Below are 60948 nucleotides of genomic sequence, written 5' to 3' on the forward strand. Positions count from 1 at the left end.
AACACGAGTGACATTTATTGTGAGCTGGCCCCTTTTTCATTAAGAATTGGCCTAAATCCACACACATTTAATGGTAATTGCTAGGCAGGCAGCACAGAGCAAATACCTTTTATTTCAAATCCAAGACAAGTCAGTGCTGGCTGATAGTTTGTTGGCGCTTTCCTACATTAATTAAGTACCTCTCATCTAATATTACATGCGGTCTTTCTGAAAACCTCTAGTGAAAAGTCTATTTGTTAAAAGTGCCAGTTGAAGTCAAAACAACATCCAATATTGCAAATTAGGATTCCAGATTCCAGGATGAGATCTATTAGACTTTCCCTGTTTAACTAATTAAAAACATGGAGGGACAAAATTTGTTTTGTCATTCTTCCGTCCGTAGGAGTCCTTACAGTAGCTAAGAAAAGAAAACAAAATTCCCTTCATTTATCTTAAGATATCGGCTGGCTTACCCATCTGTGAGCAAAGAATGTTTTTGCTTAGCTTGCTTAACTAAATGAATCTTGGTTCACTTGCTTGCAGCTGAAGACAAATTAGGCTGATTATACACGAAAGGGCATACAGTACATCTAGGAATTAAACTGCGACTGGGTATTTAGGATGAATGAAATGAATAGGCAGCAACAGCTTTGCGTGGCTCCGAACAATCAGCAGTCCCCTTCCCTTGCAATCTTTTTAAAGCACTTTCAAAATAATCCTCTGTGTTATTCTAGTGTGTAAGTCGCTGGTTTGCAAGTATGGATTTTTAAAGAAACAACAAAAAAAACAAAACATCCCCACGCAAACTTTTCCCCCTTTGGAGCGGGAAGCATTGCCGAGCACAGCAGCTCGCTGCGATGCTGCCTTTCCCACTCAGCGGAGGAATTCCTGACATGCCACACTGCCGGGCTGCTCCGAGCACGGATCGTAGAGGCGAGCAGCAGCATCGCCCCCTCCAGCAGTTTTATTTCCCGCATGTCTCACTCCGTAGGACACTGCGGAATGTGTGCTGTATCTGCCGCAAGTGCTTGACAGGTGGTATTTCACATTCACCGCTCTCGCTGGTATCGGGAGTAGGCTGAAATACTGAGTTCTTCACGTGTCGGTGGTTTTCGGTAATTAGCATATTTCAGCCCAAATCACAAACATCCTCCCTTGAAAAGAATGATAATTGGTGACAAAATCCATGGCATGCAGTTATATCAAATGCAAATTTGGGCTAGTAAGATAGATGCTGGGCTGCACTAGGAGAATTAAATGCACCACTGTTAGCAAAAGTAATTTTTGCGAACATTTTGGGCATAATGATTTTTGAGAAGACATTTCTAGTTTTAGTGTTTATGTGATAAAAGAGGGGATATGAAATGCACAGATAAAAAAAAGTCTTACTGGACTGTTCCTGTAGCATACCACTGACCATCCCCTATACGACTGCTTCTCTGTATAACCATGAAAGATCAATAAACCTCAAACAAACTGGAGATTTAGATGTTCAGGTACTCTTCGAAACACACATTCTCATTTGTTCTTTTCCAGATACTTACTGACATGCAGTAATTCCAGTTTTGTGCTTGCTCCCCTCACTGTGCATGTAAAAGGGAGGTTGGAGAGCGTGTCTGGTTTTTTTGAGCCAGCACAGGCTTAGGTTCCTGCTAGCTCCTTTGCAGTGCTGGTTTTACAGCTCTGTGACCCGAGCAAGGGTTCAGGAACATATTTGATCCTGTGATTGGTGTCAACAGGGGAAAGAAAAGCAATCCCTCTAGGAAGAGAAAACATACATTTCTTGAATAGTGGGTGTTGCCCATCTACTGAAATCAGATGAAAACTGAAAGGCAAATATTTGTACCCAGGTAGGACAAACCTGTCTTTTGAAAGCAACAGACAGCTCCTGGGAAAAGTGGTAGAGGCTTGAACCATACAGAATCCCAGCAAGGAAATTCCTTCAAACAAAGAACACTATGAAGGCATTTGGAGCTTGCTGACCAGAGGTTTTTCTACAATATGATCCTCTTAAGCCTCGAGGAACTCCTTGGATGCACATGGGCGACTGAAAGACAGAAATACTGCACTTGTTTTGCCCACTGACACAGGGAGCCCCAGCCAAAGTAAATAGTGAACCCAGGTCCTGGGGGGGGTCTCACTCAAAATCACAGCCAAATCCAGCTTTTCTTCCCATCTCTTGTTTCCAAAGTGTGATCGTTCTTTCCATCTGTACTTGGTTTCCTGTGGCTTGGCCATCCTCTCTCCCCGACCATCCCTGCCTGTACTGCCATGGCCATCTTCCCTCCCCAGCACGCCAGGACTCAGTCGCAATGGGTGTGATACCTGAAGCCTCCGACACCTGCTATGTTTCCTACACTCTGTTTTAGCAGAATGGACAGTCGTGGTAGACTGACTCTCTGTCTTCTCATCTCAGCTGCCCTAACAAATATTAAGGCTCTGGAGATGCAAGAGACCACTTTCCAGATCACAGGCACAAAAAAAATACCCAAAACTACAGCAGCACCTGCAGACCCAGCCACTCCCTGTCGATGGAAATGTGATTCTCATCTCAGTAAAAAATCAGAACAAAAGCTTTCTTTCAAAGACTTTCTGACTACAAAAACATGGGAAGCAAATATAACAAGTCAAATCCCCAAGCTGAGATAGCATTGTCAACACAAGGCAGGATATGGCTTTTGGTGTGAACTGGATGCTATTTTATTAAAAGCTGATAGGTGCTCATGAATATAAGCTAGCAGTTTACTTTTATCTAATGGGATTTTTTTTCCTCTGAAATGACAGGTTCCTATTTTAGTATATAAACCTGGTTTTGATGTATTGATGTAACATAGAACTTAGCAACTGTGGAGAAAACAAGACAAACCATTGCAATATTGGGGGGGTTGTAACACAGTTATTGAGCTTTCATGATATAAGCATCACAGCAAAATGATTAACTACATACAGGAGTGCACATCCAGCTTGCTTTTGAAAAATCACATTCCAAACACACACACACACATATATATTTCTATAACAACCATATAAATAGACATTCAGTCATATCCTAACTTACAAAACATACACTACTGGCAATAGGTGTGATAAACCCTTGTCTAACACTGAACAGCTTTGTCTCTTCCCTTGCTACTATTCTCTACCATGCTGAAAACAATTTTGCATGTACTGCTGAATCCAGGCTCTGAAATCTGAAGGCTGTTAGATCACCGTGCTGTACAATTGCCGAATGCCAGATTAAAGTGTACAGAGGCACCAGATTACTCCATTATCAGCAAAGCACAAATATATCTTCTTTCAGTTATTATTTATACAGTTTTAAGAAGCTGAATTTCTTTCCAGAAAGGAATGCTTGAGAATTTTCATCCTTACAACATAGTAATGTTACAGGTATCTAAAGGAAAAAAAAACATAAATGCGGCAATTATTTTATACATATTTTGTATATAATTATTAACCTTTTCAAATTTAGGTCAAAATTACACCCATCAGATATGTGAACAATTTGTAAAACAACAGTGCTTTTTTGGTGTCATGAAAGACAAAATATAATTTAAATCTTACATTACTGCTGAAATACATTTAATGTAACAACAACAAGGAAAACAGCAATGTTAATAGCTGGCTTGATTTAACAGCCATCAGTAAGTGATCCTCACAATGACTTCATGTGGCACTGAAAGCTGCAGTATCCCCAGAAGTCTACATGCAGGCAAATCTTAAAAAGCAGTCACACAGGGAGAGAGAAACTAGGATCAGAACAGAAGTAATTGCAGAAGCTCCATTTCTTTTCCAGCCCTAGAGACATTCCAGTCCTCTCATCTTCAGCATCAATGCCATGTCAGTGAGAGCCCAGCAGCCCTGGGAGCCGATGCTCCTGGGGCTTGGCATGTGTCAGGAAATTCCTCCTCTTTTCCACTGGCTGGGCTGCAGTGCCTGCGCTGGAAGTAGGAGCAGGACAGGGAAAGGAGGAGGGAGATGTGCTACAGGGGCCTGGAGAGGTGTGAAGCAGCTGGGAACTGTGATGATTGGGAATTACCCAAGCTACATTGGCCTTCTGCCTCATAGATGTTCGCAGGAGTTTCTTCGGGGAAATCCAATATACAAACAAAGGAGTGGCTATTTTCTACGACATGCAAAATCAGGCTGCATGGTATACATGTGAAATGAAACCTGCCTGCTCATGGTGGAACTGCAGTCACAGTTCAGCTGCATCATTTTCCATTGCTGTTGTATAAAGAATAGCATTTAAAAACTGGCATCAGCCCTTTCAGTCATACAGGGCTTCCCCAGACTGATGACTAAACAATCACCCAGGTCAGAGGTTTAATGAGCACTTTGAAGGCTATCTTCATCTAGAAAAGACTCCTATGCATATATATAAGCTTTGACCAGAATTTTAAGTGACTCTTAAAAGGCTGGCTGTTAATAATCTAAGATTTCTCATACAGGGTCTTCTTCTCTACTGGAAAACATGGAGGCATTTATAAATGAAATATTTTTTTCTGAAGTTTGAAAACTGTGGAGTTGGCATCACTGAGATGTGCAGACGATCAGCAGGGCAGGTCACTGTGATTAGCCAGAAGCACTGTCTGCACTCCCTGCTTTCACCGTCCCGACCAGCGGGTAACTGGAAAGCTTCTTTGGGAAACCAGCTCATGGAGACACCAGCAGGTTCCTCATGCAATGAACAGAAGAAGAACAAAGAGAATTTGGGCTTCTTTTGACTAACATTTACCTGCACGTTGTGCATTCAGACAAGAAGGGACGCCAAACCCCTCCTGAGCCCAGTGTTTCTGTGTCCCTAACACTGAGCAGACACAACCTCGATGTGCGAGCCACAACTGACAGCTTGTAAAAGCCCACTGCAATGAACAGCAAACCCTCCCGAAAAAGTTTTCCCAGGATAAAACTGAGTTTCCTACTTTTCTGCAGTGATTTTTGGGGTTTGTGCATGCTGGTTGGTATTTCCCAGACCTGTGTGAAACTGGGCATAAATCCTGGGTCTTTTCTGCAGAAGCAGGAAAGCACAGACTGCTCACAACACTCATGACCAAATTTGCAGACTCACTTTTTCCTCAAACCATTAAATATACTGGGTTGCTAATTCCAATCCAACCAGCAAACCTTTCATCCAGGATTTCCTGGGAATGCCCAAGAGGTTTAGGTTGCCCAGCAATCCTCTTTTCTAGGAGATTCAAAAGCTAGGAAAAATAAATATGTCAAACAAGGATTTTAAAGGAATAACTAAGGTGGTAGAAAACATGAGCCGAAAATGCTGGCTGTACCTCTAATATTTTCCCTTTCATATTATCAAAAGATCAAGTTCTTAAGCCTGCTGAACTCGGATGGCTAGGAAAACCTGAGCTCAAACAGAAGCTGCTAATGAGAGGCATTTCCTAAAGCTGCTTTAGCAGGTGTTTCCTGCTGAAATGGGGAGGGTCACGAATGGAAATCTCATTTGGAAAGTTTCTAACCCCGAGGATAATATTCAGTGGTGCTGCCACTCTCACTGCCATCTGCACTAGAAAGTGGTTCAGACTGAACTAGATAGCACTTGATCCCACTGAGTGAGCCCAATTGTTTGCATTCTTGCACAAATGTGTGAATGGCAGCCTTCCGGCAAAGCAAATGCTGGGTCTGCTCCCTTCAAAGGCTTTGCCAGTGATCCTTGCCCTGCTGGCTTCATCCTTAATTGGCCTACACGGTGGGGAGCAATTAAAAATAAATGGTAGCTTGCTGTGCTGCTGTAAGGGGAAGTTTTGCGACTCCAGGCACGAGCCTACCTTAGTCCATGGCGTATGCCATTCACGGGGAATGGCACAAGGGAAAGGGGAGAGACCTGGCTATTCTGAGTAAGTGCCAAGGGGAAAAAAAAAAAATACTACTCTGTAGTCTGCAATAAATCAGCATTAGCTTTACAATTAAAGGTTTGATTGTCTGGGGCCATAGCATGCTTTCCCTTGTGTGTCTGTGGAATGTGGGAATGGCATTTACTATTATACATGTCTTCCAGAAATGGGATTTTTCATACCATCTTCACAAGACAGTATGCCCCCCTTCAATTCAGTCTCACCAGAGAGAGAAGAATCGCTCTTATCTGCTTGGAAAAAAATTAGATTTCTTCAAATGAAATACCCAATACCAGAAGCTGTAAAACTAGTCTTTAATGAAAGACAACTAATCTCAAAGAAAAGCACTGTCCCATAACTGTGCCATGAAGCTCTCTGAAACTTTAATCATGGGGGGGATTTAGAACCAGCAATTAACTTGCCACAATCATCTGTATCAAGCAATGAAGTCTCTCAGATAATTTCCTACTATTTATTAATGAAAGTCTGGTATAAGGATGAACTGAAGAACATGAACATTTATGGAATTAAAACTTGAATTAAAAATACAGATTTTTGCTACACAGCAGCACATATTTCCATGACATTTAGAAGTGGATTAAAACTCAAAAAAAAATGATTTTCCTTTATTCCCTGAAGATATTTGACACTGAAGGTGGTCAACTTCACCCAGGAACTAACCATGTAACTCATGTCAGCAACAGCCATTTTACAAACATGATATGTATGCCTTTTCATAATGATGGGGTCGCACATAATTTTTTGCATCTTGCTGCTTTACTACAAAGTATGTCTGTGCTTCTTGTATCATGAATGTGTGGTACCTTCAGGGATGTCTCTTCATTTTGTGGTGGAATAAAAAGGGATGAAGTCTGCCCTCGGAAAATCTCCAGGACATCCTTTTATTTTATCTCTCTTTGTTGATACTAAATAGAGGCTAACAAAAGACTTTACTCAGCTGATACCCTGAAAATTTTGTGATGCAGTATATAAGAGCTCAGCATCTCTGGAAAAAAAGCTACCACTCTTTTTAAGCAGATTCAGTGAGCAGAGAATAGAGCTAGTGTAGGACATGCACTTCTTGTTGCATGCACTCATTTTTATGTCCAGTGTTTAGAAATAAAAACTTAGACATAAATCTAAAAATTATTTCTCCCATAGGTAACGTGTGATGTCCCACTGTCTCCAACACATACATTGGAGTGGGACAGAAAGGTTTATTGGCTATGGCAGGAGCACTGGGACTAGATGGCCTTTAAGGTCCATTCCAAGCTCTTAACATTCTAAGATTCTGTGATTCTATCCAGCAGTGCAGTTCAAACTCTGTGATTATACAGAGATTCCCACCCCCAAGGAAATGACCTAAAAGAAGCAGTACAGAAAGATTTTTTTTTCAGCAGATTTCATCCTCAGGGGGAAACAGGTTATATAAATTGGATTTCTGCATAGAAGTACCTTCTGTCTTGTGCTGCAGTATAGCAAACCATCTGAACTGCACTGACAGCATATGATTTACTCAAGTGCTGAACTAGGACATTTATGTGCAAGCACATACATTTGCTATAATATTTGTAGGCACCTCCAAAATTCACCTTCTCCAAACCTGCTAAATTTCAACAACAGTAGGATGCTGTGGGGGTGGCAGAGACACTTTCCATGTTCTCTCCATAGACGGCTGGAGAAGATAATGTAATTTCTAATTCTTCAGCAAAGAAATGTCACTCATCCAAGGCACTTTCCTTTTAGTCCATTAATTCCTAATGCAGTTTCTAAAAGAGAAAAAGTTCAAAATTAGACAAATCTCTCTAAACCAGATCTGAGAACAGAAACAGTGAGGGGCCAGTTGCTTAGTGATAATCACAAAGGCAAAGAAGAAAATACTGCAAGCCCTGCTATATCTACGTGGTCAATGTGATGAAAAGGCCATGGCCTTGCAAGGGAAAGAACATTGAGCTGGTTTGTTTTGTTGCTTGTGAAGACTCCTTATATGCTCATTCTACCTGATTACATTCAACATCAACAATCAGTTTTTTTGACTCCACGATCAATAAAAAATTACTACTAAATAATGCTAGGGATTCTAATATATTGTTACTATGACCTTTGTAGTAAGGTCTTTAAAAATCAAGTCGTATTCCTCAGCACAGGATAATTCACAGCACTTTGCACATACCTTTTCTTCCTCCCATAAACTTAAAATATGGCACTTAAACAGTATGAAACATATTTAGATGCGGCAGAAAATATGCCAGTGGTATGAAGGCTGCTCTGAAAAGTTAGTCTGTTCAGACTATTAGACAGAATCTATGAGAAGATTTTAATAGTAAAAAGCTACTTTTGCTAGGGCTGGTCTTATCAGCCATGAGGTCACTTATGAGGTCCCTTGCCCACTGCTCAGAACCTTTGGACCCCTATTAGTCCCTACATGGGACACAGGCAAATGGTCCTCCACATGGCAGGAAGATATCTCCAAAATAATTTCTGATTGTTGCCAGTCTCTTCCTGTTCAAGAAGCAGAAACCAGAGCTTAGTGAAAACTCCCCATTTTTAGTTAATTCCTGATTACAGTGCTTGTGGTTACAGTGGCAAAAATGTGATTTTTATAATGCAAACTATAAAAATTGCAGTTTTACTTTCCTACCTGCTAAGTGCTTCTCACCACTCCAAAACAGAGAGAAGGAAGTGAGACAATGATTTTTTCTTTTTCTTTACCAAAAGGTTCTGTAACTCTTTAGTCAAGAATGAAAGAGTAGCACTGCCCTGACCCATCAAAATGAAGGTGCACATAATTTCTAGCCCCAGAAATAAGTTGTATATTTATACAATTTATGCAGACCTTGAGGGAATACAGTACAAAGCCAGTAGTGCAAATGAACTAAAGATTAACACAAACATAATGAAACACCACAAGGGGAAATTCAGATTGCGCAGCACCTATACACATGTGTAAACAGGCCACTTCCACACTGCACAGTGGCAACATCCAGCATCCTCTGGATCCCTTTCCCTCAATAAACTTTGCATCTTAAGTTGCATTTCACAAAGGGCTGGGGAAGGGATGGTACTGGAACGAGGAGCTGTCAGTCCTGGACACATCCCTCACTCGTGGCCACCAGTGCAGCACCATCTGCTGGGAACACAAACACTTTGGACAAATCCTTCCAATACCAGCGTTTGCCACCACCTGTCCTAAACGTAACAAACACAGAAAATTTCCACCTCCCTGCTTTTTTGCCCTTCTTCTCAGCAAATATGAAGGGATTAACCACCACAGGCTAATCAGACTATTACTTGAGCAACTGACAGCTCAGAGGACTGTGCAGAAAGCAATAGGATATGCAGAAAGCTGGCATTTTAAGGTCCTATTCAATAAGTCATTTCAATACAGTTACAGGTTAGTGATGCCAAAATGAAGCCAGGAATGGGAGGCAGGGCCCTGTGGACTGAGAAAAGCTTTTGGGTGTTTAACCCTTGCAAGGAGACTGGTTTCAGACATTCAAAATTGAGACAGAAAGAGCAAGGGTTAATTCAGCTAAAGGTGCTGCTAGGTGAGAGATCTAAGCTAGTGAGCACAGCACTTCTGAGTAATTATGTCAGTGTTAAATCTGTGGAAGAATCAGTCAAATTTCCACAGTCAAAAGTAAGGTTCATTATAAAGTAGGACATCAACATCTTTATTAGCTATGAAAAACACCATGCATCCTCCCTACATTAACAGCAAGAGCCAGCTGGAAAATTTTGGCAGGCTTTTATTTTTTCTCTCAGAAATGCATCCACTGGAGGAGTCTGAACCTTTGACAGAAATTAGAAAACTTTTACTCTGAAAGGATACTGCAGGACATAATTTCTGCAACCTTAGAAGGACTGGTTAAGGGTATGGGCAACACACTCAGACAACCATACTACTGCTGTTGGAAATACCTCAATTTGTCCTTCCTCAGGGATCTCCTCATCCCAATCTGTTGAGTGGCACAGGCACAGCCAGAAAGGCATGAATGAAAAATGTCCAAACTTTTTGCTTACAGAAGGAAATACAGAGTGATATTCCTGGAGGTTCCACAGTTTTGGGATGTGACATTTTTTGCGAAACCTTAATTCTTGGATCTCCTTCAAAAGCAACACAAAGCTAAGGATCCCTTGGTATGATGTAGCTTAGAGTCAGTTGAACTAAATTATATTATCTTAATTTATTATCTTAGGAGAGACAATTAATCTAGTTTGTTTGAATAACTCTTCCACTTCTTTTGGCAACCACGTGGACTGAGTTAGCACAGACAAGTCTGCTTGTGTGTTCAGACTTTTGGTGAGAAGTAACTTTTTATTCACTGAGAATGCCATCATGGATTAACAATCAAAAAAGGGTCATACATCATGTTTTTCAAATAAATGCTCCTGTTTATCAATGAATCAAAATATTACTAGGTTTTCATCTCTGCCTTGCCACAGCTTTGCAAATTCACTACACCACCATGTAATTTGCTCCACGATTGAACTTGCAAGCAGGAAAGCCATTCATTCCTGAAAAATCCAATCTACTACCCACAGCTTCTATTTCTCCTAAAACATTTTATGATTCTGGAAAACAATTTCTATCATGAGGATTTCATAAAACAGCAGGGAAAATTGATTGTATAAAACTATATGAATACCTAACTGTAACAACCTCTGGCATTTTAATTCAACATAGTTTAGTTTCCTTCTTATAAAAATGGTTTAATTGCACAAAAGGTACATTTTAACATAGGAATTAACAGAGTTTGGATAATGTGAATTATCCAAATTCACAGTCCCGACAGCCCTGATTATTTTTTCCAACTATTTTTAGTAACAAAAAATGAACAGGAGGGAAGGTCACTGTGACCAGCATTCTCTGAATCCAGCTGGAGACTGCTCGCAGCATCTATTTATAGCTCCAGTAGACAAATCCACAAGCACAAATATTTCTCAAGTGCTAAATCAATTAGTCAATATTTAAAGGCCATATACGATAAAATTCTTTGTTCAGTTGCCCCTGCAAATGTTACCACTGTCATCTCACATGTACAGGGCAGCAACTTTCAGGCTCTATCAGCTGATGCCTCACCCTGAGAATCAACAACACCCAAAATAATTGTCCCTGACCCAAAAGCCTACAGTTTAAATGGCAGGCCTCCCAAAAAATATGACATGAAGGGTTATCTGGAAGGAGATAATAAAAATGTATAGGTTGTGTGTCCTAGTGAATACTATTGCAGTGTATATAATTCCTTTTCAGAACAGTACCTCTTCATCTCCATTTGACTAATGAGGCGTGCTGGTTTAGTTTTGTTTTTATAGCAAAAACAGGCTATATACTATAGCCTTTTTATAGACTGTGTACTAATTCATATTATATGGCTTGAAGCTTTCATGCATATGGTAGAACAGCAAGAAAACAAGGGAAAAGAAATGGTAGTGTCCTCACAGAGCATGCCAGGATTTCTCTTTCCATAATTTCCTGCTTCTTCTGTTTCTTTTTCTTGTCCCAAAATGCAGAAGTGTGTACTTGAGTGAAGCCTGGCTGTGATGGCAGAGCACACTCTTCAGCCCATGGGGCCAACACACGCTGGTCAAGCAGGCTTACCTGTCACCCTGAAAGTGAAAAACAGACACAAAACACAAGCTGAATGTTCAAGCATGCAGAAGGTGAGGTTATAGCATGGAGAGAATTGTTGGTTGAATACCAGTTTTCATTCACATTGGGGTGTGCCCTTAGCATCTACTCACACATAAAAAGGCAAGACCAAGACAACCCATCACAATGCTCTATACAACCCCATGTGTAGCCTCTTGGCAGTGCAGTTGGTTCAGCTGCACCAACAAATTCCAAAGCGCAGGACTTAAGGACTCGGTGCAGCCCCTGAACTGTTTACAGTAACTTTCCCATCTCCACAGAAAACATTCATTTAGAGAAAGAGCAGGATGAGGGTATCAGAAAACAGGTCTCTGAAAAAGCAAATGCTGTATATAGTGCCTCACTTTTTTAATGAGGCAGCAATTTGTTAATTCACCTTTCTATTTTAATAAATACAGCCTATAAAGTAAGGAAATGTATGCACAGAAGCCTGTAACTCCTCCAAAGAAAAGATGTTAGTTAAAAACATCCAAACAGATTCCTGATTGGAAATAACTCTTTGGCTATACATACTAATTTCTTCAGTAGACAGAAAAAACAAGCTAACAGCCCCCAGGAAGACCACAATGCAGATTTATGTGACAAACTACTACCTGAAGATGAAGTGCAAATATTATGGGTGGGTGGGGAAAAGACAAGGTACTGAGTGTATCCTGTAGCACAAGAAGAGGTTTCAATTCAGCATTTGCCCAGCCCTGAGCATCTGAATCCCTGCCAGCATCATTCTTAGCCCACATAAGGCAACTGACTGATTTCAGTTGTCTCTTTTCAGACTGTTGAGCATGCAAAATGAATACAAATACCTGTTTTTTTTCACGGTTCAAAGCAGAGTAGGAAACTCAAGCATAAGCTGCAAAGATAAATACCTATTTGCATGTTTACAAAAGCAATTTATATAATTCTAATGTAAATAAATGTATTATTTACATTTATTTGAAATTTCACTACACAACATAAACTACATATATAAATTATTTTCCTTTAAATTCCCATGGACCAAGGAACAGTCCTGAATAACATTCAGATGTGCCATGTATGGAAACATATTATTCTACAGAGGGGTTAATACTGCTTTACAGCTTGTGTGCCCCAGCTTTAAGAAGTTGTTCTCTCAGGAACATTTAGGGCCTTCTGGTCATAAAGCTCTGCCAGCAATTTTAACTCCCTTGGAAGCTCTCTCCCCTCACAAGCAAGATGCCCCCTGACACTCAGTCTTGCCTGAAACCCTGTTTAAGATCTTATAATCCATAGCTCTGTATTTATGTCCCAAGCATTTATATGTCCCAAGCAGTGGGACAAGACCTGGTATCTGTCATCTCTTTTCTGTGGATTCACTCATGTTTAATAAAGGGTGAGCCTTTCTTTCCATGGATGATTTCTCATCCACATGTATGTCCATCTTCCTGAAATATGCAAGAACTTAACAGCCCTGGTCTCTATCCCATGACAGCCAAATTTAGACAAAATTGCCCAGTACTTACTCAGAGACCAGGAAGGAAAGACTGACATAAGCAGGCATACAAATAGTGAATGCAACACAATTGCTGCAGCCAAGAAAGAAATTGACTGCCTTGCTGTTCTGACTGGTGTGTTGGACGGTGACAGCAACATTGCTATTCATTGAGAATTATCGCTTATTGCCAGCCTTCTTACAGGTGAAAGAGATTACAGCATTTAAAAGATGTAAGATTAAAAGGCTCCTGAGGTGCAAGGAAGGTACTTCTCCACAGATACTGTAACATCAGAGAAGACCTACTCTTCTTCATTTCTGTACCCTGTGCTCTGTGAACACACAACTTCATTTCCTACCTGATCATCACACTATGATTAATGCAGAGCACCCCAGTTCTCATCTTGAACAACATGCCAAATGTTGTGAATGTGAAATTACAGTTTTAATTATCATCATGAATTAAAGTCTTTAAACCATCCATGTATACTGTCTGCTCAGAAAGTCTTCACATCTTCAAGAAACTAGCACTTGAGATGGCTCATTCATTTGTCCTCAGCTGATTGACCTGGGGATCAGGAATATAACGACTCACTTAAGAATTCTACCAACATAATAGTAATAGTAACAGTAATATTACACTGAAAACCTACAGTGGGGTCATGACTTGTAATGGGGTTTCAGAGATGTTGTGTTATATTATTAAAGAATGTTTTCTACATATTGTGTCAAAGTAATTGCTCCAGAAAGTGGCAAGGCTGAAAGGGCAGTCCAGCAAATAATTCCTCCTATAACAGTGAAACATTTAATTTCTTCACTAATTACATATTTGTCTACACCAGCAAACACAGAGACATTCTGATCAGCTCTCTACAGTAACAGAGTAGATGTTTGTGAGGCAATTACTCCAGAAATCACACTTTCCACAATTACTTATATGCTCAGTCTGACCCACCAAATGACAGCCAAGCCAAAGAGTGAACAGTCATGCAGTTAGCACAGCATGCAACCTGGGCCATCATAAACATATCAACAATCCACATGCTGATTAGAAAAATATTTATCTAGGTGAAGAGGTGAAAAAGAAATTGTCTGTCCCCAAATGCTGGCTAAGCAGTAGGACACACAGGCAAGGAGTATTTAGATTTTAAATGAAACTGTCTTCTCATACACAGAATGCAAATAGCTGAGGTACCACTCAGAGGTTATGACCCAGCCACTCAGCCCACCAAAGCATGAAGATATGCAAGTGATGTCAATATTAAGCAAATAAATTATGCGGGATGCAACTATGCTGAATGGGGGTCTTGGTTTGACTTAGAATCAAAGAATTTTACCTCCAACCCTCACTACAGCACCTAGTATGTGCCTGGTTTACCTGAAGATCATTTTCTGTTGTTTTCAAATGGCATAATTAATAACATGTGAAGAAGTAAGCAGATGAATACAAATGTAGGTAAATCTCTGTTCTACTCTGCTCTTTACTACACAGCAAGCTGTTGCACTCTTGTTTATGTGAACCACTAATGTTGGCTTTCATGCAACTCCTCCCATAGATTACCCTGGATATGTCAGTGGGAAAATGTTCAGTGGTTAAATCAGTATACATTCCAAAATGGTTGCATGCTGCTTTGGTTAAGAGAAGCTATATAATTAGTGCACTGCACAACATTCAGCATGGTTTCATCAACTGCAGAAGGTACTTCCATTGCTAAAGAATAATACTGTCTCAAAAAAATTATAAATATGTAAGTAGCAGACATTTCCTAGATCTGCATCTCTAAAAAAACAAAGTAACTGCAAATACACTCCTCAGGTTCAAAACCATATATACAAACTATGTGACATACTGGGAGATGTGGAGTGACCTGATGCTTATGGATGAATCACCCAAGGAAGAAAAGACACAGCAGGTTGTTCTGAGGCTTCACACTCAGTATGTCAGCCACCTTGACACTACTAAACAGACAAAGATGTAAGGCCTTAATGGATGACCATGCACAAGAAATTGAATGTAGGAGCCAGTCACTCTCAATGCCTAACAGCAAGATGAATTAGGTCTCAGATTGGGGTCCCAGTTTGCGATTGATCACTGTCACTATTCAAAGTTCAGGCTCTCTTTACTTTTCCTAGGAGCACTGCTAAAGACGATCCCCCACTGTTTCTTCAGTCAGTCTAAACCACAGGAAAGTTTTCTATTACTGTGTTCAGTCTTCACCACTTCTTTCTGGTTTTTAAGAGTGGTTTCCTGAAGCCATTTGGGTTTTTTTTTGTATGAGTTCTGTCTGGCACTGTTTTCCCTGATTATCTAGTGGTTTACTGCATTCTATCTATACCTTACTGCACCCCTACCTATCTAGCTCTGATTTACTCAACTTTAATTTCCTCTTTTCCTTTCTTTTTTAACTTTCTCATCTAGAAATCACATTTTATAATCTTACTTTGGCAGGAAGATGGAGGTGTCACACACTTGCTGGTGTGCAGATGCTTTTGTCCTAACTCCCATCTTTTTCATCCAGGCACTAGGTGTTGATTCTGAAGGCAGACTTAGTGGTAGGTGCATGGTATGTATTATCTATGTGAAAGCAAACATATGTTTTATTTAGAGAATTTTAAAAATAAATTGAGACTGAATGTGTAGTCCTCTGCTTCCCTAGTTAATACTCTATTGCTTGTGTATTTTTTAAATTTCTAATTCCAGTTAGCTAGCTAGTTTATTCTTAAACTTCTAAAGATACATGAATGAAAGGGAGTAAAACAGAATACAAACTTTACACAGGAGTTCCCTTGTGGAACCTTAAAACCGATTAGTGCCACTTTCAGTAAGGTTCAGATCAGATGTGATCATCTGGAAAGTCAGTCTTCCAGAATAAATTTCAAGCAGCATAATTACAAAAAAAATCAAATTATACAGATTATTTTCTATGATTGCAAAACCCAGTGTGAGAGATCCTTATGCCTTCTATGACTATCCTTTGACAGAAACAGAATTGGCAGAGGGAAACACTGATTCCATACAATCAGTAATTTTGATTTTCATGCTATCACAATTCAGTAGTAAATTAGAAATCAGAGGATCTACCAAGAAATGCCAGCTGGTTCATTGCAAAATACAGCAGCTGTCCATTTTCCTCCAATGACTCATTTTAAACTGGTGGAAAATCAACTTACTTTAATCTGCCCTGTACAGCTCTATAATAAAAACAGACAGGAAAATAAAGGTTGAGGTATCCAGCTACTCACTGGATTCACCTAGTCTGCCACGCAGTGTAATCACTCAGCAGTTTCACAAAACAGATCACGTATTTTCACTGAGGTATCTTTCCTCTCACCACCCTACTGGTCCTTGTGTAACAGAGTTCACAGTGTCAGGGCAGACAAGGAAACAGCTGTCAGTATGAACACCTACACAGGGGAGCTACCAAGGACATGAGCTGACCACGAACATTGTACCTCAAGCCCAATACGAGGGCAGTTAGTAGCATTCTCATTAGATGCCATGTCAAAGGTGGCTCTTGACTCAAGAGCCTGGAAGTGAAAAGCAAAAGCAATTTTGGAGGGATATACATGAATGGCTTGAGGGAAAAAACAACTTCTTACTTCAAAAGATAGCAATATACCTATTTCCAAAGCACCCATGCATTTGAACAGAAAGCAGGGGATAAAGAAGTTAGTTTAAAGACATATCAATATTTAATATCTTGGGTTCTAACTTTGCAAAACCAATAGCTCAGAACTGTTAATAAATCCTTGGAGTTATAAAAGCATAGTTTCTTAGACATAGTTTCAGACAGACTGAAACTCTCTTCTGTTTCTTTTTATTTCTATCACTTAAGGGCTTAATTTGCTGTGTTTTAAGAATGTAACAGACTAGACATACTCTTCAGAGCTCAGTCTCAGTTATTACAGCACTGCCAAACTCTTTTCACCATGGTTTGCTAGAGATAACAAATCTATCCCTCAGCCAAGCACAAAGATGCAAGCAGTGTAAAAAGAAGGGTTCCAAGGGGACATTTTTTATATTGCTTCACTAAAAAAAAAAGGTTCATTTTCAAAGTAATTTTTCCAGTTCCCTAGCTGAAAAAAAGACAGCTTAATTCCTGTTGCTAGGTGAGTATATTAGCAAAGTCTAAAATACAGCTCAATAAAAAATTTATATGATTTGGTCACCTATTTAGCTGTATTATGTATTTATATATTTCAATCTCAAAAACTTTTGGAAGATTGCTCAAATGTATGGTTAGATCTGCAGCCACAATTTCTCCAAAGTAGCCATGTAAATTACATCTGTTGGGAAGATAAGTACACACACTCCTCTGAGGGAAAAAAAAAAAAAGAAAAAAAAAAAGGAAAAATTTTATGGACTTTACATAAATGTAGTCACACAAGGTCCTTTTTCCCACTGGAAAATTGCCAGGCATCTCTAAGTATACTGGTAATTCTGGGAGAAAAAATATTTTGGGCACCACAATTCCCTTTTTACTTTCAGACACCTGGTACCTCATCTTTCTATTACTGTCTTGAAGTGTCTAGAATGAACAAGAAATCAGTGAAATAAAGAAATGGATCAGCAAAAGTTGAATTAGTTCTAAAATTTAGATATGGCATTGAAATAGATAACTATAAAATTCAAGAAGAACAAGCATTTATCTTTCTTTCTAAACAAGATATAATTTTAAAATAAAGTTTAAACATTTCCTTACAGTATTACTAATTCAAATGTTGTTGGAATGTGAAAATAACTAATTTTTCATCCTGAAGCTGTTTATATGATTTTTAGAAGTTTTTTTTCCACTTTAATAACCTACAGTTTTAATAAACACATGACACAGGATTTCTTTAAATATGCCTATATATTAAAATTCTCTTATCTTTCAAGTATTTTTAAAAGATGGTTAAATTGATCCACTTTGCAAGACAATGTTTATACTACCTCTTTTTAGCAGTATTGTAAACTGAATGCAATCTGTTTTTTAACATAATCCACAGCTGCTTCAAAATGTCATTTCTGAAGCTCAAGTGCTTTTTTCAAAGTACTTTAATGAAGAATGCCTTTAATTAGTATTCATTTCAAGTAGATTTTTATTCATTTCACAAAAAATCTGGTCTGAGGAGAGTTCTCATCACTGCAAATAACTGACTAAATACTAAAATTCTAAAAATTAGAGTTAGCAGTAAGATAATTCACATGTCATTTTTCCAGATTTCCCTTACTACTGCTTTTCAGCATATCTTCTTCATTTTGCTATAAAACCTAAAAGAATCTGTTACACAATGAAGAGGGTTTGAAGTGAAAGGGTAAATGGTTAAATTTCACCAGAGCTGAATGTTTTATGTAATACCAGCCTTGCAGAACACTGATAATGACAAATATTGTGCAGTTAACTCCCTTTTCTTGGGTCCTTTCTGTCCCAAAGACCAGAAGGACAATACTGAGCCACGGGAGAAGCTGCCTAAGAAATCTGTATTTTCTGCTTTGATTAGCTTTAGTTAGCCATTTGCTGACTTTTTGTACTTAAGCATGTATGTGCAATCTAAAAAGATGATAAGCAAATGAAAGTGAACAGTTTCCCAGCTTCCCTGTTGTTCTTTCTTCATCTGTGGAGTGATTTTAGCAAAAATCCAACGTTCTCTGTCTTTATTTGAACTGAAATGCATTATCTCTACCTCTGGATGGAGAAATAGAGATAAAGTGAGTTACGTGGGCTGAAGTCATATAGTGAGCCAATGCCAATTAGTAAAATACACCTTTCCAACTACTGTTTTACATTCACAGTACTGCACTTCTAGCAAGTTGTGACATAAAGCGCCTTATTTCTTTTACATGGATCTCAAACTAGGATGCATAAAATGTGAACACCAGAAAGCACTAAGCCATGGTGAAATGAATTTGAGCAAGGTATTTCATCCCTCAGAGACCACCTGAGGCAAACACAAAGAGACTGCATGTAGGACACAGTCATTTCCCAACCATGTGCAATTTTGCTGACGGCATTATTGGCATTAGAGTACCATCTTATTAAGTTTAATAATTCAGGATTTTTGTAACACCTGCCACTTAGATTCAGTCTTTATACAACATAGGCTTTTTTAAAGCTAACTTCTACATGTTCACATTGTCACGCAGTGGATGGTCCTGAAGCTTTGGTGTTGAAACTATCACCCCATTCAAAGCCCAAACACCAACTTCTATTGTTTTCTGACTACATAATCTATTTGAGTGATTTTCTCCCCCTAACTCAAGTCCTAAGAATCTGTGTTATTTAAATACAAAGTTGATGTATTTCTCAGCACAAGAGAGACATGGAGCTCCTGGAGCAAGTCCAGTGTGGGTAACAAAGATGATTACGGGAGCATCTCTCTCACAAGGAAAGGCCGAGGGAGCTGGGCCTGTTCAGCCTCCAGAAGAGATGCCTGAGAGGGGACCTCATCAATGTCTGCCAGTATCTATCTAAAGGGGGGGTGACAATGGAGCCAGACTCTTCTTGGTGGTGCCCAGCAACAGGGCAAGAGAACAGCCAGAAGGGGATGCACATTCTGCTGGAATGGGAGGAAGAATTTTACTGTGCAGGTGACTATGCACTGGAACAGATTGCCCAGAGAAATTGTGGAGTCTCCCTCACTGGAGATATTCAAGAACCACCTGGAGGCGATCCTGTACCACGTGCTCTGGAATGGCCCTGCTTGAGCAGGTTGGAGCAGGTGACCCCACTGTGGTCCCTTCCAACCTGACCCACTCTGAGATTCTGTGAAACAACCGCATGGCCCCTCAGTGTTGGCGGGCTTCTGAAGCGCTGTGCTCGAAGGAGTAAAATCTGAGGGGGATGGAACACCCGACGAAATGGACGAGCCTGGCCGTTTGCCCACGCGACTCCGAGCTCGGGGCGAGTTGGGCGTTTGCTCACAGGTTCTGCCAGTTCCACGCAGAAGCCCAGTACCCCATGAGCCCGCGGCTGCGCTAGTTGCCGGGCCCGGCAGCTCTGCACGCCGCTTCGGGCACCATGGGGCAGCACGACGGCTGCGCACCGCAAAGCAAGACACGCCCGCCTGCCTGGGGGCTGCCAACACCGGAACAGGGCCGCCCGGAGAAGGCGCGCTCGCCACCCCCAGCGCTGGGGTTTAACCGCGCAGGCGGCACCGCTGCAGCGACCGGGCGAGCGCAGCCGGCCGGGTGTTCCCGCCGGGCCGGTGTTCCCGCCGGCCCCCCCCCCGCCCGCCGCGCTGCGGAGCCGCCCCCCCGCCGCCGCTCCACTATTGCCCGCCGGCGCGGCGGCGGCGGCTCCGCGCTTTGGACGAGGCGTCGAGGGACGGATCGGTAGACGAGGCCAGGGAGTGAAGGAGAGAGAGAGAGAGGGTGGGAAAGTGGAGCGGGAGGCTGCAGGCAGCAGCCTTCTTGAGTCTGGAGAGGTGCGGGGCTACTTCCTTCCCCGCCTTGCTCTGTGCAGGTTGCTCCGGGTGTGTGTGCGGTGACGGGAGTGAGGGTGTCGGTGTCAGGTAGGGCTTTGTCGGTGGCCGTGTTTTTTCTCAGGGCGGCCTGGGTTTCCTTTCTGTCGGTCTGGGCTCCCCCGGGTGTCCCCTGAGGCGGCAGCCTGGAAGGGATTGTTCCCCGCTCTAGGTCGGGCCTGCACCCATCGTCGGTGCCGGGCTAGCGAGGTTGCAGCGAAAGGTGCGCTGGCCAGTGGGTTTTGTGGGCTCTGCTGCTCTGGGACCGAGATGCCGCAGTTGAGGTCAGGGAAAGTGGTGACAGCCAGCGGAGTGAAGCAGGTTGACTCGGAGGTCAGCAGCCCCGGCTCTTCGGGGGCAGGGTGTGAGCCAGGGGAAAAGCTGTTAGTCAAGCAGATTCCTCGCCTGGCATCGAAGAGGAAGCCTGAGCAGCCCTTTCCTTCCCTTCCACAACGTGCCAGGCTCTCTGCCCCTTCCTTTAAGTGTTTTGCTCTTCCTGTGCCCGTGCAGAAGGAGCAAGGTGAAAACAGACAGAAATTCCCAGGTAAAAAAAACAAGGGAATCCAGCACAGGAAGTCTAGAAGAAAGAAGGGTATAGCTTCAGTTTCAGACACAGCTGAATGTGAAGATTGGCAAACAGCAGACACAGCTGCAGAAATGTGCTGGCAAGAGACTCTAAGAGGGACAGGTCAAAGCCAACAGTTATTTTTCTCAGGGACTGCTTTGCAGAATAAATTCCTAGCAGGGATTGAAAGGAATGAACATTGCTCAGAAGAGCTGAGCTACTCAGGTTTCCACAAGGGTTCAAAGAGCTCAGGAAGAGAACGTAAACATTCCTGTGTGGAAATAAAATTACAAGTCCCATCCTTAAAGGAGGAAATTGAGAGCACAGAGAGACATGGTTTTCCAGAGCCAGGTCTTCAATCCAAAAAGGTCACACAGAGTACTGAAGTGAAATGCACTGACTCCATAATATCACAGAATATGCAGATCCCAGATTTCTGGAAGAATTTGGGCGCTCAGGAAGCCATGCCTGAACCAAAACCTCAGGAAGAGGTTGATATAGCAGAGAAGTTGAATGGGTGTCCATTAGTTGGATCAAGAACACTAGGGACACAGGAAAAAGGAAGGAGATGCTTGGGCAAGGAAAGCAAATCAGTGGTGAAACCAAAAGTACATGGTCCCAGAGAGAGGAATAGTTCTGCCTTGCTGGAACAGCATACACCATGTCCAGAGTCCAGGAAAGGAGCTCTGAGTATGAGGAACAGAAATGCATTGCTGTCACAGAAGCTGCAGGATCCGAGTGGACGAGAACAACCAACAACCAGGAGAAAGAAGCGTTGCAGGAAAGAAGAGCAGCAGAGCTCAAGCCATCAGAAAGGACCAGACAGCCCAGGGGAAAGTGGTAAGCACTGGTAGAGCTCCAGTGTAGATGTACAGGTGTAGAATTTGGGCTCCCAAATTGGTCCTGCAGTAAGACCCCTTTAAAAACTGGCTGCTGATTTAGTTTGAGAAAAGCTAGGGTGTGCTTCCTGTACTGTGAGTACCACCAGTCTTAGAAGGAGACAGATTGTCAGAAAGAGTAAAGGCTTTTTTTGAAGGAGAAAAGCAGTCTATTTAACACCAGGGGGAGGAGACCAGTTAGTCAGTTGAGGGGGTAAAGAGAGGGAGGGAGGGGTATGGACAGAAACAGGCAAGCCTCTGGTAGGAAGTGCTTGGAGTTTCCCTCAAAAGCATTCCTCATTTCTGTAGAGGTGGTCAGCCACAAGCAAGAAAGGGGGCACTAGTTTCAGCAGTGCCAGAATAAGAGACAGTCAGTTCTTCATTCATCTGTCTATTGTCTGTTTATTTTTGATTATATATGGTGCTGTCTTGTTTCTGTGTCTGCCTTTGTAGGATGCTGGGATTTGCTCTCAGAACTTCTTAGTTGCTGTTTTCTGCAAAATCCCCAAAGACATAGAAGCAAAATTATTGTGTTTTGATGTTTTAGGAGAATGTTGAGTCAAACTGGAACAATTCTGAAAGAGGAGTCTTAAAAGTCTTTATTTCAGGATGATTGTCTGAAAACATTCTTCTTACTTTTTAAGTGGATACATTCAAATTACAAATACTACAGATTATTAGTATTTTATGTAAAAACCATATTCTGAAAAATTGAAGTATTAACATTGTGTTTTACCTTGAAAACAAAGGTCTAAAAAACCCCAGCATTATCCTAGTATGCTCTTGAGTCCATTCTCATGCCTAAATTTTCAGATATACGGTTTTTTACATTATCAGTATTTGCTTTCAGATAAAAAGTAGTAATCTCTAAAAATGCAAGTCCTTCAATTATTCTGGATCTTCTTGGTCAGTCTGATGCATTTGGTTGGACTGTTTTTCTGAAAGGTATTCTTACGAATAAGTGTTCATCCTACAGAGAATCTGCTGTGTAAACAAAAGATTTTAAGGCTGGATGTGCAGGCAGCATCTTCATTTTCTTGCCAGATTTGCCCTAATTTGTTTTCCACCCATGTGGAATATACAAATACACAACTTCCAATGTCCTTATGATACCATAAGGTTCTGTTCCTCTTTGCATCTGTTTCTGTAGACAATACATCCTTTTCTACTCTTAAGTGTCCCAATAGTGTTTATTAAAAAAAAAAAAAAAATATCATAAAACTTCCCATAAATATTTTAGCCTTATGCAGTGTCATGTTCTTCAGCAGACTTGAATGTTTGGGGTTTTTTGTTCTCTTTATAGGCTTGTCTTTTTCTTTAAGAGTTTTCTTTAATGACATTCCTTTGTTTTTTTTAATCAGCAGAGGAACAATTAAAAGCAACTGAGCAAGACTCTGGTACTTCACAGGCTGTGAAGAAGGTTAAGACAAAGCCAAAGCAAAACAGGGCAGAAGATTCTAAGGAAAAAGAATCTCACTATTCTGGAACTTCCACAGTTTCTACTTCAGGTGACACTGAAAGCAAGAGCTTTCTGTGCCATCCTGTAACAGAAGAGCCCGGTGCGCAGTGTAGAAAAAGGCAACACAGATCTGGTCAAATGAAGCACTTGCAAAGTTTAAGTGGGACTGCAGCTGAAAAGGTGATGAGTACATCTGCAAAATGTGATGCTGAACATGGCAGTAATGCCCTACACCATTGCAGTGGCTTGCTCTGTGCAACCGAAAAGAATCCATTTGTCAGATTAGAGGACTGTAGTTATATCAATACATTAGTGAAGCCTTCAGCTGTTGGAACTACCAACAGTTACAAATTGAATGGATTCTTCCATGTAGCCCATGGTACTGGAGACCTGAATGAGAGAATTTGCAGCACTAGTAGAATGCAAAATGAGAGATCATTCATAAAAGGCAGTTTATCATCTAATAAAGAAAAGAATGAAAATGAAGAAGGTTGTGTTTCATGCTGCATGAGTGAAAACAGTAAGTGTTTAAGGGAGAAAAACTGTAATATTGGTAGAAAGCATAGAAAAAAGATGAAAACCACAGAGAAGTCTGCAGACATGGCTGGTAAATGCAAGAAGTGTGAGTTACAAACAGAAGCAGCAGTTGCCATGTCAAACTCCTTTGCAGTTTCAGGACTAAATCATACTCTCTCAGCTTCATGCGATCATACATCAGATTTTGATACAGAAAAAAATACTCATGAACTTCAAACTGTATCAGCCTGGAGAAAGAACAGTAGCAAATTACTTGCACTTGAAACTGGCTTTAAGAAGACATCTGTGCTCTCTGCAATAGTAAAAGGAGAAAATTCAAGCAGTGTGGCAGATTATGCAGCTGCTTCAGATAGCCTGAGAGTGTTAGCTCAGATCCATGATGTTTCTGATTGTCACAAAAGCAAGGCAGGAGGAAATTTGAACGAAGTTAATAAGAAATTGCAGCAGTTTACCTGTCAAAGAACAATACCCATGACTGGTAAAAAAGTTTGGCCTGTTGAATCTTGTGCCAGGACTTCTGAATGGTTTCTTAAAAATCACAGGTCAGAAGAAAAAATACTTTTAAAGGTTGCTTTTGAGGATTCCTCTGATAAAAGCAGTGTTAAAGCTGTAGGAGATGGTACAGTGATTGGGAATGTGAGACAGCTGGATTTGCATACATCACTGGCAGAAATTACAAAAGAAATTACACATAAAAAGATTGATCCAAATATTGACTGTCGGGCTTCATTTGAAACAACGGGATCCTCTTCTGTGGATATTTATGAGACTTTGACAATGAACAGTGCGAACGGGGAATCGCCAGTTAATACGGATAGAAGTGCCGTGGCTTTTAACCATGATGATGCGCAAGAAGTTAAAGCAACCTTGAATTTTACAGCAAAACAAAAAGATGAAGATGAAGGAGATGTAACAGAAAGAAGCCTGTCTATGACAGTCCAGAATGGTACAATAAAACAAAAGGATAAAAATGAAGGCAATGTGACAAATAGAAATCTGTCTGTTGCAGCCCAGAATAGTACAATAAAACAAAAGTATAAAAATGAAGGCAATGTGACAAATAGAAACCTGACTGTAACACTCCAGAGTGGTACAATACAACAAGATAAAGATGAAGGAGTTGTGACAAATAGAAACCTGTCTGTGACAGTCCAGAATGGTAGAATAAAACAAGATAAAGATGAAGAAGTTGTGACAAATAGAAACCTGTCTGTAACAGTTCAGAATGACACAACAAAACGAAAAGGTAAAAATGAAGCAGAGGTGACAAACAGAAATCTGTCTGGGGCAGTCCAGAATGATACAACAAAACAAAAGGATAAAAATGAAGCAGAGGTGACAAACAGAAACCTGTCTGGGGCAGTCCGGAATAGTACTTCTACAAGTAACACAAACAGTATAAACTTCAGCCCTAAAGTATCACTAGTGAACCAGAAATTACCTGATTTAAACCTAAGTAAACCATTAACCTCTGGAAACCTGACAAAATTCAAAATTCCTTTATGCAGAAAGAAACCCGAATCCAAGAAACTGGAATCTGTCCATTCATTTGAAAGCAAAACTTGTAGTCCACTAGAGCTTCTTGAGAACACTAGTCCAGAAAGGCAGAAGACAGGTGAAGAGACTTTCTTGGTAAAATCTGAGCAGGGTCCTCTTCCTGTGGTGAGTGATGCTACATCTCCACCTTCCATACAGAAAAAAGCAGATGAGATCGACAGTAAGGACTTCCAGCAGAATGGCTCTGTGAATCTCTCTGATGAGATGTCCGTGCTCTCTGAAAGTTTTTCTGCATATTCACATCCTCTTCTTGATGGACAACCAGAGCCATCTATACCTGATCTCTATGGTACTGAATGTGTGCTGAAATCTAGTTTTCCTGATCATTCTTGGAATGCAGTCGACCACCTTGTTGGATTAGAAATAAATGATGATAGAAAATCAAGACGGAATTTTTCACAACACAAAAATCAAAATTTACCAGATATCCTTGAAGCTTACAACCAAGATGTTCTTGTCATTGATGTGATTCAGGATGACCCTGACCTTTTTGGAATCAGTAATGAAGAGGCGCTTGCACCTGCACCCTGTGAAAATTGTCCAGTGAAAGAGTCCTCTGCAAACGGCATTAAAGACACAAAGGAGTATATTAAGCCAGAGTCTCCAGTTACCTCAGAAAAGACATATTCAGTAGAGAGTAGTTTTAGGTATGCATATCATTCTTTTTTTATCCCAATATTCCTGAGTACTTTTTATCTCATATCCGTATACTTTGGTTTTAGTGATCAGTTCTTTAGAGACTTTTACTAATTTCTGTTGAAATTATTTCTTTTTTTTGATTTTGTGTGTTTTAAGTTTGATTGAACTATGACAGTATTCTGAATGCAGATAACTTGTTCTTCATAAGAGCTGGGATAAACTCTGAATTGTAGGATAATTGTAGACAAAAAGGGCTTGTTTAAATGAAGTGAAATATGGAAATAGATAATTAAAAATAATATTCTTAATCTGACCTGATTGAAGATAACAGATATCCCTTTGACGGCAATTTTTGTAGTTGTAAAGTGGTATAATACTTAGAAGTGTTTTTAGTTTTCAGATGTAGCATATTCTTGAATCTTTAAGAGGAGATGGTTGTCACTACAGTAGTATTCCATTCTGCCATTCTTCTTCCCTCTTTTTCTCCTATCCCCAGGTGTGAATATTTTTCAGATATATGATTGGGCTAAGGTGTTGTAGAGGTTTATTATCCTGCATCTTCATTCAGCAAATTCCTGGTGTAAATCATTAGGTGTTAATGTTTTACTGGGTTTTGAGATGATAATAGAAGTCACAGGAGGAGAAAAAGAAATTCAAAGTAGAAACTAACTTTTGTAAATGAGATAGTTCTTCACGGAATGGATGAACTCATGTACTGTTTAGTCTGTCTTCTCTCTTAAGCTTTGATATTTGTGTTCAGTGAAAAAGTTTTAAGATTGAATTTTTCATTTTACAAAAACAAGGTTTAGATAGAAATAATGCAAGATTTTCCTCTGAAGATTTGTTTTTTTATTGGGATGGGCGTTTTAATTTTCTTTGTGTAGTCTTTCTAGGTGGCTTTATGTTACCTGTATTTTAAGTCACAATTCAATTATTTTCAGGATTGTACTACCTTATAACTGCATTCTTTTTTTTTTATTTACTCACTTCTCTCCTTATCATTTCCTTTTCATTAAACCCATGTGGAAAACAGGAAGGGAATCTTCTTTGAGGTGCTGAACACGTTTTTGAACATGAGGATAATAAACTTTCAGATGTTAATAGAATAAAATTTCTGCCAAAACAAGCCTCTAGAGAACAGGGGAAGTCTGTAGGAGTGTCCAACTTCTTGAGAAGCAACTAGGCTGTAGCATAGTATATTTATTAGAGGGAGTATTAATTTCTTTCTGATACCTGTTGAATTTGTTTGCCATTATCCAAGGAAAATAAAAATGCATGGTTCTTCTTTCTTAGAATTTCCTCTTAATTTGCTAAAGAAAAAGGCAAAATTTCTTATTTTGCTTTTTACCTTCCATAATTCGATGCAAAGATTATTAGCTGGTGATTAACCATAGTTGGTAGCAGTCAGGAACATATTAATGAACTGAATATGAGAATATTGAAATAAGACAGTAGACCTTACCACTGTTTTATTGGGTGTTATCACCAGATAATACCAGATCATGGCCAGTCCATACTATTTTTTTTTGTTTTGTTTTATTTTGCTGAGTTTTACCAAATACAACTGGGACTTCAACAGTTTATTTCTCTGGTGCGTACATTTTACATAAAGAAGAGTGCTGGTTACTTCCAGGCATCAGGAAAACACTCTGGACTGAAGTCTGAATGGGGCAGTAAAACTAATTTTTCACATATGCTTTTGTTTGCCGTTTTCTGTTGCCTTGACTAGACAGCTTGCTGTCATTACTCTTGGTGTCACTCACCAGGTACAAGCTTCTAAAATCTGTGATGATCGTGATGATGTTTTATATATTCTGTATGTAAGATTTAAATACATATTTGTCCCTCCTGAGCTTTTCTAAGAATTTTTTTTCCCCAGCTTATCTTTGGAGTAGGTGAAGTATCTTCCTATGAGCAGTTGTTTTTGTTACTCTCTCTGAGATTCATTTTTATGCAAATGATCTTGAATATAAAATTACTATAAATCACATTTTTTAGAAACTGATGAATTGGCTCATTAGTACAGTATTTTCTTGTTTTGCTATACAGAGAAAATTTCCCTTCCTGGTATTTTAGGCAAAGATTAAATGAGATAATGAGCTTTTACTGAAAATTTTGGGTTTGAAATGTCTTGGTTTTACTTACCATGTTGAGGTGTATACCTGAAGGGATGGACATGAGAAAGCCAAAAGAGAAAGTTAAAAAGAGTCTTAAAATAGTGTGTTGGATGTAAGGATTCTGTCTACAGCTAAAAGTATTACTGAGAATTTTTGATTTTATGTAACTGATGGATTATTTTTGCTTTTGTGCAAGATGGAAATCTTAAATACACTTTTTGTTCAAAACAGATGCATGCAAGAATCCGGAATGTCAAGTGATACTGAAAATTCTTGTAATTTGGTGTTAAAAGGTAAGGCTATCTGGAAATGTTTTGGTATATAATCAAAAGAAGAAAGAGACCTAAAAGATGTTTTGTGGCAAAACCAAAGCTTTCTGCTTTCCACAAGAAAATAAAAAAAGAGGAACTTGTCTGGTTTTGTATTATCTTTCTATTGTAACACCAGTTTGTTTCCTAATGCATATTGAGTCAATAACTTTCAAAACAACACAAGCCCGAGTCATACAGGGAACACGTACTTCTCTGTAGTCTGTTGGTAGTACTGGTGGGTTGGAGTGGGGGTTTTTTGTTTGGTTTTGATTCTGTGTTTTTTTGATATTTCTGATAGTTTTAGGCAAAGAGTTCTGTTAGTTGTTGAGATCATAGTAAGATTCTGAGTCCTGTGATACTGCTTTGGAATTTAGGTCAGAGTTAGAGGTGGTTGTTCTGTTGTGTTCATCAGCACACAAAATTTTGTAATCAGGTTTATTTCCAGGTTGTCCTTTTGGGGTTTTTTGTGGGTTCCAGAGACACTGTGCTGTTTTTAAGGATGCCCTTTTTTAATGAAATAAGGTTACTTCTTATTTAGTGGGGTTTTTCTTCCTATTTAAAGCAGAACAGTCCAGCTAGGCAGCACATGAATGTGATTTGTTTGGTTTTCTATGGCTTGCATACCAGACCTACTGTGTGATGTATACCTAGTGTAGAAGTTTCTACTTGGAGGAGCAGGATTTTGGCTTTGACTAGAAGCCTGTTACTGACAGTGGTGAACACAGAGTACTGAGACTGGTTTTGGAGGTTCATAGTGTTTCCCTTCTGGTATCTGTTTGTCAGCTTTTTAATCTGATATTCTGACCTTACATGTTGATTTTGCTTCAGACTTGAAAGGTGTCTGTGACAGTACCTCTTGTGCTGGTTTTCCACATTTATGTGTTATGTTCATGTGGAAAGAGTGATTTCAGCAGATAATGCCTCCTGGAAAGGAGTGACTGGAGACTATTAGGGGAAGAGAAGATTCCAGGCTTCAGGTATTAGAAGGCAAAATAAAAGGTAATGAGCTTTTAAGAGCTCAGATACCAAGAAGTAGATACAAGTTCCCTGAGGAGGAGTCAAGAGGAAGTGCACAGTTAGGCCTCTGGTCTTGTAAAGAGATTGGGGCCTGTGCCATGGAATCTGCAATCTTGAGGTGTTTGAAGCCAAACCTGGCAACAAGTTTTGTACTATTCAGTAACTTTTGCATTTTGTTTGTTGATTTACTTCATGTTCTAGCAAAGTTTGATGCTGGAAGTCTTTGGTTCTTTTTGTGGTGCCTAAAGTCCTTCCCAGATCTCAGAAGCAAGATCACATCATAATCTTAGATGAATATGCACGCAGTAACTTACGTTTCATACATGGCTTTTAAAAAAGGCCTGCACAGAACAAAAGAAAGGTGCCTGGTTTTGCTAATTATTGACTTTTTATGTATTTATTTAGAAATACATGTTACTGCTTTGGTGTCCTGTATTATTTAGTGAGGTCATGGCTGCTTTCCTTATTGGCTACATCATTTAAGAAGGGGAAAAGGTGCCACAGTTAAAATATTCTGGATGGCATCAATCACCTTTCAAGTGGAAATCTTGTGTATGTTGTCTTCAGCCAACATACTTGTACTTGTGTCTTGTACTTGGTGATCATAGAGACCAGTGACTGTAGGAGAAAAGCCTTTCTAATACTAATCTGGTTCTTTTTTCCTGTGTCTGGACAACTGCAGTTGGAAGTAATTTGTGTGATCCAGTAGTGAATTTCTTTTCTATGCATTACTATTTTGTTGTATATTAACAGCTGTTTCAGAAAGTTGCAGCCAGGTGTGTTGTTTATTTCCTGTGGCATCTGCAAAAGATGCTGAAATTTCCTGACTGAATTTTTACTGAATTTACTATGTTACAGGAATTTGGAGTTTCTCAGAGGTCTCTATATTTAGTTAAGGGTTGCATCATGTCAGTATGATTAGCTTACACCCTTTTCTAACAAACAGTAAGTCATTTTGCTTAGCAAATTACCACACATATCTTTGGCTGTGTTTTAATAAAAAAGTTTAACTGAATTTATTTCTAAAATACTGAATTCAATATCTTGTAAGTAAACCTGTTGCACTTTTCTACAGGGACAATTAAAGAGTGTACAGCTTGAATAGAATTTTAATTGCATATTCAGCCTAATATTTATTTGAAATGGTTCCTGCCTTAAGCATGAAATATTTTTCCATATAAATTTCACATTTAGGAAGTCCTAGGAGTGCTTCAATGTCGTTACTTCTAAGCTTTTGTAATATCTAGGAAATAAAAGCTTTGTTGTCTTGTAGCATGTGAAACATATAAAGCAATGTGTTTGTACATTTTCAGCTGAAGATGTGAACACCCACAATTCTTCCAGAGGAAGCAGTCCTTCAGGAGATGTTACTGAGGACTTTCTTAAAGATAGGCAACAGAGCAAACTAGATGAACTTTTGACGAGTTTGGACATGGATGAAAAGGTCCTGAGAAATTATGCTTTCTCTCCTTAAATGGTTTGGGCAATTACAATCCACATAATTGGATAATTTTAGTTACTTATGCTGTTTTATCAACAAAATTTAAAATTTCCTACAATGAAGAGAGTGTAAGCATTTCCTAGATTACTGTGTATTGGCAATATAATCTTTGCTTAACAGAACTTGATTTTATTTTAATTGTCACCAACATTTAAGCTTCAAATTTGAAGTGAAACAGGATATTGTTATATCAGTTGTTGCAGTAATGCTGTATTCCCAATGGTATGAAAATTACTGTTCCAGTCACCTATGAGTACTGCTTATAGTATGACTATAAAGGTAATCTATGACCTTTTTACATAACATACCTAATTTTAAATGCTGCTGTTAAATGCCTCTCAGTATCAGAAGGATGGGGCAGTGTTGGAAAGCTGGGGAGCTGCACAGCCATCATGTACCGAAGAAGAATCATTCTGGTCTTCATTAGTTAGGCAAAAAGGGCTTTTAAAATACAGATTTCTAGCTGTTCAGAGGGAGTGATTTTCATGCTCACTGACTTTATCTGATCTTTTTCTGTCTTCCCTCCTCTAGATAGTAAGTCTAAGTCTTTTAAGATTTGCTGAAGTTTTATACTGTTTGCTTTTTTGGTAATGAATTGGAATTTATATCTCTCTGCCACTCATACATAGTTGCTGATAGCATTTACTGTTTTCCACTACTTCAGGAGTGGCTAATGGTTTTAACTGGATAAGTTAAACTGTAAAATTCACATGGTTAAAAATTGCTAAGTAATTGAGAAGTTAATCAAACAGCAGAGAATCAGTTTCCCTTTCAAAATTGTTTAAAAGAAGAGAAACATTTCCTTCAGCAAATGAAATTGGGGCTGCACATGCGATTCACAGAGTTAACAGTGCCATTTTATTTCCTGATCTTTTGGAGAGATAAAAAGGGTCTGTCAAATTGTAAGGTTTGGTGAAGGTGGAGTACTTGTTGCAATATTACCAGGTCAGTCCCAGCTGGGTTGTTTCATAGCCTTGTGGCTTTATAAAATCAGTATCCTAGTGTTTGCTTTTCTGTGCTGTGTTGGACAGCAGAAAATATTTACAAATAATCTCACCCAACCCAAACTCAAAACCACAAAATGCATACTAAGCCCTACCTAAACCTGTTCTGTACGTGAATAGAGAGCAGCAGTGCACTCCTGCTGGGGGAATTACTGCAGGTACTCTAGTGTTCAGGGAGATTTTTCAGATTTTGCTTTTATGATGGTTTTTCCAGTTAATAATCCTGTGAGAAGGGCAAAAAGTAACCATGGAGAAAATGCTACAAGTATTCAGGAAGTGGTAAAATAAAGTTTGGAAATCTACTGCAAGGATATGCATCTCTAATTCTTTGGCTATAATAAATTGGATGGAATATGAAGTCCTAAGCTACTTCATAAATAATGGATGAAACAAAGCCAGGATTCTGTGACTTCATTCTGTATTAGTCTTTTCAGATTCTCACCTCCAAATATGTTTTGTGGTGTCTTTTTTCTCCATATCATTGGGGATTTTTTAACTGTTCACGATTGTGTAGAGCTGAGCAAAAGGCCTAAATTCCTCCTCAGTGCAGTTTTAAATTTCAGTAAACTTGATGGAATTACTTTTGTGGTATTCCACACATCTGTCAGGCACAGTTAAAATTAGGCAGTGGGCCTAAAAATTGCTGAGATTATTATGGGAGCAAAGAGAAGTGAGGACAGTCACATGACCTTTTTTCCAATTAAAAATCACTGTTTTAAAGAACACAGGGTATAAAGGCAGTATGTCCATTAAAAAAGATGTTGTAAGAGTAATCCTGCACACTGAATTAGTTTCTACAGTTAAGACTGTTTCATCACACCTTGCAATGATCACTAACAGTTTTAAGTCCGTAAAGTAAAGCATAACAGGCTTAGTAGTGTTTTGCTGTACCTGAAAATAATTTCTAAATATCATTACAGTTCAAGCTTGCAGATGGAGCGCCTGATGCTGAAGATGAAAACAAGAGTGAAGGTGAAAAAAGGTACGTATAATGTGTCCTTCATGTAACCTGTGGTGTTCCCCAGTCACTATATAAATAAAACATAATGTTGTTACCTGAACACCACCAGTATTCAATTTTCCATGTTACTGTAACTATGTGATGAAGAACATAAATATGTGAAATAATATGATTTCACTCTACAAAGTACTGAACAAGTATAGTCATAGCCTGACAGGACAATAGGGCTTATTTTGTCTTTTGACTGGTGGCAAGATATATTAACTTCATAAGAGTGTCTCACTTTTGCAATTCAATGTGAGTGTAGCATAAGATGCATTTCTTACCACAACAGCACTTACCAGAACTTAACAAAACCAAAAGATTGTAATAAATAAATCATGAAGCTTTCATTTTTCTTTTCTACTTATGAAAGAATTGAAAGATCTCATTCAAATTCAGGCTGGCAAATATTTGTGAAGCAGTAGAAAAAGGTGCTTAAAAACATGTCACATGCAGTTAAGGACATACTTTACTGTTCTTCTAGCTTCAAGCTGTGTTTGCAGTGTTTATTGTACACATAATTTCTTAGTCTGATTTACAGAATCGCTGAGTAAGCTGAGTTGGAAGGGATCCATAAGGATCAAGTCCTACTCCTGGCCCTCCACAGCGCTATTCCCAAGAGTAGCACCATGTGCCTGAGAGCACTGTCCAAATGCTTCTTGAGCTCTGTGAGGCTTGGTACTGTGACCCCTTCCCTGGAGAGCCTGTTCCAGTGCCTGACCACCCTCTGGGTGAAGAACCTTTTCCTAATACTCAATGTAAGCCTCCCTTGACATCTTCAGGCCATTCCCTCCGGTCCTGTCACCAGAAAGAAATCAGTGCCTGCCCCTCCTCTTCCCCTCACAAGGAAGTTTCATACTGCAGTGAGGTCTCCCCTCAGTCTCATCTCCAGACTGAACAGACCAAGTGACCTCAGGCACTCCTCACCAGGCTTCCCCTCAAGGCCCTTCACCATTTTAATTTCCCTCCTCTGGACACTCTAATAGTTTAATGCCTTTCTTACGTTGTGGCACCCAAAACTGCACAAAATATTCAAGGTGAGGCCAGGTCAGTGCAGAGCAGAGTGGGACAGTCCTGTCCTTTGGCCAGTTGGCAATGCTGTGCCTGATGCCCCCAGGAGATGCTTGTCCCTCGTGGCTGCCAGGGCACTGCTGACTCATGTTCAACTTGACATCAAGCAGGAACCCCAGGTCCCTTTCCACAGTGCTGCTCTCCAACCTTTCATTTCCCAGTCTGTCTGTACTTCCAGGGTTGCCCAATCCCAGGTGTGGAATCTGTCACTTTCCCTTGATGAACTTCATATGGTGGGTGGTTGTCCAAGCCTGAATTAGTGTCAAACTGAGAAATTTTCATTCATCAGCAGTCCAGAAATGACAGAGAATTAGTTTTTGTAGGAAAGGTACAGTTAAGGTGTAACTCTTAAGTAATTAGAAGAGAAAACATATTTCAGAATGTTATGGTTTAGGAGCAGTAATCACCAATTAGCTACTTCAAAAATTAACCCTGTCCTGGCTGGAACTAGGATGCAGTAATCTCAAAATAACCAAAAAACCTTAACTGGCATAGTAGAGAGTACTGCTTTTTTTCCAATACTGCTCATATTTCTGTGACAGACTTCAGTGTGCCAGAATTCTGTTAGTAGAGAATACTGCATCTTTTTGTGAATCCACTAGAGAGCTCCAAGCTCCTCCTTCTGCTATAAAATACCCATTTAAGTTTGCCTTAGTAGCATAAATAATTCTTTATATTATTGAATAAGTAGATTGTACTGAATAAAATATGTTTGTGCAATGCAGTACTCTGTAGTTAGAGAAGAGGCCTTCATTTGGAGTTGAACTATTTTCTCTAGTTTTACTGAAAAATGTTGCCATTACAAAGTTTTGTCTGGAAGAAAACAAAGTTGCTGTTCTTATTTAGCAAACTCCACTTCTAGTGATGCTGTTATTAAAAAAAAAATGCTAGTAGAACTGTGTAGTTTACAGATCCTGGCAAAATTGTGTGTAGTTTCATGTCTAGATTAAAGAAATCTGAAGGAAAACTGTTTTGAAAAGCCTGTTGTGTCAGAACTGAGGCTGGCATCATGAGAAAGCATAAGAAGATTTTATGTGGTAATTTGACATTTCTGAGTAACTAAAATTGCAGATCTTTTGTTCCCTCTGGAAACCAACCCAAATGCAGTGATGAAAATAAAGACTGATCTTGAAAAATTTGGGTTTGTTAGATGGAATTTTTTCCTCTCTAGTGTAGGATTTTTATTTCAAATTGTATTGAAACATCCTGAAGTTTAGGAACTATTTGAATTATCCTGGCTATGAGAAGTATTCAATGTCTTGAATCCCTTATAGGAGGTAGCAACTCTGCTTCTGTCTGTAGAGGAGCAAGCAAGTTAAAATGTCCTTTGTACTGAACCAGGATTCTTAACTGAAAGGGGGAAGGGGACCAAGATCTCATGAAAGGGGATCATGTTTTTCCTGTGGCTTTGTTTACAAATACCAAAGAGATTACCAAGTGTTTTGCTAGCAATATTTTTAGCTTATTTTTGAAAGCACCATATTTTAGTAGTTTAATTTTCTGGAATATATATATTTGGAAATAAAAGCAGAACAGTCTTTAATTGGAGATCCCTTTGAAATCTCCTAAATCTTCTGTCCAGTAGTCAGTTTTTAGGAAAGAAAACAGTTGACTCTTCAGATGTAATTTGAAAAGCCTTGAGGTTTACTCCTTTGGCAGATAGTATATAATAGACTAACATAAAGTAGATGCTTCTTCAGAGGTGACAGAAATCATCTCAGTCTTCTTGTCGGCATGGGGGTGGGAGGGAAGAAGTGGTTCACAGGTGATTTTTCTACTTACTGAATTTCATATGGTTATGTGTTAGGGCAGAGTAATCTCAGCTAAAATCGTAATCACATTGGACCAGGCAAATGACAGTAATGAAAGTGAAATTGTTTGGACTGCTGGCTATTTAAATTTATGGCAAGTTTTGAAGTGTTGTGTAAAGTGTTGAAGAAATTCTCATCTTTTATACACTTAATTCCTCTTTTTAGGTATGCAGTACATGAAAGAAACCCCTCTTTAATTGGGTTAAAGAAACTAATTTTAACAAGTTTTTGTATTTTAATACTCAACAGTGACTGTAAATGCAAAGTGAACAGTGAATTGCTATCAGAATTGCCATTGAATGACCAAAAAGCAAATCTCTTCAGTGAAGCTTCAGAGATGAAATCATGGGCAAATGGTATTGTATGCTGTGTTGGTGAACCCTTCGGAATTTTTTGGGTTGTTTTTTTTGTGTTTGTTTGCTTGTTTGGGTTTCTTTGGTGCTTTATTTGCCTATGAAATCTTAAGAACTATCTTCAGTGCCTGAAGATATTGCCTGGAATTTTACTTTGCATATCTGAAAACAAAACTGCAAGCTCTCATCTGGTAGGTTAGTGAGAGGTTTGGGGTTGTGGTTTTACCAGAATTCTATTCAGTAGGGTCAAATAGAAATAATTCTATCTGATATTTATGCCTCTCAGATGCTTTAATGGTACAGCAGTGCCTGCATTCTTAGTAGTCTGACATACTGTGTTGGAAACATGTTATTAGCAAGTAAATAAAGGAAATGTTTTCCTTTATTTGTGGTCAGAGAATGTGCCTGCAGATTTGGTTGGTTGATGGTTCTTAATAAAACTTGCCAGAATGGTTAGCCCACCTTGCCGAAGGTCGGAACTTTATGTTTATGTCAGTTCAAATGGTTTTGACTGCATCAAATAATTATATAGGTTTAATAAGCAGCACTTCATGTTGACCCAGTATACTTCACATGTGGGACAGATACCTCTACGGTGTCTGTGCTACCAGAGAAATCACAATGGAGCTGCAGTATATTTGCACATAACAAATCTGACATTAGCCTTGCATAAATGCATGGTTTATTTGGCATACAAGATAGGGAAAACAGGGATTGATTACTTGTGGATAGATACTGTGCTGTTTCTTTGCAACAGGTGCTTTGGAAATCAATGTTTTTAGAATTATTGATTAATATGGACATTTATAAACATGGATTTCACACTGTCAGTGTGAGCTTGTAGAAAATTTTTAAAATCATAAAACAATATTTGCAGGTAGTGCAAGAAAAACATGCTGCAAAAAGCAATTTTGAATATGTCTTCAGACTCCAATTGTTTGAAACTGTTCATGTCTTTGGCCTTCAAAGCATATACATAGACTTCTGAAGAGTACTTTTAAGTCTTTCTTCTTAAAGTCATTTGAAAGTTGCCAAAGCAAGGGTTTCTGTGTTAGCACAGGGCAAAACAGCTTTTATTCCCAGAGCTGTGCAGGCAGGATTGGCTGTTTCACTTTAGTGCCTGCTTCCCTACAAGTCTGACCTACAGTCAACAAGGGAGAGTACAAACTCTTGAAAGGACCTGGTCAGAAACTCTATGCTTTGGGATGGCAAGAATCTGGAGGAAAGATCAAATTCCCAGTGGCATTTTTCTGTAGCTAGCAGTTGGCTGTTTTCTCAGTCTTTTTCTTGTCACTAAATGCATCCAATCCTGAATTTGAGTGGTCCACTATCACTTCACAAGCTTTTGCAATATGACAATACATAATATTAAATACTCACTGTTGTACATTATGCTCTTCCTTCCTATCCTGTGGTAGTCCTGTCTGCTAGGAAGACATGGAGATTAAGAACCATGTACCTAGTGCCAGTCTCCAGTAGAACATTCATTATTGGATGCTCTTTAGTAACTATAGTTTGCCAGAAAGGGCTAAGCACCCTGTCTTGTGAACACTCAGTACTTTGAAGGGGCCAGATGGGAATCCTAGAATGCTTTCATTCAAAAGCTCTCATTTGTCTTTAGATACAGAGTTGAAAATTTGAACTTTTATCTTTAGTTATCATTATTCATTTTTCCAAGAAATAAAACTGTCATTCAGTAATGAAGTTCTAAAACCAAGTTTCATGGTTAAGACACCAGTAACACTGGGCTTAAACTTGCTACTTGCACTGCTTAAAACATAAGAGTATAAAAGGTTTTCTGTCAGTTCTGAGAAAATAGCTTAAATTTAGGGCTAGTGATGTTGGAATGCAGAGATTACTGATAAAGTGAATAGTTTTTGTAATTAAAACTTACAGATATTTTTATTCCTTTTCTTATCTCTGTAAGTTAGAGCAGGAACCTTGGATAAAGTAGTGAAGATTTTAATTTAAATGTGCTTACTCTTGAAGTTTGTGTAAGGTCTCACTTTTAGGATAATTAAGAAAACTGTAATTTAAATCACTGGCTTTAGACTGCGTTAATCAAATTTTCATTAATCATTGCTGTGACTTGAAGGAACTATAAATATAAAGGAAAATAAGATAAATGAGGGTGGTTTCAGTATGACTCGTTTTCATTATGTGATTTGCTACCCTCATCCCAATTTTTAGGTTACAAATCTTCAGGAAGAAGTACTTTACTGCCATTGAAGGATTGTGGAGCTTTTGAGCCATGGAAGATGGAGAAAAGTGCAGTTGTGAGTTGTTGAATCTTCGATTTCTGATCATTTGGCACAAAATTCATTATAGATAGTCCAAAAGTTCCCCATGTATCGAGTTAGAAACTGTGAATCTGTACGTTTGTGTTTCTACATCTTTAAAGATGCTATCACTAAGTATAATTTTTGAGAACAAAATCAACGATGAAGGGACTATTCACAGTGAAGTTTTCTTGATTTCTGTTTTCAGCCTAAGTGAAATCAAATCATGTTTTTTGTTTGTTGGTATTTGTAGAACTAAAAAACAGACAAAGTTTCACATGTTTAGGACAACCTGCTTTATTTGTGATTCTGGGCACTGATAAAGGGTCAAGGAAACTGATACCCCAGAGTTCTCAGGTCGTTACTCAGAGCCGTGCAGGAACTTTCTGCCTTTCTCCCTCCTCTCTACTCATTGTCCATCTCATTTAGCAGTTATTGCATTATCCCTGTTTGTGGTCTTCAAGACATGCTTTTGTTGTTTTAAACACTAATGTGACATGAGAAGGGATTGGTCTTTGTGTCCTTTGAAATGCTTCAAGTACAGTATAGAGATGAGGGTTGTTTCAGAGGCTTAACTATAGATCACTTTTGTTTATGGTTTGTAGATATTTTGAAATTCTAAAAAAGCAAAGACCATGTTTACTTTCAAGAAATATTATTTGGCTTTTTCTGCTTGTTGTAATTTTATTTTATTCCAGGCTTCTCATTCAGTCCAGCAGATCCTTGATGCACTTAACTTGCCTCGTAAATACTGCAGATACTATTTCATGACTTCACGTGGCTGTGAAAGAACAAAGTGTTGGTTCTCTCATGTTCCAGTTCAAGGGGATGAAAAGGTAAATTGATTTATTGAAGTAAGGAAAGGATTGTAAGTGTGAACTTTCTAAAACCAAATCATCATCTCCTTTGTTCATTTATATATGGGAAGTGAATAATCAGAGATTGATGGATGAAAAAATTGTTCAGAAATTCTTTCTCTCAAAGTCTTCCAAAGTTTTTTTTAAATATTGTGTGATTTTGAACTAGTAGATGCTTTAAGAGAACACAGATCAACAATTAGGCTGTACAAATACAGAGTAGCAGAGTGGGCAGATTCTGAGACATTTCTACCCTGAACATCAGAGACTTTAACCAAACCTTTGCAAAGACTTTATATGTATTGTTAAAACCAAAAGACATCTGTGGTATATTACCTTCTGCATGTTTTGTGCAACAATGGGCATGTTTGTTCTAAGATTCCTTAATCTCCTTAAATGGAGCAACAATTCTCATAGTATTTGCAAGCAAGAATGATTTTCCAATGATCGGCAAAGTAAATATGTTTTCAAACCATTTAACAGAGTCATTATGAGTTTAATGCTTCCGAGAACTGTGCAAGGCAGGCTAATTGCACTGACATGTAACAAGATTTTGAAATCAGCTGTATGAAAGTTTTGTAAGTTAACTGGAAACAAACAAAAGCATCAAGGCAAGTAACCAATAACAAATGCCTAAACTTGCCCTCATCAGGTCTTACAAGATTTATTTCTTACCTACCATCTTACTGGTATGAGTGCGATTTTATCATTTATGTCAGTAAGCAAAAAAAATGCAGAATCAAAATGTAAAAAATAACTTGCAGTTAATCTGTTAGACATAATTGCTAAAAAAAGTTAACATCTAAAGGAACTTGTCCATCTTCCTGATACCTTAAATATATTGCATCATAATTTTAAAAATCCATCAGTGTAATTTGGTTTTATTTTTCTTAATGTTTTCTCTTTTCCTTTATATATATATAAAAAAGCTGCTTTATATTTTTGTTAATGCTTTCTAACCCCTTTGAAAATTTATACGACATCTTAAAAATACTAAGATAATTTGAGAATAGTTTCATATGGAACATTTTTCCTTTCTTCTCAAGTGTGATGAATCTTTAGCAGTCTGTAGTGAATATTTGTAATTTTGAGCTAGTTTATCTGAATTATTGTGGTTTGTAGTGCTTCATTATATTAGGCGCATTAAAGAATTATTTGCCTAAAACTATTAAAAATCCATTCCACTTGATTTTACTTGTGGTGCAGCACTCCAGCACACTTTAACTGATCTACCCACAAAACCTAGCCAAATTTTCTTCATAGTCTGAAAGTATACCTCAGTTTTGTTTTTGTATGTATTTATGTTTTTAGACCTGTCCATTTAAAAATTATAATAGGTCAAGCACCTCATGGTGGCACCAAAGTACATAAATTAAAAACAGGTAAAGAAGTGATAAAGGCATCTAATCTTATACAGGAGGAATAAATCTCTTCAGGAGAGCTGTTATGCAGACTGATAGTCCACTTGCTTAGAGCTATGTTCTCAGTGATAATAGTTACCAGAGTTTTTGAAGAGAGATACCTTTCCCCATAATGATATTTTTTCTTTATCATTAAGTAACTGGTTGATGTTTTAAGGCATAACTTCCTAGTATTTAACACTTTAAGTTGTAGTTGATTACACAACACAGTAGTGCTTGAATTCATAAAAACATCATATGTTCTGAAAATCAGCATACACTTGAGCTCAGCAAGTTGTACCAGTTACCAGTTTTTTTGGAGTTTTTTTAAAAGATGCCTTTTGTTTTCAAACAGTGAAATCTGTTTTGTACTAGGTAAAGTGAGCAAAAGACTGTTTCAAATACTTGCCAAAGTATTTAAAGGGAGGGTGGACATTAACAATATGCATTGCATGCATTAACAGTATGTGATGGAGAAGAGGGTAAAGGAGGTGACACTGGACTTGTCTCAGTGGTCCTCAGGGAAAGTGACAGCTAATTACAGTGAACTGTTTTGCTCAAATGACACTTCAGAGTGTAGAACAGGCAATCATTTTATGGTTAAATAAGTGGTTTCAAAACATGTTGTTATGCAAGCTGTATTTCTCTTTGTGATTTTATTTTAGCTTTGTGAACCTTATTCATTAATGTTTTTTTACTCCTATCCATTAAATAAATTTTTACTTTCTGTGAGTTTTTACTCTCCTTTTCCTTGATCCTATGAACTTCTTAACTAGAAACAAAAAGGATATAAAACAGGAGGATTTCTGCCTTCATTAGTGTTGTCTTACAACTTCAAGGCCTTGGATGTATGCTTCTGTCATGGTGGATTTTGGGTTTGTTTTTTTAATGTGGCTTTCTAAAGAAATGAGATTCTACACTGTCTTTTTATTACTGTCTCTGACATCACTAAATGACCTTTGAACCTTTTGGTCAGTTTCAGCCACATTGAATAGGGATTGTGCATCTCAAAGCTTCCATGGTGTACAGAAACTTCCTGTAAGAAGGATCCTGGTTTTGATCTCCCTGAGATAAAGGCTGCAGTATGGGAGTTTCTCCCTTATTAAGCAATAGAGTGGACACTGACTGGAAGATGCTGAAGTATTTAGTGAATTCCTGGTGCTTGTTCTTCTGAATAAGCACCTCTGTGTTATTGTAGTAGGACCATGTTTTCAGTGGAGTGTTGGCTGGTTGTATAAGATCCAGAGGCCTTTATTATGTTTTTTTATTAAATTGTCATATAAAATGAGTCATGGAATCAACTGATAGATGTTAGAATACTGTGATTGATACTGCCCTTTGAAAATAGGAATAATCTCTGTCATGTACCTTCATTCAAAATCTGTTATGGCTAACTCAAAATTTGAAGATTCTCACATTTTTACATAGTCTGTGGGTGCAGTTACACCTTTCAAAGTTGGAACAACTAAATCAACTGCAGCTTTCTAGAAGGTGTAAATGAATAACACATTTAGTTTCTTTTATTAATGTCATACAGCATATCCCATGATTTAATAATACTACAAATGGTTGTCCAAGCGATTTCACTAATACTTGGAACAGTCAAAACCCCAGATGCAATCTTGGCTTTTTTTGGGAGTCAGGCCAAAGAAGGAGAAACACGGATTCCAAAAGAAAGCAAACTAATTTCCATACTGTAAGCATGTGCTAAAGTTTATTCTGGAAATGCCCTCAGCCTCCTGGGAGTATAGATTTGGATTAAGTGAGTTAACCTGTTCTGAAGTACTTCACGTATATAATCCAAAATTTGACATGATTTTTTGAAAGGCATATCTTAGAGTATAGCTCAACATTTTTTCATGAGATTTTTTGAGATACTACTTCCAAATAAAAACAATAAGCTTTATTTATACTTAGATGTACAATTTTTGTATTCTTTGGCTTGATGATCTAAACAGGTTAATGGTTTTAAAATAAGAAAGATGTCTTGACCATAAACCAGTATCTTCTGCTTTGATAATAATTCATTTCCTGTATAACAAACTTCATGAGTGAATCCTGTGTCATTTTGAAGTTGCATGTGAAAATAAACCTGATTCAGTTCTTTAATACCATGGCTACTATTTTAGGGCATTTTCTGTCTTTTGATGTTTAACTGTGTCAGAAAATCTTACTGCATATGACCAATTTACATTGTTGTGCAGAAAGACTGTAAATTTCCAGAAGGGACAGAGAATTTCTGAAAGGGGGTGAGGGCTTTCTCTAACTTGCAATTCTAAGATATAATATCGGTAGTCTTTATTTCGTCATCTGGAGAGATGGAGCAAAATGTGTATCACAAAGCTGAAAGCTTAAGATGTTAAGACAAGAATATTCCAATACTAAATAGCATTAAAATATGTAGGTGTGGATTTCTTTTTTTTTTTAGTCAATTCAGTCTGTGGTGAAATGGCTCTTTAAGTCAAGTTAGTTCTGAATTTTTTGTTCTGTATCCTTTTAAATTATTCTTTGTGACAATAGGTGTTACCAGCTTCATTCCTGGATGATTTTTTTCCTTCTTAGTTGGTACATTCATGTAATTTTTGCTTCCCACGTTTCACTTTCACATTTTTGCTTCCCTTCCTATGTTTACAGTCTGCCACATTTATACTAATTCTGAAGTAACTACATTTTCAAATTGTCTTATTTGTTTGTTTTTGTTTGTGTGCTGTGAGTATACACACACACATGTAAACATTTGTGGTCCTAGCAGCCTCTTTCCCAAACATTTTGTCTGCATTATTTTTCTGTTTGATTTGCTAGCCTTTTGACAGAGCCTTTGCCTACGGACCCCATTACCTTCTTATATAATTTATCGGTATGTATGGCTTACATGGAAGCAGTGTAAAGCTCATTATGTAATAGAACTCATGTTTGTGAGTAGTTTTATTGTTTGGCATAAACAGAAGTTACATTTTACTGCAATTTTTTTCTTTTTTTACAGATTTGCATGGCAATTCTTAGGACATACATTAGTATCAAAGAATCAGGCCTCCTAAGACGTGCAGGTATGGTATAGTAGTTGCTGTTGATGAATCTTTGTTACTTAGCTTATTTAAAGCAAATTAAACAGGCTGTCAAGAGAGAAATGGTTGCCACTTCAACAGTGAATAAAAAGTTCTGCTTCAAATGAAGGAATACATTCAATCCCTGGGTTTTCTTGGTTCAGTTTCCCAATGAGGCTAGAAATTTAGATTCACACTTGCCTCAGGAGGTTCTTAGAAATCGTACTTCCACATAAAATGAACTTAACCTGACTGTAACTAGACTTGGGAGTAGAAATATGTAAATAGGGCAGGAAGGAGGTTTAACAGAACCCAAATTTTATTAAGGTGCTTTTCAGCACCCTGGCCAAACGTCAAGAACCCAGAAACTTGAGAATGGAAGCTCTCGAAATTATGTGTTGCTACTGCACCCACTCTCAACACCTTCAGTTTAGTCCTTACACTGTATATGCAAACGATTATGATTAACACACTTCAGGGACTGCATTCAGATCCATCTGACCTTTTGAGTTCAGTCAGAAAGGGCTTTTTGTTTTGTTTTTAAATTCTTAATCATCTGGACAGTGATTCCTTTTATACTGGTCCTGAGCAGTCTTTAAGTTTTTGAAAGCTTCTTAGAGTGTGACAGAATGAGAACGGGGAATTCAGTTGCACCGTATGCTGCAGTGTTCCCGTGCTGAACATGTGAGTTTTAATGTGGGTAACGCTGGATACCAGCAGGCCACAGTACATGGCCAGTTTATCAAGGAAGGGTGGCACTGGAACAAGTTGTGAGACTATCCACTGTTAACACAGTCCTTCCTAGAGCTTCCTGTCTGGAAAGGCCTTAATACCTTGATGCATGTACCAAATCTAACCTGGGTTTGTGCATTCTTCTTATGCTGCACCAAATCAACTAAACTTTCTGGGAACCTACAGGGCTTACAGTGCTCAGCTCAATGATACAATATGTTTCAGAACAGTCAGTCTGGTTCTGGTAAGGTTAACACTGTATTCAGACTGGATCCTTTCATCCATATTTCTCCATATCCCTGTCCCATAATATTTTGGACAATTAAGTGTTGTTACATTTTGTCTAAAATATAAGGAAATAACTTGTTTAAATAGGTATCATCATTTAACCCCAAAGTGATACTCAGTTTAATTGCTTTTTCAGTTCAAATATTTGTGCAGTATTACAAAGAAGTTACTCCTGGTATGGATTTTGCTTCTGAAGTGCTGAATGATCTTCTTGTTTCGTTGCTCAACAACTGTTTGTTGCAGGAAGTATTCCAAATATTGAATGTAATTGTACAAATCAAGATACTGGTAGGTGACTTTATACTATTTTTTAAATCTTAGTTTCATAGTTTTAGTTTTTTGAATACTATGCCATTTATAGTACTAGGCTTGTTTTCACTCTGGTATGCAAATCTTGTGTGAGGGGAGTAATTTGGAATACCCTGTTATAAAATCTCTTACCTTTCTAATTGAACTGAGTTGCAAAACTGATTGTGGTTTTTTTGTCTATATTAGCCAGCTGTAGATGTTCTTCTGAAAGTTTTTGAGCATGTGGCTTCTTTGAATATAAGAAATGCTGTGCCTACATTAATCAATACCTTCTGTAAGGTATGTTTCATTTTTGTACTACTGCTGCTTCTTGGAATTCCTGAAAAACATTGCCTGTTTTAAAACTCTAACATATCAATTTAAAAACAGTACTGAAATAATACTAAAAGTTTTAAATAATACTAAATAATGATACTAAAGTTATTTAATAATAATACTGATATTATGTAAATAATAATACTAAAATCTGAATTTGTTGTATCTGTTTTCATTTATTCCTTCATTTTTGACTGATACTCACTGTGATGTGTTGTTTGCCACTTTCCTCTGAAGATGTGTTGAGTCATCACAACTTTTTGTGTGCTCACTTTTCGTACCTTTGATATTGCAGCTCATTGGTGCTGGTATGTTCCTTGAGTTGGAACACTTTGACTACATTATTAAGTTACTTCAGCAATTGCAAGTTTCCAGTTGGGAAATGACTACTGTTTTGAACATAAAATCCAGGTATGTCCTTAAGGAGCTATTTTCTAACTATAGATGCCTAGTTCCTTCTTCAGCATCTATTTTTACATATTTATGTGGAATATTTAAAAGATGTGTTGGATGAAAATACTATCATATCATGCCCAATTTTATTTCAAAGTTCTGTCAATCTACCATGTTTCAAAGATCAAACATTGTTAAATTAAAACTTAGATTCTAACCACAATTACTATTTTTTTCCATATCAATCATCTGTACATTGTACAATCTACTGCCAACTTTGACAGAAGTTTTTATAGCTAGCCAAATTAGAAACATCATGGTTTAATATATCACTTAGGCCCACATAAGCAAACAGTACTTCTGCAATAAACAGCCCTTCTAGGATTAGTTATAATCTGAAGTAGTTTTCTAGTTTCCTTTACAGTGTGACTACATAAACGTTTGTGCCAGTACTGCTAGGGAGGAGTGGGTCATTTTTTGAGTACTGCTGGGATATGCTGGGCAGAATGTCAAATCTGTTCAAAAACTGCTGATACTTCCCCATCTCTTGAACAAGATTGTGATCCTTTTTCATTTTTGTATCACCTGTATCGTACACACACACACACACACACACACACGTTGAGAAACTAAATTTGTGATTCATAAATATACCTTTGATTCTTAGTGGAAACCAAATACACAGCATCTGTGAAAATATCTCTGCTCAATTATTTAATACATGCGCTAACTTCCCTTGGCAAGATTTTAAATTAGTGTTTTCAGTGTGCAGTTTGAGTAATGTGAATAGCAAATACGATGCAAATAGCATCAAAAATCACATCAGTTTAATGTTCATATGTGATAATTGGTTGTTCACCTTCTGCTAGTTCAGTAGGATGTGTTAAAATTTAAGTATTCATTTTTTTTCATATGGAAGATTTGAGGAAAGATATTTTGAAAAGACATGGATTTTTGACTTCAACTTGGCTGTGGCTGAAATTCAGGTACAGTATGTGCATTCTTCATGATTTCTTTTAAACCTGCATGAAATAGCAATTTCTAGATACTTTTTAATTAGTGAGCTTTATTATTAAGTATGAGCTTTTGATAAAATACTTTTATGCAAAAACATGTTTGGTAAGGCTTAAATGCAGGAGAAAACTGTCTTTGGCCTTTCTGTAATGTCAGTATTTTAATTTACATACTTGTAGTTTTGCATAAATTCAAAGATTTTGTAACTTTAACCAGTTATTTCCTCTGCTTTACATTTGTTGTGCTTGTGATTGGTAGTGGTACATCATTCCTCACCAAAAATTTATTTAATACATTATTTAGCAGATAGAATTCATATCTAATATAAAAACACACAATTGCAAAAGCTGCAATTGACAACATTAAGCAGTATTTTAAAGAATAGGAAAATATTGTAAAACATTCTTTATTTGGACATTTGTGTCTTTCATATTCAAGATTACTCATTATGCATAAATATTATATAGTTTACATATTATCACACGTCCTGTGCAGATTCAGAGATTGAACTATAAAAAGGGAAAAAGCACTACTGATTTTTTTACTCCTTTAACACCAAAGTCATCAAGTGATCTGGCAAGCAAAAGACTAATTCATATAGAAGATAACCATAAATTCAGCATGCATCATGGAAAAAAAAACCCTAATAAATGACAATTCCTAAATAGGATTAATAAGTTCTGAGATTTCTCGATTGGGGTGATGACATAAAAAAAAGGAATTTAATTTCTTGAGGGATAGAAGTAATTAGCAGTCCATGCAAGTTTGCCAACACGTAACTGCCATATGAACATGAAGGCTCTTGGCAATAGCATTTAATTTCCAATTTTTTTTCTCCTTTAAGTCTATCACAAGTACATATCTCAAATTTCAGTATATTTTCTGTTTGGTTGTCTGGAAGCAAGTTTGCCTATATTTATCCTTTGCCTTCTTTACAGCATTGCAAGGAAAAAAGGGACTGGACCAAGCTAGGAGCTTTGTATCTTAATGCAAGAACTGGATGCGAACATTTTGATGATCTTCAGAAATTGTTTGTATCTATTGCTGAAATTCTAGCCAAAGATTCTGAAACAGACAGACCAGGAGTTCCTTTTTGTGATTTTGCTGATACAGGTAAAATTGAGATGCAAGAAGTGTTCTTTGTGGAGTTTTTAAAAGAGATAAAAAATAAATATAATTTTCTAATTGTTAGTTAATTTTGTGTTACAATATTCTGAATTTTTTGGAGTGCAAATACAATCAACTGTAATGTTCAGTAAAAGTTCTTTTCCTGTAGTTGTAAAATGCACAGTTGCTTACACTTAAAGTCAAGGAAGATTCTGAAGGAGGAACAGTAGACTTTTGTGAAATAAAAAAGAGAACCCAGAATTCATGATCTTTCACTAAAAATGACCTATGCTCAGGACAATGGCAAATGTATTTAAGTATTGTCATGTGAAGTGTCACACTGTTAATAGCATAAATAAGCTTTAGTGCTGTAAATACGTATATGTAAATAGTTGTGTATTTTAAAATACTTTGAACAGGTTATATCATATATATAATATGTACCTTTTTTTTAAGTAAGTTGGATTTTTAGAATTATTTTTTCCTCTAAAGAACCAGTGGTTTCTGCAAGGCCTGGTGGTGCTCCAGAACCTAATGTTTTAATAGTTCTGGCAGGTTTTCTTGCCTCTTTCTTTCCTATGCCCTTTCATTTGCATATCTGTATCATTCTCCCTAATAAGTTTGCAGATTACCGAGGCTTGGTGAAGTATCAGTGGGATATTAAATCATTTTATAAAGGATTACTTAGATATTTTTCAACCTGTGTTATCTACTAAAACATAATGCATATTTACTCCAGATATGTGACATATCCTTTCTGACTGCAGACTTTTATATTATAAAAAAGCTGTTAGAGCTTCCAGTTGTGACACCGGGAGGAGATGTTGTCAGAGCTTGGAACCTAGTCTGTCTTCCCTGGAGCGGTGGTCTCCCAGCTGATAGGCACCTCCACTAGTAAAAATTTTTTGAGCAGTCACCCACAGTTTATTTATTTATATATTGTATATATGTGCTATTACACCAATATATTAAATTGACTATAAACCATACACAAAAAGAGGAATCACAAATATGAGACCAATATAAAGCAAACACTATATTTTAAAGTATTTTACTTAATTTTTGCACAGTTCCAAAATAAAAATATTTTCTTCCCACAGCTGAATGGATTGTTGTGCTCTTACCCTGCTTTGAGAGCACTGCTCTGAAAGTCTCACAGTGCTTCCAAAGAGATTGTAATTACTCAGTTCTGCAATTATCAAAATTTCTTTTTGGTGCCAGAGCATGTAATTCTTATTTTACAAATAATGGTGTTACTAAATTATGCCATTACATGGCCAAGCATTTTATGGATGACTTAGACTGCTATGAAATATTGTCTGAATAAACTACAGTTATTTACCCTACTTCTGGTGTTAAGACTTAGGAAGTTGCTACTTTCAATGGCAAATATTTTAGAAAATGTATTTAGTAGTTTCACAATTACTGTGTTTTTGAAATGTGTAATTTCTTTAAATCTGCATTTACATGTAAAATAAAAAAAAACCAAACTTAAAAGCCTTTTTCTTTTTCTTTCCAGTAGTGAAAAATTCACACCATAATAAAGCAGACAGACTTTTCATTGGAAGGACTGGGATAAGTGTAATGTATTCGTATCACAAAGTACTGCAGTGGATAAAGGTATGCAGAGCTACAGGAACCTGACTGGAAGAAAAAAAGTATTAGTAATTTCTCTTCTGGATATTAAACTGTTTCTCTAATGGAATGACTGGTGTGCTACCTGCCTCTCTGCCATCTTAGTACTTCCTAACTGTCCAGCTGGACCAAAGCATTTTATTGTGCTTTTCTGAGCAGTAGTCTTCTGTGGAGCCCATCATAACTTGGTCTTGCAACCTTGAAACTGATTGCTCATGTTCATCTTGTGATTTTTCTGAGCTGAGGTTGAATCTGAACTAAGAGACAGGTCTTCCTGAGATTCTGGGGTGAGGTGCTGATGGGATTGTTTTGCAGAAACATCACTTACTCACACCTACTGGCAATCTTGCTGCATTCTGAGACCTCCCAACTCAAGTGATATTTAGAGAAGTTTGGGCAGTTTGCTGCGCTGGTGCTTTTGCATCTGAACTCAAATGGAGTAAGACCAGAAAGACAGAAAAGCAGCGTAGCAAGGCTGCACTTGGTGAACTGCCTGTTCCCCAGAACGCTGCTGGAAATGCTCTTATTCCATTGAATCTAAGTTCTGTGAATATTGCAAAACTCAGGCATCACAAAGAAATACCTTTACAATCATACTTTTGCTGTCAAATATTACACAGGGCCAGGGCTAAGAGACTACATTTTTGACTGGATGTTTTACTTAGGCCTCAGGCAGTATTAGTCATAATTTCACAGCAGGAAGATCCATCTCAGTGTTAAATTTGTCTTTTATATCCTGGAAGGAACCAATGCATACCAAACCAGATTTCTTATAGAAAGCAATATAAAAAGTGATAGCATACAAAGTAATATAAACGCCTAGTGATTTTAGAGTGTATTTTGGTCAGTGATCACATTCTGAACTTGGGCCTGATCCTTTCTGCTAATAATTATGGTGTATGTGGATGTTCCTCATCCCATTCAAGATGATTTCGAGCATGCACTTTTATGAACAGAAGCAAATACTCTCTTTTGTCTCTTGAGGTTTTGGTTTGCCTTTTTTTGCAAATTACCATCACGGAACACTTTCTGGTTCACTTTGAGGACTTAAGTTGTCTTTTGTATGATTGTCTCTAGGGGATGACCTTCAGGAATTCTGTTATGTAAAAATCCTGTGTACTGTTCAGTCTGTTTCTAGGGTCAAGCCAAGTCCCAGGAGATATTTGATAGAGGTGCTTAGTCTGATCTTAAGGCATCAGTCTAGAGGCAGGATACCTGTTCTCATGATTCATTAGTTTTGTAGCATCAGCTTCTTGAGTTGAATGGCAGTGACCTTCAGCAGGTCCCTCTCAAGCTGCAGCACAGTGTGGTACTGCTGAAGAGTAAAGGGAAGGAGAAAGGGTCTTTCCACTAGCACTTGAGCAATACTGCACTAGAACTTTTCAGGCATTTTTATTCCACAGAACTTTGCAGTTAGAACAGTTAAGATACTTCTGACCACAGAAGAGAGAATCTAAATTCTTGGCGTTGAGGAGTGGTAGTGCTCACATGCCCACTGAAGGGTTTAGTTTGGCTTGGGTTTTGGCTGTCTTCTTCAGAATACAATGTTTGTGCCTTCACACATTTTAGCTGTTTTCCAGATCCATCTTAAGGGAGAGCCTGATCTTGGATTGCACAACACCTGGTATTTCAAGCAGATTCATCTTCATGTCCTAATTTCAGAGGTGCAAGGTGTGAAAAGCATATGTAGTGTTATTCTTGGACAACATGAGCTACTAAAAGTAGATGCTTCTTACAATGCTATGATTTCTTTCATATCTAGAGAAAAATATCTTTGTTTCTTTGAGAGTGTGTTAGTATCAAACCTGCTTCTCAAGAGATTATTGACCAAGATCCTCAAACAGCTTTGTAGACAACCTGTGTTGACCATATCAGAGTGTAGATGAGGTTCTGCTCTGAATTATTTTTATCAGAACTGGCAGATCCCAAATCTATCTCTGCTTCAGGAAGCTGTCATTCTTACCTCTCTCTACCAGTTTCACCCCGTTACATGTATCAGATAAATCCCTAATCCTGTGGTATCTACTTGATACCATGTCTTTTTTGCCCAGAAGGTAGTCCTGAAAATAAGGTAGTAATGGATTTGCTCTTCCTGCTCTGCCCAAATCAGTTTTGGCTTTAGGACATGCCCTGTGCTGTTTTATGAGTATGTCTGACTACCTGAAACTTGAAATGTGCTTTTCATATAATTTTTCCTTGAAGAACATCAAACTCCTTTATTGCAGAGCTTTGGTGGCTCTTGAGGGTAAAATAAGTATGCTTCTTTGTCCAGAAGAGAATATTGTTTGTAAGAGGTAAGAAAAGTTCATAAAACAGATGTACTTCAAAAAAACATGCAACATGAGTATGTCTTGCATGGAGACAGCTCTTCAAGCAACACTAGACTGCTTTCTGGATATTTACTTGCAGAGAATTCTGTAACATCGGTGCTCCTTTGGCAGCTGTTTCATCCTTTTCTTGAAAGGCATTGCTGTGGTTTATTTTTCACTCAGCTTTTTAATATTTCAGAGAACTGGTCACAGAGGTTCTAGGATCCAATTAAGGATCTCATTCCACAACTGCATTTTAATTGAGTGCCCTTCCTTTAAGGATCATTTTTCTACTCACAGCTGCATACTTTTCATCTTCCTATAAAAGACTACTACCTAGTGGGCCCTTCTTTTGCCAGAAGGGTGGAATAGATGGAGATCCTCCTTAATTTTGTATTTCATTTCTGGTTTGCACTTAGATTTCAAGTTTCACCTGAGTTTTTCTGGTTTGTAATTTTCCCCTTAAGCCACATAAATCTACAGTTGAATGGGTTCTTTACAGCTTAAATGTTAAGTGCAGTTAATGTTAGCGTATTTTATGGGTTTTGCTGAAATAAAAGATTGCAGATGCCTGTCGGCCTTCAAAAGTGTCCAATTCTGAGCACATACCAGTCCACAGTGTATCTGTAAATATGCATAAAGCATTTTGTTAAAAAATGAGCTTCTTAATAAATGACTTTCTTTCAACTTCTCTGTTCTCCTAAACCTCTCTTTCCTTCTGCCTCCATGGGCCTTGTTCCACCACCACAATGCATGCTTACACACAACCACAGTTTTTAATAAGCCACTTTGTCATTGAATGCACCCAAGCAAGCAAGAGCTGAAACACATCTGGTTTGAAGTTTTGTCTTTGTTGCTTGACTAGCAAGGTGCAGCCAGGTGGGACAAATACTGAATTCTGCCTGGCCCTGCCTTGCTGGGGGACATGATTTTGATATCTCACCTTGACTCGATCATCCTCTCTTCTAGATTTAGAGTTTAATTATCTTTGAGACTGCTACTTTTCTTCCATTTTTGATTGCAAGGGACAGCCAAAAAGTTTTCGATACGAAGTTTCTGTAGAAAACCAGTCTAAATATCAGTCTGGAATCTGATGGAATTGTTGGTTGTTACAGTGTTGGCCAGATAGGCTCAACTTCTTCCAGTTTATTGTCCTGCTGCATACAATCATCACTGTTTTCTTTGACTTATGCTGGAGTAATTACTTCAGTTTAAGAATTATATATCTGTTGCAAAATGAAAACTCTCTGTATAATCTTTTAGAATTTTGTAGATTGTGTAGTGCTGAATGGAATCACAAAAATATTAATAAAATAAGTAAATACAAATTAATTACAAAGTATATTAAAAATACTAAATTGAACATTATAAAATAGAAACAATGTTATAGGTAATAGTGTATTGGGAGCACTTTGACAGTAGGTTGATAGAGTTTTTTTGCCTACATAGTAAAAAAAAACCTAAACTCTTCATTAGACATTTTACTATACTTCACCCCTGATTCAGTTTGGATAACTGCATCGATGCCTATGAATCTGTGTCACTAAACTAAATCTGTTCTATTTTATATAAATACACACTGTGTTCACTGATATTGTTGCTTTCTCTGACCCTTCCTCTTTCCCTTTTCCCTCTTACACTAGGGAAGGAAGGTTTTGGATAAACTGCATGAGCTACAGATAGATTTTACACTCTTGAAAGGACTTGTAGGTGCAGGGAAGTCAGCATCCAGATGTCAGATTGTTAATAAAGCTGCAGAAATCTTTCTTCATTCTGGAAATTTGGATGGAGCAACAAGGGTATTGAGAGGTAAGCCTATCTTGCATTACTAATTACTAATTACATTACTGCATTACTAATTACCTTAATTTTGACTTAAATTTGAGCAATTCACTTCTATGACAAATTTCAGATAAAAGTTACAAGCTGATCTGTATTACCAAATACCATTAATAATACTGGGGCAGCAAAGAAAATGTGATCCATCTTACTGGTTAGTATTCCTCTTGATATGTATAAGAAATACAGCAATCAATGCCTCATTTTTCAGAAGTTTTTCACAGTATTCTGCTGTCAACACCATTCTACTCGAAAGTCTGCCATAATGAGGGAGGAGTGCAGCTTGGAAAATGACGCTATCCCTTGTCATTTTCCTTTGAACCAGGGGACATTCAGTGTCACATTTCTGGCTTGGGTCAATGCAGTGTTCCTTTGCCCTTCACAGTATCCACATTTAATATAATTGCTTTAAAACAGTACCATATTTCTGCAAATATTAGATACGGGTTTTTGGAATTCTGCTGAAAAGAGAAGAAATTCAGAAGTATAAAGAACAGAATGTATGCTGTAAAGTGATATTGAGGATGTAAATTTGCTGTTCAGTTATATAGCTATACATAGATGCATATCTATATATGCCATTGATAGTCTATTTTACTGCAGTTATATTTCACAAAAGGGGTGATTTACAATATAAAGGTTCAGAGAATCAGCCTAAGGAGTATTGGTTATAAGGAATGAATTATTAGTTAGTTGAGCTGCACTTTCTGTCCAATTCTGAAGCTTATGTCATGGTACACTTTACAGTAAATTTTAATGGCCCAAAGTTTCAACGTACAGAAGCTCCATTTCCTAGATGTAACACTGAACTGTTGTTTGCCACAGAGTCAGAGTGGATCACAGATGCACCGTTGTGGCCCTGTAATAAAATGGACATCCTCAATCGACATAATCTGTTATGTGCAATAGTGCATAAATACTTGAGGAAGAGTTTGTACAGGCAGGCATTTGAAGTTCTGCAGAACTTACCAGGTTTGCAGAAACATTCTGGTAAGTAAAGATAAAGATACTGTGTTAAAAGCTAAAAATATAACAGATGATTCTGTGGTGTAACAGTAGTGTTTTCTAGCTAAACTTGGTTGAAGAGGTAAGATGGTTTTATACAAGCCTGTTTCTGATTGTTTCTGATTTCCAAAGAGTATAATGTCAGTTAAAATGTGTTGTGCTCTGCAGCTCTTGCTGCACTTGTGCATGCACATTGGATGTGCACATTGGATGTGCACATATGTCCTCTTTTGCTCAGTTACACAGGGCAACAGTTTTTAAGGATCTTACACAGTCTATACAGTGAGATAAAATAGGGATATTTTAATTTCATTTAATCTTAATTTCAAATTAATGAGGTGGCTTGTTTTTTTCTTCAGCTGAGCTAACCTAACATTGCTTACATACCATGTTAAGAACCGAGTGCTCTTTCAGTCTCAATTTATCTGACAAATTTTGAACAAGTACTTCAGAATGAGATACCTAGTTAGTTAGGCTCCACTGATTCCTGAGTGTAAGTCTCAGTCTACTACCACTGTATGCTTTTAGATATGTTAGGAGAGATTGGTTGGAAGTCCATCTACTTCAGAGAGTACTGAAAGGATCTACTTATTTGAGTTATGAGGTGAATACAACAAGGCTGCTCAGTCCTGCCAGTAAGGAGACAGTTCAGAGTAAGAGTAGAAGCAGAAAACCAAGGGGATTTTTATTGCTGGAAATGTTAACTCTGAGAGATCAGGTGAAGATTGTATTTATAGACTTGAGCAAGTGAATGTATTTTTATCTGATTCTATTGGTTTTGGCAGCAAATTATTACTTGAACCTTAACACTTCTCCTTCACAATATGAATGAACTACTATATGAAAAGACTTTTGATGAATAAAGTATTCATATTATCCCAGACTTGTTCCATCTTGCTTATAGAGGCAAGAGTTCTGATTTAGGTACTGATTGAGAAATTATCCTTCAACTAGATTTACGTTTGAATTAATTCACTAGTTAATATTCTTGATTTCATTTCAGATATTGTAAATGCTTCTCAATACAGTTGCCTTTTTAACAAGCTGATAAATGCCTGTTTTGAGAACAAGAACCTTGGGGTCTCGTCTTCTGCAGTAGATTTCATGCTTTCCAAAAAGATTGCTATTGATTTTGCTTTACTTAGAGGATTAATCACAGCTTTGGGAAGAAGTTCTTTATGGTCCAAAGCTAGGACCTATTACAAAAGTAAGTTACTTCTTAAACAATATCCTCCCCTTCCATTCTTTGGATAATGTGCTCATAACATTTCAGTATGAGTAAAAAGAAAAACAGTACTTTCTGTGTCACTCTCAGGAATTTATTTGTAATCAAAATATTTATTAGGAAATGGTGAGTTGAAAATAAGAATCAGTGCATACTAGCTGGCATGACATCAATGTAATTGTGATGAAATTAATTCTTTACATTCAGTTTCAGAATTTCAGGTATGTGAGCCCTGAAATGGTTGAAAAGTGCATCATGTTCACTTTTTCATCTAGGCAAATTAGATTTCCTGACAATTCTGTCTAGAAGTGTACCACCGTCTCTGTGGTGGTAAAATTATTAACATTTAAGATTTGAGAAGTCTGGCTAATTAGTTTATCCTAACTATAAGAAAATTCCTTTCAACAAAAAGCTAATTGTTTATAACTCCCTATTTCTGAGCTAAGATTATACTGGGTGTGCCACTCTGCTTAGAATCTCTCCATATTGTCACATTATTTACTATTTGATTCTGTCTTAGAATTTTTGAGGTTAGCAGACTGCTTTAAGTGTCCATCCTTTCTGGGATAGGTACTTGGTTTTGTTAACATTGAAATGACTGCTCTTCCTCATCTTTTGTTTTTTCTTTTTTTTTTTTATTATTTTTTAGAAATGCTGTATATGTTGGGTTGCTGGGATCACTTGGCAGAAGACATGGGAACAAAGCGGGAGATGCTGTTCAAATGTTCCCTCACTTTGACCATGGTTTACACCTGTCTGACCTGCCTAAATTGCACTTTATCACACACTTGGTGTCCCCAGACTTCTGACAGAACTTTTTAATCATAGCTGATGAAACTCATTGAAAAAGAAAATTTAACCATTTTACAACTGTGAATTTATGTGTGAATGCTGTGTGCTGTGTTCTCAAATCAGGCCATTTCATAGGTGAAGTAGTAAAATCCATTAAGGGGTTGGGGTTGGGGTTTTTCCACATTTAATCACACAGAAGAAAACAGATCTATCTTTAGTATTGGTAATTCTAATTCCTCATATTTCTGCATTTACTCTCAGATGCTTTATCACTGGGTTGCTACCCAGAGCTGCAGGGAAATTTTTATCACAAAGTTCTGAAGATTCCATCATACCTATCTGAAGTTGAGATGCTGTTGACCATTGAAATATTTCTTGTTTCAAATGCTAGTGATATTCAAAGTTCAAGGAATACTAGTCAGACTCTTCAAATAATACTGAAAAGGTAAGTTTGTCAGATATGTACCATTTTGATTGTATTTCATGTCATCATGTAAGTAATAGATCTTGTTTTCCTTATCTTTCTCAAAGAATACATCTCTTCATTTTGTTCCTTAGATAAGTGAGAAGTTTTTTTATCTCTTGTTTCCATGTATATGCTACTGTATATCTGTTTGTTTTCTTAAACAGGAAGTTCTCCTCTTGCAAAAAATGTAGTCATGTCACTTCAGCACAGCCTTGTTCCAGAAGTGTTTACATGCCAAAACTGAGTAAACCTTATGGATTCAAGCATGTACATGAATTTTTGCTATATCCAGTTTATTAAATGGTTTGCATTCCTTTACTGAATTTTCCAGCCCAGAGACATTTTCCTGAAATGGGCTGTGAATATTGCAGAGCTGCTTTACACCAACATTAAAGCCTATTACTTTTCATTGCAATTAAATATGTTAAAAATACACTTTGTATAACTTTTTAATTCTTCAGAACAATAATATAATCTGTCTAGAAATTAGCATATTTATCAGTGAAAAATACAAGGCATTATTTTAATGTTATTGTAATTTTCTTGCCAGTATAAAGTGTTAGGTAAGTGACACTGAGCCTGTATGGTACCTAATTTTATATTCATTTAAATTCCCTTACAGATATGAAGATACAGTTCAGAATAACAATGCCTATCATGAGGCAGTGGAGAGGCTGATCCAGGCAGCTCGTTTATCTGATCCAAAGCTTTTTCTTAAGCATATGACCATGAACGTTAATATGGAAGAAGTTTACAGCCTGGAGCATTCATCTGCTTTAAAATGGCTTCAAGAGAATATGAAATGGGCTGAGAAAGTCTGGCTGTTTCAGTAGTTACTAAATAGTTTCCACTCTGTTCGGATTGTGCCTTACTGATTTACAGCAAGGTTTCAAACTCAAGTTGTTGTTTTAAATACTATATTGATGATAATGAAGATAGTAGCACAGAAAGAGTAATTGTTTTTTTATAAACTGTCACACTGACCTGTATAGATGTTTGGCAATGGCATCACCAGATAATGAAGAAGCTGCAGCCTCAGAACCTACGTTCACCATTCTTACAAAGAATTAACACTTAGGTTGTTTCTCCCAGCAGGTAATTCTGTAAGTGTAGTATAAGCATAGGTACAAGTGTAGGTAAGTGCACTGGTTGAGTGCATCTGCTGTTCTTGAGTGAGACATTTTCCACATTCATTCATAGTCTGTAGAAGTAATACCTGTTTCCTGTTGCCTGCCTCACAATAACTTGTGAGGTCACTGTCCCAACTGTCCGCACCTTAGATCTTATTTTTTTTCTCCAAAAGCCCAATAAAAAGCACTGAGAATAAAATAACTTCAAAATTGCTTGAGACATGCCTGACTTAGGATACCTTTCTTCACAGAACTGAGAGCCTACATGTTGCTCACAGCTGAAGGTTTAGTTGATAATTTAATTAGATATTTATTTGATATAGGTAATAGCTTGTGTATGGTTTCACATTTCTATATATGGATACTTCCACTGCAAAGGAAAACTTGCTTTCTCCCTTGATTGTGCTCTTAGAGAGAGGTGGGTTTGCCCATCTTCTAGGTTCTGCCAACTTCATGATGAGATGGAGACTTCTAGCAAGCTTGTTCCACCATTCCTGGTTCTTCAGGATTTCTGCTTTTTTCCACCTGAAAATCCTGAATCACATTCAGAGCATGAATTGCTTGAGTCAAACTCTACAGCCTGAGTAAGAAGAACCAAACATTTAATACCAGAAAATCTCTCATGGTGAAACAATACAATACAACAATACAAAATTGATACTTAATGTACTTAGCACTTTTGTAGTGTTGTTAGTTTAGTTCTCTGGCACCATCCTTCACAAACTTGCCAATAATACAGCTCTTGTGGCCCTGCTCTCCATCCATTTTAAAGCCTTTTGTTCTTAAGCTCTTTTGGGTATAAAAGTTCATGAGTTTTTAGGTTGTTCCATCATAAATGAGATTAAGATGGTGGCACAGGACCTCAATGTTTGAAAAATATCTCTGCTTTGGGGTAGCGTAAGTCTCTTCCCAGTTCCTGCAGCATTATTGCAGGTGTCCTTTGCAGCTCTAAATCATGAAAGCCATCATGACCTTAGTTCTGGATGGTTGTGTGGAGGGTTTTGGTGTCAGGGTTTTTCTCTTTGGGGGAGGTTGCCACTCCAGTCTTGGGGCTTTATGCCATTAATCTGATGTCATGAATCTGGTCATCAGTTGTTGGATTCCTGACCTCCTCAGGGCCAGGTCCTTAACCTTTTTCAATACTTTTTCTCATCCAGTCTGTTAGGCTGTTGCTGATGGAAGAGAGGGGATTGAATCTGATGACCACCAGGATTACTACTTTGCTCCTGTGCCACCTGTACAGAAAAATGCTAGGATAGAGGCTGTTGTCTTCTCACAGGGTATCATTCTTTTGTAGAGATCATCTTGCCTGCCTTGTAAAAAATGGTAAATCCACTACCGGTGGTACTATATGGCATTTCTGTAGGAGCCATTCACCTCAGTCTTAGTGTACAGTTGGCACTGGTCCAAACAAACTTTGGGTTCTACCCCTTCACATTCATGAAGATGTTTCTGCCATTTAAAAGGGTATCCACCTGATCAAATCCAACTGGATTCTGCTGATTTTGCTTCTCAGTAGCTGAAAGACTGGGTAAGTAGTAATCAAGTTTCAGGTGAGGGATCTAAACTGATGCTCTTGCAACCACTCCAGCATTAGTGAAAAAAGCAATTTTAGAAGATTCCAACAAACTAAAACTGGTAGTAAGAAACAGAGTAATTTTTGATAATTAGTTCTTCTAAGATCCTTTGTGTCTTAATCTTCATTGGAATTAGACAGAGGCTATCTGACCCTCAGCTAAATCCCATGTTTCTGTGAGAGGTATCCAACGTGGCTAATAGTGTGTTTGACAGACACAGAAGGACAAAATTCTCTTTGTAATTTGCATGGATTCAAAACTTGGGATGTTCTAGAAACAGCGGAATTTTTTCCTCTGTAAGCAACCTTGAATTTTCACTTAGATCTTCCCCAGAACAAAACTCCAAATGTTGCTTTATTTTTCAGACAGAGGTTAATCATTGACCCTCAAGCTTAACTTGGAACCGTGTAAAATTTTTGCAATGTTTTGGCTCCATCTCCTGAGTATCATCTTCAGCTGATAGGATGTAATCTCAGTCATGTTTTATATTAACAAGCAAAGCAAGCTTCCCACATCGTTGCTCAGAAGTTTTATTACAAGTGAGGCTTCTGGTGTTTGTGTCAATACAGTGTTTCTCCCTGTATCACCATGATAAACCAGTATGCAGTTGAAACAATTTTGCTGTTAAGTCCTGTATTTCACATTTTTGTTCTGTCTGGATCCACATGAAATACAGTGCAAATATCATCATTTTGATGTGTATCAGAAGGCCAGAAAGGTTTCTTGAGTAACATTCTCGGTATTTTGGTAACAGAAATTCCATGTGCCAAACAGGACAAAACTCCACTGTGGAATGGAAACAAGCCTGGAAAGATGGAAAAAATATCCTGAAGAATAAAGTTAAGTACAGCAGAGGCAATGCAGTTTTGCAGAGCCAGCCACTCAGTGGACAATAGCCACACTTTTGCTTTCTCCCAGTATAAGTTAAGCTGAAAGAACTTCTATGTTTCACATTAAGCACCTTATTTGGTATAATTTTTCATATAGGAATTAAAATGTATGCTTACCTGTTTGCAGAGAGAGACAGAAAAA

General features: G+C 37.9%; 1 protein-coding gene across 1 annotated transcript; it reads left to right on the forward strand.

The window, feature by feature from the left end:
• The first annotated feature begins 20358 nt into the window (after window positions 1-20358).
• TOPAZ1 (testis and ovary specific TOPAZ 1) lies at window positions 20359-58704 on the forward strand. Its single transcript, XM_088058230.1, has 20 exons — window positions 20359-21782; window positions 23182-26020; window positions 28361-28422; window positions 30771-30901; window positions 32883-32944; window positions 36097-36203; window positions 38391-38476; window positions 39178-39315; window positions 43720-43783; window positions 44937-45088; window positions 45296-45388; window positions 45720-45835; window positions 46737-46803; window positions 47770-47944; window positions 49458-49558; window positions 53526-53691; window positions 54547-54711; window positions 55730-55933; window positions 57005-57188; window positions 57832-58704. Exons 1-20 carry the CDS (start codon window positions 20648-20650, stop codon window positions 58040-58042), a joined length of 6258 nt encoding a protein of 2085 aa, XP_087914356.1. The 5' UTR covers window positions 20359-20647; the 3' UTR covers window positions 58043-58704.
• Window positions 58705-60948: the final 2244 nt, after the last annotated feature.

The sequence above is a fragment of the Pseudopodoces humilis genome, chromosome 1 (genome assembly GCF_049639895.1).
Source record: "Pseudopodoces humilis isolate 2021_Gansu_Grassland_sample_001 chromosome 1, ASM4963989v1, whole genome shotgun sequence".
Lineage (NCBI taxonomy): Eukaryota > Metazoa > Chordata > Aves > Passeriformes > Paridae > Pseudopodoces > Pseudopodoces humilis.

Bases quoted from the DNA above. Each gene is read 5' to 3' on its own strand.
- TOPAZ1 (XM_088058230.1), top strand. From the start codon at position 20,648: ATGCCGCAGTTGAGGTCAGGGAAAGTGGTGACAGCCAGCGGAGTGAAG. The intron at 21,783-23,181 runs GTAAGCACTGGT...TTTTTTAATCAG, and splicing joins AGACAGCCCAGGGGAAAGTG to CAGAGGAACAATTAAAAGCA. The intron at 36,204-38,390 runs GTATTGTATGCT...CCCAATTTTTAG, and splicing joins GATGAAATCATGGGCAAATG to GTTACAAATCTTCAGGAAGA.